At 47.5% G+C, this 71,712-nt stretch overlaps 1 long non-coding RNA gene across 2 annotated transcripts; it reads left to right on the top strand.

Annotated features, from left to right (window-relative positions):
- The first annotated feature begins 42,009 nt into the window (after positions 1 to 42,009).
- LOC118524647 (uncharacterized) lies at positions 42,010 to 56,568 on the top strand. 2 transcript variants are annotated; one of them, XR_013441671.1, is made up of 5 exons: positions 42,010 to 42,192; positions 42,464 to 42,572; positions 44,317 to 45,089; positions 46,109 to 46,269; positions 52,308 to 56,568. It is a non-coding gene; the product is annotated as an uncharacterized LOC118524647 (long non-coding RNA). The 2 variants fall into 2 exon arrangements; XR_004911757.2 differs by having other exon boundaries at positions 51,045 to 56,568.
- The last annotated feature ends 15,144 nt before the right edge of the window (positions 56,569 to 71,712 follow it).

The raw sequence follows: 71,712 nt of genomic DNA, 5'->3' as shown, positions 1-71,712 counted from the left end.
GAATCAAAAAAGTACACAAAAAAGAAACACTCTTTTCCTAAAAGTGTCATAGGGATGTATCAAGCAGTTAATTAATAAACATACGTTATTTTTCTGGGTTTTGTGACTGTGGTATTTATCAACATAAACATTTTTAAAATTTTTCTCGTGAATGACTTTCTTATTCTAACACGTAAGCATACATTTTTTGTGTCTAATTTTGTATTCATGAATTTGCCTTCTTTTTCTTCAAGAGTCCCTGCTTCTCAAGTTATACTAATCTTAGGCCGTGTCATGACACCTGGCTCACCCCTGGCTTCAAGCCCTTCACTTTGAGTGTCTTGCTTCATCCTCCAGCCTTTGTCTTTTTTGTATCCCCCATCTTGCCTTCTCCCCTGGCCCATAGACACGTTCAGGTTGCTCCCAACCAAGGATGTTTCTGTCTGCATTTCTACCTCTTTCCTCGTGCTGCCAAGGAGCTAGTCGTTGCCCCTGCTCTCGCGTCTCCATGCTACTGCCACCATCTTATAAAAACAGCTCCCTTTCTTTCCATTTTCCACCCTTGCCTCTACACTCTGCTTCCTTCTTCTTTTTCTTTTTAAAGTAAGCTCTATATCCACTGTGGGGCTTGAACTCGTGACTCTGAGATCAAGAGCCACACACTACCGACTGAGCCAGCCAGGCACCCCAGCTTCCTTCTTCTTGCCTTTGCCCTTGTGCCATTCTACCTGTTTCTTCTCTCATTCACAGAGCACTGGCTTTAAGAGGAATTTCAGATTCTAAGTCCAATGTTTCCTATACTAGGCTGATCATCAGAAATACCTGGTAGCTTTAAAAAACACTTATTTTAAAAAAATTATATTGGGGTATATCATATAAACAGTAAAGGGTACAAAGCTTAAGTGTACAGCTGGGTCAGTTTTCGTGCCCTTGTAACTATCATCCATATCAAAATATGGAGCATCTTGAATATTCAGAACACTCCCTCATGTCTGCTCCAAGTCAATATCAACCTCCACAAAGGTAATTGCTATTTTGATTTATCTCATAATAAATGAATTTTGCCTGTTCTTAAAATATACATAAATTAAAAAAATATATAGTATTTTTGGGGTCTGGCTCCTTTATTTCAACATTTTGTCCGTGAGATTCATGCATTCTGTTGTATGTATCTGTAGTTTATTCTTTTTAATTGTGATATAGTATACCATGGCATAAATCTAGCAGCATGTATTTATCCATGCTACTATTGATGGACATTTGGATTGTTTCCAGTTTTTGACTATTACACATAAAACTGCTATGAACATTCATATACATTTCTTTGGTGGACATATGCTGTATTATTCAGAGTTCCCTGGAGAAACAGAACCAGTAGTGTGTGTGTGTGTGTGTGTGTGTGTGTGTGTGTGTGTAAAGAAGGAGAGATTTATTATGAGGAAATGTCTCACATGATTATAGTTGACAAGTCCCAGGATCTGTGTTTTGCAAGCTGGAGACCCAGGCGAAGTGAACCAATGGTGAGCTCAGAGTCCAAAGGCCTGAGAACCAGGAGAGCTGGTGGTGTAAGCTCTAGTCTGAATGCCCGCAGGCTCAAGACCCAGAAAGAACTGATGTTTCAGTTTGAGTCCAGAGGCCCAGAAGAACCAATGCCCCGGTTCAAGGCAGTCAGGCAGGAAGAGTTTCCTCTTACTCAGCCTTTTTATTCTATTCAGGTCTTTGATTGACTGGATGAGGCTCACCCACATTAGGGAGGGCAATCTGCTTTACTCAGCCTATTGATTCAAAAGTTAATCTTATCCAGAAACACCCTCACAGTCACACCCAGGAAAATACTTGACCAAACGTCTGGGCACCCCATGGTCTGATCAAGCTGACACCTAAACTTAGCCACCACGTGCACCCTCAGTTCTGCGGGGTATGCATTTTGGGGGGGTATACATACTCACAGGGTCAGAATATGTTTAGCTTTAGGAGATATTGTCAGTTTTCTGGTGTGATCGTACCAATTTACACTCCCACTAGCCAGCTGCTAGAGTTGTACTTATTCTACATTCCTACAGCACTCACTTGGTGTGGTCAGTCTTTTTCATTTTAGCTTTCATGGCAGGTGCGCTGTGGTCTCGGTGAGGTGCTGGAGCCAGCCTGTGTGGCTCGTGAGCGTCAACTGTATCCATCGCTCCCTAATTATGCAATCAGCGATATCACGTGGGCAGCTTACAATCTGCCCTGGTCGGAATATTTACACCAAAGAAATGCTTTCATCCCTGGAAAGTTGGTTGGTAAATATTTACCAGTGTACTATTGGTGATGGTATCTCATTGTGGTTTTAATTTACCTTTCCCTGATGAGTTATGAGGAAATATCTTTTCATGTGTCTCCTGGTCATTCATTTATCTTCATTTGTGAAGTGTCTATGTCTCTTACCACCTAAAAAAAATTAGGCTGTTGATTTCTAATTTTTCTTGTTGATTTGTAGGGCTTCTTTATATATTCTGGTCTGCGTTCTTTGTAGAATACATATGTTGCAAATATCTTCTCCCAGTCTGTTGCTCAACCGTTTCATTCTCTTTTAATGAAGGGACATTTAAAGTAAATGTATCAGTCTTCTCTTTCATGGATAGTGTTTTTTTCTTTTTTCTTTTTTTAATGTTCTCTTTAAGAAATCATCATTTATCCCAATCACTTTTAAAAAATACAGTTTGGGGGTTCACTGAATCAGATTGTTGAGCGTGGGATACAGGACTGTGTATATTTTAAATCTCCCTTAAGTGCAGATGGCTTTTAAACACATTAAAAGTTTGTCAACCTTATTTGTATTGAGTGAAATGCAAGTTATAACCACGATGAAATGTTATTTCTCCCATCTATCACATTAATGTAAATCCAAAGTTGTATAACATACTGTGTTGACTTAAGATGTGAGGCACTCTCGTACCTTGTCAGTGTCTGTGTAAATAACTACAGCTTTTATAAAGAGCAATTTAGCAATATCTGTTGAAATAAAAGAATATGCATGCCCTTTGATCTGCCTGGCAGTTCTGCCTCTAGGAATATACCCTACTCATCCTCAGAAATGTGCACAAAGAGATATGTTACATGGATATTTGCTGCAGTGTTATTTGTAATAGGAAAAGATGGGAAATTACCTAAATATCCATCGAGAGCCATGCAATGGAATACTAACAATTCAGCAAAAAGGAGATAGTTCTATATGTACAAATGTGGAGTGACTTATAAGTTATATGGTTAAATGCGAAAGGGACGTTGTAGAGCGCTGTGTTTAATTTCTTACCAAATGTGTGAAAATGGATAGTTTATAAGCATATGTATATATATATATATATGTGTGTGTGTGTGTGTGTGTGTGTGTGCGTGTGCGTGCCTGTGTCTATACCTACATGTGCTAGTGTATTCAAATATATTTATTGAAGGAAACAAGAAATTCAGCTACAAAAATAAAAATTAAAACTCCCCTCCAAACATTAGAGAAAATATTCATGGGCGCCTGGGTGGCTCAGTCGTTAAGCGTCTGCCTTTGGCTCAGGTCATGATCCCAGGGTCCTGGGATCGAGCCCGGAGTCAGGCTCCCTGCTCAGTGGGGAGCCTGCTTCTCCCTCTTCCTCTGCCATTCCCCCTACTTGTGCTCTCTGGCTCACTCTATCTCTCTGTCATATAAATAAATAAAATCTTTAAAAAATATATTCAGCCACAATGGCAGCCACTAGGGGTGTTGAATCCAATATATACCTTTTCTGTGCTATCAGCCTTTATATATCTTGGGCATGCATTACTTTTCTTTGTTTAGAGCTCCCCAGGTGATTTGGATGGTCATCGTGTCTCTCACGTGAGGACACTGAGCCCAGAGCATTTGGGCCCAAGCAGGGATTGCTCAGAACTCCTTCCTGAGAGTCAGTCATGCCCTCCCTTTCCCCCTTTCCCACCCAGCTTGGCCTCTGGCTCACAGAACCAGTTTGTCCTGCACAATTTCTGCCTTCTGCCCAGGACCCTACAGCAAGCCACGAGCCAGACACCCCCTCTGAGGGCCTGGGTAGGAGGGAGAAGCAGCCCCACGTGCTGGCCACCAGTCCCTCTCGCTCTCCCCGAGGGTGATCTATGGCTTGTCAGAGGTGTGGGTTCTCGCCACTTGCTGAATAGAAAGCTTCTTTGTTCTTGGGAGTGAAAATAACCCTAAGATAAATGTTGGGGCTGGAAGAGCCCAGGGAATGTTGGGCTCCAGTTGCCCCAAGGCTCCTCCTGGGCAGCTCTGAGGTTAGGGGAGATATTCCTGAGGGAATATCATGGCCAGAGTCCTCTGGGGACCATGAGCAGTGAACCCTGAAAGGTGGCCATGGGTTCTTCTCAACTTCAACCCAGTTAGTTCCTGATACCTGCCTGAAAACTACTTTCACGGTGGGTAACCTTCTATCAACCCATGGAAACTTCTTATCCCTTGTCACTTGCTGGTTATGACATGACCAACCTCCTCACAACTCCTTTATTTCTCCTCACCCAAAGGCTGCCCCCTGTGCCAGTACAAAAGACACACACACTCCCTTTTATCTTCATACTCCCGTTTGTGTTCCCATCCCCCTCCCTTTTGATTTGCCCCTTGGCAGAACTGGGTGCTCTCTGGAGCCTGCATTTCATTTCTCTGGCTGTTTTCAAGAAAAGGAGGGACCCAGCTCTGCACCTGGCCATTACAAACCCCATAAAGTTCAAGGTATGACCCTTCCATGGACCATAACCTCCTCCCATCCCTAATCTGGCCTAGGCAGGACTGAGTTGGAAGATGCTGGAGCTGCCAGGAGAGGAGAAAGGGAAGGGGAGGTTTGTTTTGGGCTGTTAGTGGTCTCAAAATAAAACCACGAGACAAGGTTGGAGGCTGTTTATTTTTCAGTCTCATTCCTAAGGTTCTAGAGAATGTATTTTTAAAGATTTTATTTATTTATTTGACAGAGAGAGACACAGCGAGAGAGGGAACATAAGCAGGGAGAGTGGGAGAGGGAGAAGCAGGCTTCCCGCAGAGCAGGGAGCCCGATGTGGGGCTCGATCCCAGGAGCCTGGGATCATGACCTGAGCCGAAGGCAGACGCTTAACGACTGAGCCACCCAGGCACCCCAAGAGAAAGTATTTTTAACCCAGGAACTTTGAGAGGTGGCGTAAGATTGTCCAAGAGTCCCAGAGGGACAGAAGCCCATGAGGGACAAGGGTGTGAATGGCATCAGAGTCCTCCGGGGAAGTCAAGGGCTGTGGTCCCCCTATCCAACCCCAGTGCTGGCTCAGAAAAGTGGAATACGGGGCCCTCAGAAGGTGGAGCCACCGAAAGGACCTTAGAGAACAGCCTACAGCCTTGTTCCTCCCTTTGGCTAAGCATGGTTTGTCTGGCTGAGGCCTGAGGGGAAGGAGAGGGAGGGGCGACGAGGAGCTAGAGGAGGAAATGCAGGAGGCCAAGAGGACGCCATCAGTCTGACTCTATTTTCTGGGTGAAAAAATAGAGGCGCAGTGAAGCCCAGGATGATGTTGCCATGTCATGTCTCCATGACAGCGATGGAGTAGCCCCTCTCCTGGTTCCTGTGCTTCTGTTTGTTCTTGCTGGCCCCTTGCTGGAGTCTGATGGAGTGCAGGGTTTGAGGAACAGGCTTTGGAACTGTCTGCACCTCAAGCACAAACTGCACGAGATGACAAGAGGCTCTCCCCCCATAGTGGGGGCTGGCACCTCAGCTCTAGCTCCCAGTGTCCTGCAAAGCCTCCTCGACCAGGGACTCCTAAAGGCAGAAAGTGCCTATTCGAACCTCTGAATCTCTGTCCACCCCCTCCCCCATCCCGCCCAACACTTTATCAGCTTTGCCTCTCTTTGGCTCTACTTGTCTGAGCGAGACGAGGTTTAGGATGAATCATGGTTTTGGGTTTTTTTCTTTGGAAAAGAATGGAAGAGAAAAAGGGCTAGGGATGAGAGTGCCCACGTATCAAATCCTATAGGTCAGGCCCTGGGGTAGGAACCCATGCCATTTGATTTAAGACTCCCAACAGCTCTTTGGATACTATTGCTCCCCTTCCACCGAGTCTTCTAAGGTTGAGTGACTTGCCCGAGGTCGCACAGCGTGTAGCAGTGGATGAGGTCAGCTGTGTCTGGCTGTGGGTGGGGGACGCGCCGCCGTCATGGACAATGCTGTCCCAGTGTGTGCTGGATGCTTCCTGGCTCAGTGCATGAAGGCCGAAGGCTGGGACTCAATGCGAGCTTCAGGCCTGCGGGCACATCTGGGAAGGGTGGCAGGAGAGCACCCAGTTCTGGGGATGGAGCCTTAACAAGTCCTTCAAAGCACTTCCAGAGGCATCAGCCAAATTCCGCAGAGATTCTTGAGGGGTGGACTGCCCCAACCCTGACCTCTGCAGGCTCCTCCCACCTGCTGTGGACCCAGGCAGGGATTTCTCAGGACTGCTGCTGATTCATGATGCCCCCGGCCCTGGGCTGGGTGAAGAGCTGGCTTTATGCTCAGTTGTTTAATAATCTGTGAAGAAATCAATGCATTCCCACCTCTTCCCCTGGATTCAACCAGCATGGGTTATAATCACATCTGTGCTATTTGCCCATGCAGGGCAGAGGCGTGGAGGTAGGCTGGGAGCTTCAAGTTAAACTTTTCTAGACTAATAAACTGTTTCTCCCATTACAAATTGACTGCCCTTGCCTTTCCTGGCCAACCCCCCCACCCTAGGAGCCCCTCACCCCCAGCTTTCCTCTCTCTTTCACTGAGGCTGACATTACACTCACATTCTCCAAAAATTCCCCCAATTACCCACAGTCTTCTTAGTTCCTGCTGTCGTCACACATCCCAGACTGCCCCCTGTCATTCCTCCCACTGTCACCCCTGAGCATCAGGACTCCCCAGCTCTGTCCCTAGCTGGCCTAGGTCCCCCGGCTCAGCGTGGCCTGGCAGTGAAGCAATAGGGTGGGGTCTGACCCACTGAGATTTTCCCCTCCCCAGGTCCTGTGGGATAAACGGACTACAGGAAGAAGCTGTTCTGTGTGTGTGTGTGTCTGTGTGTTGGGTGTGTGTGTGTTGTGTGTGTGTGTTGTGTGTGTGTCTCTGTGTGTGTCTGTGTGTGTTGTGTGTTCTGTGTGTGTGTGTTGTGTGTGTCTGTATGTGTCTGTGTGTTGGGTGTGTGTGTGTTGTGTGTGTGTTGTGTGTGTGTCTGTCTGTGTGTCTGTGTGTGTTGTGTGTTCTGTGTGTGTCTGTATGTGTCTGTGTGTTGGGTGTGTGTCTGTGTCTGTGTGTGTGTGTGTTGTCTGTGTGTTGTGTGTGTGTGTGTTGGGTGTGTGTTGTGTGTCTGTGTGTTGGGTGTGTGTGTGTATGTGTGGTGTGTGTGTGTGTGTGTGTGTGTGTGTGTGTGTGTGAGGGGGCAGGCTGACTTTGAAAGGCCTTGTTACGTGGGAATGGGCTGGGCCTTTCTGAAGCCCCACCAGATGCAGTTGGAAGGCACACTGTTCAGTGGACAAAGCCCCAGGTTTGGAGTCAGAAGGCCTAGGTTCAAGTTCTGATTCTGCTGCTCAAGGGTTCTGTGCTCTTACACGGGCCACGTGGCCTTCTCACCTCAGTATCTCTGTAAACTGGTGCTCTGTGTATTTTCCAAAAAAGGCCATGGTAGTATTTCTAGTACCACATGGTCTTCCAAAACCTGACCACTTTCCATTAGGCAGAGTCTCTGTCCCTTACTCTGGAACCTAGGCAGGTCTCTGTGAATGGGATGTGTCCAAAATGACACTGTGTGATTTCCTGGGCTAGGTCACAAACGGCGTGTGGCTTCCACTGCCTGGTGCATGTGCTCTCTCTGTGTCTCTGTCTCTCCCACACTGGAACTCGGCCACCATGCTGTGAGGAAGCTCGGGCCACATGGAAGGGACACGCACATGTCATTCTGGCCGAGCGTCCCAGCTAAGGTCCCCACTGACAGCCAGCGTCAAAGGCCAGACTCACGGAGCCCTGCCCATCTTGCAAATTTGTGAACAGAAGTCATGTTATTGTTTGAAGTCACTCACTCAGTTTTGGGGTGGTTTGTTACGCAGCGCTAGATGTCTGCATATAGGATCATAATAGTAACGTTTGGCTTACAACCGTCGTGAGGCTTAGGCGAAGAGATGCATTTGGCAGTGCATCTCACGGAGCCCTATATAGATACAGCACATTGTTCGCCTCACTGCTGTGCAAGCGCTTCTGTGTGTGGACGAGACGTCCGTGTGTGTGTGTCTGTAATGCGGCAAGAGCCAGGCTAGAGGTCTCCACGTATCCCTTCCTATAATCCTGAAAACCTCCGCCCCCTCCAGTCTAGCTCAGGCAGCACTGCATTGATTGTTGTAAGGATTAAATTAGGTTGGCACTATTATTTTCACCAATTCGCAAATGCGCAAACAGAGACACAGCTAGTTCAAGTTCAGGAGGAACTGGAATTGGAATCTGGGTCTCGTTTACTGCCAAGCTGTTACTTCTCTTTCCCTAGGAGCTAGAGCTGGGCAGTCCCCTAAAGAAAATGGGGACACTAGGACATCTCAGCAGATCCTGACCTGGGAAAATCCTTCTGCTGGCTTTACTTAATTTTTAAAAATTAAAAAAAAATTATTTTTAAGTAATCTCTGCACCCAACATGGGGCGTGGACTCACCACTCCAAGATCAAGAGTCACGTGCTCTACCGACTGAGCCAGCCAGGTGCCCCACTGCTGGCTTGATTTAATTTTATTTGCATTTCAACAAGCATGGATTGAGCACCTATAATGGGACAGTGTGTTAGGTAGGACCCGGATGCATAAGACACAGTCCCCTTATTGAGGAGCTTGTAGTCTCTGGGGGGAAACAGATACTTCCCAGTTATGTCACCTTGGGCAGGCAACTGACCATCTCCAAGCCTCAGTTATGCCATCTGTGAAATGGGGATAATCAGAGAACCTGTCTCATAGGGTTATTGTGAAAATTATATGGTATATAATTCTACTTAAAGCATCATGCGTGTAAAAAATGCTCGACAAATGTGAATTTTTATTAGTATAGAAAGAAAAGTTTACAATATGATGAGATATATGCCAAAATACAGGGGGACATAAAGTCTTACGGGAGGAGAGAGGAGTACGGAATTACTTCATCCTGAGGTGGGGGTGGAGGCTGGTAGTGGAGAGGATGTGACTTTTGGTCTGGGACGTCAAAGGCAAGTCGGAGTAGCAGATGGGCTATGGAAGGATAGTATTTAGTGTATCAGGGAAACAGAGCAGCCCCAGGTGGCTGGAGCACAGAGTCCCAAGGGTGAAGGAGTGAAGGCAGGCTGGGAAGGGGCTCTGTGTATCCGATTATAGGGTAGTGTCTGCCAAGCAGGCCCACAGACCCAGGCAAGAGTCTCCCCACCCAGCTTAGGGATGAGGCTTTAATAGGCAAATGCCCAGGAGGAGGACCCCAGGCTCCAAGGTGCAGAAGCTTGGTATGAGTGTTGTAGTGTTGAAGGAGAAAAAGTTGAGGGAGCCCCCGAAAGCCCCGGGTACCTAACCCTGACAGAGAGGGCTCAGAAGAGGAGGGTGGTGTTTCAAAGAGATACTCTACCCCTCTCAAAAAATCTGCTCTGGGTGGGCCCCACTGAATCTCCGCTAAGCCAGATCAATAGAATCTGCTCTTGCCAACAAACCACCGAGCCCTCTCGCCCAGAAATGTCCCAGAAAAGTCATCGCAGATCAATGAACGGCTGCTCGGGGAAATTTGTCCCAGGTGGCCCAAGGCCTGCGGGTCAACAAAGGCCTTTTTAGCTGGTGCATCTGGCCCCAGGGAGAAGTCTCCATGGGAGCCCTGGGCAGGCTCTGGGCTCTGTATGCAGAGAACAGCTGCTTTGGTTTAAATATTAATAATGCAAAATGAAATGTGTGGGGTGCCCGGCGCACCAGAGCCCAGCCAGTGTGCATTGCATCTAATGTCCTCTGCACTTGGGTTTGGAAAAATGCGGTCAGTGAATTTAATATACTTTTTGGCAAAGGGAAGACGACAGTTAACTTCTCTCCGGAGCCTCACTAAAGTGGGTTTTCTCTCTGGAAAGCGGAGAAGGGAGAGTGGTTTCTCCCAGTAAGCCAGCAGGCCTGCTGCCCGAATTCTGTCTGAGCCCCTCTGCTCTGCTCACCTTGACACTCGCAGGGGGGCTCGGGGCCGGAGAGCATCCCACTGAGGGGAACAGAAACTCAGCCAGGCTTGGTGAAGCAGGGGCGCCTGGGTGGGGCCTAATGCCCAGCTTCTGCTGGTTAGGTCTCCTCCCTCCAGGATGTTGTCTCCCCATTTCATGCCCGCTTCTGGAATCACCTACCCTGATATTCGTCAGGGGAGCTCACCATGGGAATGTCGGTGCCAGGGGGCTCTTACCGGGCCCCTGAGGTTGACAACTGATCCAAGGTGTCCAAGTGCTGGAGGCTGGCCCCGAAGAGCCTCGCTTCTCTCCATTCCGCTGCAGGCAGGGTTCTGACCGAGCTGTTAGGAAGACGCTTTTCCCCCTCCACTGCCCTCCCTGCAGCAGCTCTTGCCAGCGTCTCCGTGGGCCTGTTCCCCCTTCACCAATATCCCAGGCCCTGGCTTCTTGCTTGCCCAGTGCCACAGCTCTCAACTGGCTTCCTGAGAAGTTAATAAGTGCTTGGTGACATCACAGCCCCAGAGCCAGGGAGCAAGAGAACGTCAGAGGCTAATGTTTCTGAGGAGAAGTCAGAGGCTCTGGGCTTTGGCCCAACAAAGGCGCCCTATGCAAGTGTGGTCACATAACGGCCACTGCCACCACAGAGCTGGAACAAAGCTGGCCAGGCTCCCCCCAAAGTCTGTCTCTGGTTTTATACAACCCAATAGTGTTCCCAGCTAGAGGCTTGAGCGTCTCATCTGGCAGAGAGAGCCGGGCAGTCCTTGCCCGTGGCCTGTTTGTGGCCGGCTCTGGGGGGCCTCCCAGGCTGAGGGGGAAACGGTCACCCCGGGGCCCCTCAGCCAGGGGCGGGGAGGAGGCTCCAGGCAGGAGCCAAGTAGCCTTGCCTGGGAGAGGGTGGGAGCTGCAAGTCACCCCGGCTCTGGGCCTCCAGCTGTGCCCCAGGCTCCAGCCGCCACCCCCCCCCCCCCCCAGTCCACCCTCCTTGGCCTCCGGCCCTTGGGGAAGCAGAGAGAAAGTCTCGCCTGTTCTGGATGCCGCAGGCAGGATCGGCCACAGTGATCTCCTTCATGTGTCACTGTTGGCTGTAAGCGCTGTGTTTGGTTTGGCAAAACGGCTATTTAAATAGCAGTGAAATGTGTCACTGGAAAAAAATTAGCTCATGTTTCCTTTGCCATTTCTTCATGATTTCCATTAAAAGTGTAACCACGGGTAATAAATTAACAAGATCTGTAAAAGCGACCATAGGAAACCATGGATCCAGAATTCCTATAAACTTCTAACCCATGATGCTAAAAAGCAAGGCTACTTGGGGGAAGTTATTGGATCACCCATGTACTCCAGCTTTCTTTGTGTCTGACTCTTACTCCCTGCTCCAAAATGAGAAAGGAAGCCCTTCACTTCTTATAGCAGTAGTTATCAGGGCTGAGAATCTTTGCTTGGAAGACCCAGAGCCTTGGGGCATTGCTTGGCTCTTCCTGTTTCCTAAAAAGAAAAAAAAAAAGGAAAAAAGAAAAAGCAAGAAAAACCAAACTAAAAAGTTACTTCTTGATCAAAGTACAATCTCCTCCCCCCAAACTGTGCCTCGCCTGGTCCTAACCACAGTCCAGTTGTTGAATGTTCAACTCCTGATGGGAACTGGACCCTTTCCCATGGGTCCTGAATAGCTTGAGGTACAGTTGTAGCTCAGTTTCACAGATAGGAACACTGAGGTCAAAAGAAAATATTTGCTTTGGGTGCAAAATGCAATAATCAGTGGATGCATGGGGGAAGCTGGGAGCAGCAACCTTCTGATGGCTGCCAACACACACACCCTCCCACATTCATACACGCTCACACGTTCACGTGCAACGATGCTTGTTTGTGCTGGGCTGGGGGCTGAAGGATCCCTGTAGGGTCCTGAAGGTGTCTCTGGAGATAGTGGGGTTAAAAAGCTGCTTCCAAGGCAGGTGGCCTTGGGGAATGTGTTTGGTTTGACACACCGGGGCTCTGGGAGTGTCAAGGAAGGGCACGGGCGATGCTCCACCAGAGGGCTGGGAGAGCAGGGGTCAGGACCAAGGCACTGTGTTTAGTGCTACACCCAGAGGCTGGAGAAGTGGGGGGCAGGATCAGGATCGGGGAGTGTGTTCAGTGTCACACACAGAGCTGGGGGACTTGGGGGAGAGGGCTGGAGGGGTGTGTTCAGTGTTACACACAGGGATTGAGGGAGTGGGGGAAAGGACAGGGAGGGTGGGTCCCTGGTACGTCCAGGACTAGAGGAGAGGGCAGAGGACTGGGGGAGTGGTTTTTGTGTCATACACATGGCTGGGGAGTGGAGAAAACTGGAGGAGTGTGTCGGTGTCACACGCAGGACCGGGGGAGTGTGTCAGGGTGTCGCCCGGGGCAAGGGGAATGGGTTCAGTGTCAAACACAAGGCTAGGGGAATGGAGGACAGGACTAGGGGGACCGTGTCAGTGGGACACGTCGTAGCAGGGTACAGAGGATGGAAGGAGTAAAGGGAAGGCAAGTAGCGACCAGTGAATCTCCTTTTTCCTCCCGTCCCCTGAACCCCTGTCCTTCCTCGATGCTCCTTTCACAAGTATCTCAACCCCCCTTTATTAGTCAAATGTGACTGGCCCTTGGTCTCCTGTTAGACAGAAGATGGGGTGATAAGGGGGAGTTCTGTGCCATTTCTAAACCTCTGTCCCTGAAGCCCACCCCCCCTGCACTTAGCCCCTGACCACTCCTTGTTTCTTCACGACAGTCCCTTTTCCTGGAAGGCAGTGGTGTGGAATGTGGAGGCTCAGAAAACCCTTTGTCGCAATGAAATTAAAGAGGGATTTGGCATGACTCTTTTCTCCACTGATTTGCATTAGGACCTCTCTCCCTCTAACCCTCCTCCTGCCAGCTCCCCCACCCCGCCACCCCCGGGTTCCCAAACCTTTCATCTTGTCCACACAGAGGCTATCATCCATTGCCAGCACCTTTTTTCCAGGGGTGGCTGGCTTTCTTTGTTCATTCCTCTCTGGGAGGCCCTTGATAAGGGCAGTGGTGCGCAGTCCTCCCAACGCCGCGCTGGGCCCCGGAACCCCAGAGAGCCCTTCCCTCATAGCTCAAGCCTGAGGGCTCTGCCAAGGCACCTGCTGTAATGAAGGAGAAACATCTGCTTGTTTTATTTACATTTCATCCAGATGTTTGGGTACCATGTAGACGCAGCCTGTGGGCCGTCTGAAACGCTGTGGCTAGAAACTGAGTTTCCCTCTTTTGGAGCCGGGAGGCCGGGAAGGGAGGGCCTTCGAGCTGGGGAGGGGTGGCGGCCTGGACAGCAGACCCTGCGCGGGACGATGAGAGGGAGGCAGGAAGGCGAGGCATGGAGCTGGAGGCGGATCACAGCCAGGGCAGCAACTGAACAAGCTTCCTCGTAAACATCGGATCTGTTTACAAAGCCACCAGTGATGGCAAGCACTCGCCAAATCGCGATTTTTAAAAAAAAACACTGCCCTTTATAGCGCTTCCCACCACTTCCCAGATGCCGGGTGAGACCTACTGTGTGCTCCGCCGGCCCCCGCAGCTCCGCGCGCGCGCCCTTGGCCGAGGCTGTGAAGCCAGGGGAAGCCGTGGTCCCACAGGCTCCAGCAGAGAAGGCCAATTAACAATGCCAGGCAGTGAGCATAAATCACCACGCTCCCCCTTTTCCTGGGCTCGGGCTGGAAGGGATCAGAACTGGGCAAATACTTGGGATGTTTCTCTTTATTAGTGATAAAATACTGGACGTCAGCGTGTGGCGGTTCCCGCACCGCCTCCGACAGTCGGAGCAGTAATTGTGATGAATAGGGGTCCAGGGGCAGGGCTGCAGGCGGTTAAGAAGGGCTCAGTGGATTGAAAATATTAGGATTGATTAAAGGTCAAATACTTTATAAATTTATCAGTGCTGGATACATTCTTCCGAGGTGGGGGCTACCCTTCCAGCCAGGTGGAAAAAGAACTCACATGCTCTCCGCCCCCCCCCACCTCCCCTAAGTCCCGCCACATTTAACCCACAAAACTGACGAAACAGCAGACATTTTCCTGTAATTCGTGCCCTTTTGCTTCTCCTGCCAGGAGATGAGTTCAGCACAGACATCTGCAGGCAGGCGTCTGCCCATTTCTCACTGGAGAGAGAAAAGAGAAACTTCGCTGGGGTGGAGGATTGAATCCTCTGGGGTGGAAACCGGTCTGGGCTTCCCGGAGGCAGAGCCTCCAGGGGCACGACAGGCTGTTACCCACCCAAGGAGCCCTCAGGGCAAAAGGAGGGTCTCTTCGCTGATTGGGTCCTTTCCCCCCAGTGTCAGAGCTTCTGTTAGTAGGTAAAGAGATCTTTTAACTCCTTGCCTGCCAGGAAGCTCCAGGTGAAGTTCTATGTTGAATCATGGCACTGGCCCTCCCCTGCCTCCTTATAAGGTTAATTTATTGAACAAATAGGTATTAAGGCAGGAGCCACTCTAGTCCTGGGGATAAAGCAGGGAACAAAATAGACAAAAATTCCTGCACCTAGGGATCTCATATTCTAAGAGGGAGTGAGAAAATTAAAAAAAAAAAAAAAAACCCACTATAAATTATATAACATATTACATGATAATAAGGGCTAAGAAAAAAATAAAGTAGGCGAGGAAAGGGAGTAGGAGGAGCAGGGAGAAGAGACTGATATTTTGGAAAGAGTTGGGGAGGGCCCCTGAGCCCTGGAAGAAGTGAGCGCAGTCATTGGAGAGAAGAGAGTTTATCTGTAAATGTATTTTAATTGTGCTGGTATGTGAGCATTTTAGTACTGGCTGTCATCTATCCTTTCCTTTTTGGAATTAGGTGAGGTATAAAGAAAAACATGTACAGAAAATGAATGAGGTAGAACAGATCTGAACAGAGAAGAGAATTCTAAGACCCCTGGATTAATGACTTGCATCTGAATTACCTGGAGGGCTTGGTGAAACAGATTGCTGGGCCTCACCCTCAGAGCGTCCAAGTCAGTTGGAGTTTGAGAATTTGCAATTCTAGCAAGTTCCCAGGTCCTCTTAATCCAGGGACCACACTTGGACAACCATTGCCCTAAACCCACAGAGCATGCTTTTTTTGATCAGATGGGGCTTCCTGAAGAGGTCAACTCAGAGACAGATTTGAAAAAGAACAAATAGCAATTTTTCAACCTTACTGTTTAGAAACAAGGGTGGTGAAAATTAAATCAGCCAGTGGGCACAGAGGGAGGGCCAAACTACAGATAGGTGAGGGAACGGTTCTGTTGGCTGAAGCTGAAACTGGCACTTACCTTCCTTCCCCCAGCATCTTGGGCTGGGACAGAGAAGGAGAGAACAAGCAGAGAGAGGGAGGGCATACATACAGGGCAGGTGTGTGGGCTAGACTTGACAGCTCAAAGGCAGGGAGAGGAAAGTTAGAGAAGTGCTCCTCCATGCCACCCCCAGACTACGCTAAACCTTATGAAGCACTCACTGGAGGGACTGAGGGGGGACATACACATCTCTAAAGACAGCTTTTCCCAAAATGTACTCCATGTAACACTCCTTTCCAGAGATGTTCATAGGTATCACCAAAAAGAAGATTCTTTTGTCAAATACGTTTAGAGCACACTGGGCTAAACAAACTTCTTCACTGCAGGACTTCTCAGGGCCTTTAATATGCAAATGCACATTGTTACTCTCCCCAGAGGAAGATTTAATATTCAGTGTTTTTAAAACTTTTTTGACTACAGAATCTCCTTTACTTTTTCACGGAGAATCTTACAAGACCAGTGTACAGTGGTATGCTTCAGAAAACACTGGCCCTTCGGACTGAATGGTCTCCTAACCCACACTGATGGGTGAAATGAGAAAACCCTCACACAGCTGGGAACCCAGAGGCTATCTCCAGCATCTTTTGTTCTCTTAAAGACTTGTAGATTGGTTTAGAAGGGTCTCCAGATGTGCCCACGGCTCAACGCCCATCCTGAGGTCCCCAGGGTTCTTTGAGGAGAGAGCCTGGACTCCTACACCTTGTGTGTTTAATTTGAGCGGGACTGGAAGTCACCATCCCTCTCACAGAGCATCTTGCTCAGACTCACTCCTGCCACACAAAATGTGTAGAAAAAGCATGTGTTGTGCTGGCTGGATGGACAGAATCGGTCACGGTGTGGGTTTTGCACTGAATCCCAGTGCATGGCTTCTGCCTATAGGAAGGGCCTGCAGAACTGAGAAGGGGAGGGGCCTACGGCCCCAGCTGGTCTGGAGAACAGCAGCCCTGATATTTACGACTCTGATGGTCCTTCTCTAGTGGACCTGCTTTGGAACATAAATAAACTTAATAGGCTTCAAATAATTGTGACAACTGAGTTTAAGCCCAGACTGTGGTCCAGGGTAATGGACGTCTCTCTCTCTCTCTCTCTTTCTCTCTCTCTCCCCCTCTCAACGGGGCCTGATTCTACAGATCCAATGCTCAGTCCTGAGCATAGCAACACTGTTGACTGGGTGGGTTTTGAGCATTGATGGGGAGGTCAATGACCTTGAGAGTGAACCATCCAGCCCCCAGCCTGATGGGGCAGATTCCTGATCCTGCTCCTTACATGGGGGCAGGGAGGGTAAGCCATCCCTTGCCGCCTTCTTGGCCTTTCTCACAAGCCGTGGCTGAGACATAGAAGTATGAATCTGGTTCAAAGAACTGGCGTACTTTGAACACTTTCTTTGTGCAAGACATCATACCATCTTGTGGAGAAAGACAGACACCTGCCTCTAACACACAGCAAATTGAGATAAAGGGCCACAGTAGAAAGTTATAAAGAAAACAAGGAGATAACAGATGAGGCGAATTCCTGCCGAGTGGGGACGGGACTTTCCAGGAGAGAGACCTAAACAAAGGCATGGAGGTGGGGGAGTACAGGAATGTTCAGAGAAGGTGCACAAGGGCGAGACAGCCAGCAAGAGAACATGCTGGAGCTGGAACCTGGAGAAGTTTTCTTTTCATACTGAGAGATTTCACTTTATCAAACAAGCACTAGAAAGTCAGGTTTTATTTTAATGTTTTAAAGTAATAGATGCATAGAGTAAAATCCTCAAACAATACAAGCATATATTCAGCGAAAAGTAAGTCTCCCTCCCATCCCTGATTGCCAGTCACTCAGTTCCCTTTCCTGAAGCAACCGCTAGTCTCAGTATCTTGTGCATTCTTTCAGAGATAGTCCATGTCTTTGCAAACACGTATGTGAATATATCTTCCGATGCTTTTTAAGTGCAGATATTCACATGTTGTATACACTTACTAGTACCTTGTTCATACTTAACCGAAGATCTTGGAGATTTTTCGGTGAAACACACTGTGTCCCATGGTCTATTTAGTATAAAGACTCTTCTGATGGACGTTTGGTGTTTGCACTTTTGCTACTTCCAACAACAATGCAGCGAATATGCTAGTATGTAAATCACTTTGTGCATTTATTGTAACTTCGTAGACGTGTAATTGCTTGCTCAGAGGGCATTTGCATTTTTCACATTGATAGACTTTACGTGGGGGAATTCAATGCAGGGGATGCTGGGACCAGATCTGTTTCAGGAAGATCCTCTTGGAGGCCCCAGGATGATGGGAATGAGGGAAAAGACAAGTGTGGAAGGTGTTATGATCACACCAGGTGAAATATGATGACGGCCAGAACAGAGTGCTGGCTGAGGAAAGGAAGGGAAGGGCGAGCGTGGAAGAGACACTAGTAACTGATTAGATGTGTCCATATGGGAGAGGAGAAATCAAATACAATCAGAGGCCCAGAGCCCCATGTGGGGAGGGATTAACCAAGAGATAGAAGGAGTAGCTTTGATCAGATTCTTGAAAACCAGGAGTGTGTCTGCATAGGTAGAAAAGCAGAAAGGGAAGAAATCACCACCTCAGGCTTGGTAGGGCTTGAGGAAGGATAAGACTCAAAGAAAGTTAGAGGGTCCTAATGTCCCCCCGGGGAGGGCTGATCAGACTCTGCAGTTTCAGACAAGAAAGGGGCGAAGAGCACCCACTTTGAGGTCTTTGAGTTTAGAACTGCTTATGAACTGTGTTAGCCAGTTTAGGCTTTCTGGTGGGACCAAAAACTGCCAAATTTCAGTGGTTTAACCCAATAGATTATTTCTAGCTCACATCAGCATCCACTGCAGGAACACTGATGAGGAAGGGGCTCTGCTCAAAGCAGTTACTGAGGATCCTAAGTTCTTCCATATTCAGATTCTACCCTCCTCAAGATGCTCAGCATCCTCCCCGTTCAGCCCCTGAGTAGGGAAAGAGACAACTGCGCAGAGGCAGGTTTTATGGGCCAGAACTGGAAAGGACTTAGGCCACTTTCACCTACTGCTATTGGTCAGAGTTGAGTCCTAGGGTTGCAGCTAACTGCAAGGGAGCCTGGAAATGGCACCCAGCTGTGTGTCTAGGAAGAAAAGGGAAGTGCTTGGTAAACAGCTAGCCAACCTCTGCCCCCAAAACTGTGTGTCCTGGACAAGTCATTTAACATCTCAGAGGCTCAGTTTTTATGTCTGTAAAATACGGGTAGTCACCTCCTAGGTAGGATCACTGTGAAGATTATGAGATCATGTATGTCATCCACTTAGCCTGACTTAGGGAGACTACCGTGAATATTTATACATGTTCATAGTGTGTGCTTTTTAGTTGTGACCTTATGAGAGCCGTTGTGGTGGTTTTTCCCGTTTTTTTCTCTGCCCATTCCAGGTCTACACAGACAGAGGAAACCTCAGTCTGTTTTCTGACTGACTGGATCCTGCTGGCCCTGAAGTCGATTTATTTTCTTGAAATAAATCGTTTGGTTTGGCTGACTCCATGGATAGAATTCATGAGATTATTTCCAAATCTCTCTGTGCCTGGTCCACGTAGACCTAGCCACAACCTCTTCCAGACAGCTGCGCTCTGAGCACACGCGGGCTGAAGAATGATTCTTGTCCATTCTTTCATGTTATTCCCACACTTCAGAAGTCTGGAGGGAAGCTGAATGTTTGCTGTTCTGGGATCATTTGAAGCCGGGCATGCAAAGAGTTCCGAGTCACTTTCAAGTCTGCCCGTAGGAAATCTTTCTTGGCAACCAGACAACTAGAATTAGTTATTAAAGGCATGTCAAATGAATAAAGACACCTCTGTGAGGAAAACCGCAAGACCAGTTACTTTTTCTAATATGAATAGGGGGCTAATATCAAATCACCTTTAATTTTCCACTCTTTCTTTGCTGTTTCGATGGTGGGTCAAATCTAATAATACAGATACAACAGAAAACCATTTCTGTTTTCATCTATCGCAATACATGTGCCCACTGCAGATGTGTGTCTTAAAAACCAGGGTCTGGAATTTGAATAGTGCCTGCATACTGACAAGGCTGTTTCCTCCAGGAACGTTCTCTGGGATGCCATGCCTGTGTTGCCCTCACAGGCTGTAAGAAGCCAACCCATGCAACAGAATGAAACATGGTCTTGTCTGTAAAGCGTGCATCCCACAGAGCTCGGGCCACAGCAGTCGCTGAAAGGCAAGGATGGTCATGAGGACCCAGCCCTCAGGATCTGGGGAGAACGTGGTGTGAAGGCATCTTGAAAACATGGGCCTGCTTTCCGGATGCCAGTCACCGAAGGCCTGGTGAACTCTCATTCCCATGTGGCCTAGATTTAGGGTCACTGGATAGATTTGCAGACCGGGGAGCTGATGACCAACGGGAAGTGCTGTATCGTGGTTATGAGGCTCCCAAGTCTGACACACTGTCTGGGTTCAAACCCCAGGGCTGCTATGTTTTGTTGTTGTAACAAGCAAATTGCCTGATTTCTCTGCACCTCAATTTCCTCATCCATAGAATGGGGATAATAATACCTGTCTCACATGGCTGTCATGTGTAATAAATGAGCTAATTCTTACAAAACACTTAGAACAAATGTTTGGTAATGAGTAAGTTCTCAATGACTATTGGCTATTATTGCTAGTGCTATCAATAATATTAACCATTATCCAATGGAGAAAGGGATCGATGGGTGATTTTATGTGTGGGTGGGTCATGTGAGCCAGAACAACATGGAGTCTATATGGAAGGGTTGGTTGGTTGAAAGGAATCAGTCCGACACTATAAGCTCTTTGGAAGCTCTTCTGCTGGGTAGACGTGATTTGAGCCCTCGTGGTCAAATGGTGAGGCTGTCCCCATACAGATGCTCTCCTGGGCAGACAGGTCCATCCTCTGGATACAAAAGGTTTTCATCCAGGATCAAAAATACAGAAACCATTTAAAACTGACCAAACTCACTCCAACTGCCTCAAAATTAATCCCCTCAGGTGGGTCCAGTGGGACAAGGCCCCTTTGAAAGCTTTCTTGTATCATGCATTTTGTGTGCCTAAGGGATTTGGGTGGCTTTTTCTTAAACGAACTCTTAAAGGCTAGGAGTCATTCTGCAGCATTTGCCCCTGGATCTAGGTGCAGGCCACCACTGTGACCTTCCTGCCCCTTGTCCTTACCTTTTCACTAACAAATGGTGGATCTTCAGCCAGTCTTGAATCTGTGCCTTGTAGCTGCTTTAAGGTGACAAAAGATTCTCTCCTTGAACAAATGCTACTCAAGCTCCCCTGAATTCTCAACCAGGACTTGACTTCTGGGCTTCTATGTTTGCCTCTCCAATTTTAGCAAGAATCCTGCTAAGTCAGTTTGGTCAGAATCCCCTACTCTTGATATCCGATCACTCTCGATATCTGACCTGGTCCCTCGGCCTCCCCCCACCCCCACCCCCAGGGAATGTCTGATCACCCAGGCCTGCCTTCAGCAAGAATCCTGTGAGATTGGTCTAGCCAGAATCCCCCCTGGCCCCTGATGCTTCCTCTTAGTCATTTTCCATTCACTGACCCCCCTACTGTGCTCCTTGGCTGTATTTCCTTGTTGAATTCAGAGTTGAGTGCAATCTCACTCTCCCACTACAAAACCCCATTGTAGTAGCAGCCCTCTCTGAATGAAGTCTGCTTTACTGTCTTTAACTAGTGTCATGAATAACTTGTCTTTAGTAGAGGCTTCAGGGTTTATTCTGGGAGAGCTGAGATTGGCTGTATATTGTGGTGCTCCAATCCATAGGTATGAATCATGGGATGGACAAGAAATCTAGCGCTAACTCCCTGGGGCAGTTTGTCAAGTGAGATCAGGGGAAGTGGCCGGGGAAGTGGCCAGGGAATTCAAGAGAACTCAGCCCTCTTTGTCCTTGTTATGTCCATGATTGATATTTTTTAGGTGAGATCACTAATTAACTGATCAATCAACAACACTGTGGCCTAAGTTATGGGCATAATTTCCTTAATCGGGACTTCAGAAATAAAAGAGAAATTAGAAGAAAGTGACTGTTGGTTTGCTTTATTTTTCCTTGCTTATACTCTCACTTTGTTTCAGAAAAGGGTCTAAGGTCATTACTTTTTCTGTGTAGAACCCAAAATGAAGATAAAAATGGAAAACTTGGGGCACCTGGGTGGCTCCGTCAGTTGAGACTCTGCCTTCAGCTCGGGTCACAATCCCAGGGTCCTCGGATCAAGCCCCACATCGGGCTCCCTGCTCAGCGGAGAGCCTGCTTCTCCCTCTCCCTCCGCCTGCCACTCTGCCTACTTGTGCTGTCTCTCTCTCTTTGTCAAATAAAAAAAATAAATACAATATTTTTCTAAAAATGGAAAACTTCAGGGGCGCCTGGGTGGCGCAGTTGGTGAAGCATCGGACTCTTGGTTTGGGCTCAGGGCATGATCTCAGGGTCGTGAGATCCCCGTGTGGGGCACTGCGCTCAGCATGGAGTCTGCTTGAGATTCTCTCTCCCTCTGCCTCTCCCCCCCGCTTGTGTTTTTTCTCTCTCTCTCTCTCAAATAAATAAATAAATCTTTTTTAAAAAATGGAAAACTTCACTCAGATGCTGGGATATGGCCATCTCTTTGAATGTTTGCCTTTGTGAATCCAGGCAAGCAGTCAATTGACTGGAGGTTTCTTTTTCAACTAATTGTGGTGCTCTAGAAACACAGCGTAAGGACTTCAGTGACAAAAGAGCCTGTATGTGCCCGGGTGCACGGCTGTGTATTTGTGCGTAGAGCGTGTGTGTGAGCACCTGCTGATGGAGCAGAAACTGCACCAGCAGCAATGGCCAAGCGCCTGCTCTTCCCCAGGTCCTTTACTGCATTTACTCCTTGTCACGGTCCACAGAGGAAGGTATTATTATTATGAGGACATGTGGGGACACTGAGGTTGGGAAGGCAAGAGAGTTCTCCCAGTACCAGGTAGGAGAAAGACGTGTGCAGCCTGAGGGGATGGGGAGGAAAGAGAGGCGGAGAGCCCAGAGAGGGTGGGAGTAGGTACAGAGAGAAAACACCCCAGGGAAAGGGTCTAAACCTCCTGGAAAACTACAGAAGGGGGTCTGAGCCGTGGTCTAACTCTGTCCCGGGCACCCCGAACTCTCAGGCACCTTAAAGCTGGGAAGCCTTCCTCTTCTTGCCTGCTAGAGGCTTGCCCATCTTGATGTTGGAATCCGGGTCTTTGGCTTCTGGAACGGGGCTCCCATGGTGTTGGTAGAGAGATCTTGAGCAAGCCTGTCATCAGTCCCTGTGCCAGGAGCACCTGTGGGGAGGGTGTTGGAGACACAGGGGTGAGCAGGGCAGAAGGGTCTGTTCTGCCTAGGGCTGACCGCGCCCGGCCGCCCTCTGCCACATTTCCTGGGCATCCTCCTGGGAGCTTCATCCTGCCCGCCACTTCCCTGGAATGGGGACCTCTGCAGAACCTTCCTGCCCCAGCACTCCTGAGCAAAGAGCCAAGCCAGGGTAAGCCTGTGCATATAGGGCCTCAATTTCAGATCAGATTCACAAATTTAATTTCCTATTCCTTAATTTAATTCTGCATTTTAGTTTTGTTTTTATTATTTACATGGGTTGCCTTTAATGATTCCAAATTGCTGCTGCCCCTCTAGCAGTATTTTGTCTTAGGTTAACTTCTTGAAAACCGATCAGCGTTGGAGTTTATTCCGCACTGGGTTTAGTTATTTTCTGAAACGAAGCACAATTAAATTAGAATAATGAACATGCTCTTTAGAGGATTAATTCATAATAAGCAGGCCATGTGCTACAGCTCACAGAAGAAAGGGCACGAGGACCGAAAGCTGTTTTTTCTGCCTAAATATGAAAAGTACATTCTGCAGAGCAGAACAAATCAGCTAATGACATCCAGAGCGCTGGCCAGCCCCAGAGCGGCACGGAGCTGGCATCTTGAGTTAGTGCGATCCCCACCAACACCACTGCCCACCTTCCCTCCCTGAGAAGCCTGGCAGCCCGTGATTTCACCTGGCTCCTGGCTCGGCAGGCACAGCCTACAGAGGCCACTGTGCGCCCCCCTCAGTTCTACCCCAGGAAGCCCCAGACTCCATGGCCTGTGGCTTCTCAAGCTTCACCCTCAGAGCTTCTGAGAGCCCATTCATTCCTTTATTCCTCCCCCCAAGGAAGGTTTCATTGAGCTCCTGCCTCATACCGGGCATCCATGGGTGCACCCTCGGGATACAGGTAGGAGTGTGGATGTTGAGTTGAGGTCAAGGCCAACGGGGCCTGAAAAGAGAGAGGGAGTGGGCAGTGAGTGGGACCAGATCGTCCAGGGCCTTGGCGTCTGCTCTGAGTGAGTGGGAAGTCATGGCAGGGATTTGAGCAGAAGTAGTACCTCTGGTCTGACTTACATAGAAGGATCTCTGACTGCCGGCTGACGGAGGACTTTCTGGCCTGAGGTGGCGGGGGGGTGGGGGGGTGGGGGTTGGATAGAAGCTGGGAGATCTGTCAGGAGGCTGACAGTTTAGGCCTTTGACACCCTCGCCCCAGTTCCTCCATACCATGTTCTTCAGAGCCCCCCAAAGTGCTGAGCCCAGGCTTCACAGCCAGGCCTGGAGGCTTAGAGTCTGCTGGAACCTCCTGCCTCCCAGGAGAGTGGTTTTCCAGCAGCTGTGAGGCATGTTCAGGGGCATCAAACTTTGCTGGGCCCAGGAGACCCCTCTGCAGGCCCTCCCCCTCCGCCCCCACCGACCCATGGATCCGAAGGTCAGAGCCTGCCATGAAAGGGGACTTCCAGGCAGGGGACAGCTCTGCACTGTCCCTTGGGTTGTTACAGGCTCCTCTGAGAGGGACCCACCCTCTCTGCCAGGTAACTGACAAAGGGACCTCGGCAGGCCTTTACTGTGCAGTTGCTGCAGGAACAGGGGACAGATCAAAGCAGGAGAGGACCAACATCTGCGGGAACCAGAGCAAGGAAGAAGTACAAACACACTGAATGAATAAATAAGCAGATGAATGATTGATGGGGAGGGGGATGAATGATGAATGAATAAATGAATGATTGATGAACGAACAAGTGTACGGCCAGCTCCACCTCTCGGCTCTTTTGGTGTCTTCTCTCCTGGGAACCACGGAGTAAAGATCCTCCCGTGGCCCTCAACTCTAGGATTGCCCACTGGAGTTGAGACCACACTGCTTCTGACCCCACAGGCAGAGGCGGCTTTGGCTGAGGAGTAGGGCCCTGTGGCTGCAAGGGTGGGTGGTCTGTCGGTTCTGAGGGAGGAGAGCTCTGAGGACCTCAGAGGACGGGAAGGTGTAGGGGGAAGAAGGTATTTTAAAGTGCAGGTTTTATTATTCAGGCGTGGTGCGGCCAATCGAGGAGACGCTTGCCATTAAAAAGATAGTGTGTTATACCAGAGATCCCAAGAGAAGGGGGCACGCCATGGTGGGGCAGGGTGGGGGCACACAGGGAAGCACCGGGGTTGGTCAGGAGGCAGAGGGAGTGAGGGGAGATGCGGTCCAGAGCCTTTATTGTGGTTTCCACAGGAAGGAACAGGCAGGCAGGGTAAGCAGGTTTAGGATTGGTTACTTTGAATAATTTCAACAGGTCTGGGGTACAGGGACCCTCCCTCATCCCTGGCCCTGGGAGATATGGGCAGGAGGATATTGGTTTGGCGTGTAAGAGCTCAATAAAGGAGACGGCTGGGGTTATGGACTCTGGATTGGTTGGTTTGTGTCTGAGGGGTGTACTGGGAGGTGAATTTATTATCTCTAGGAGCTGGTTAACCCCATGGGAGGAGGTCCCTCTGGTGTCAGCGAGGCCACATCAAGGCATCAAAAATACAGCAAATAAAAAGACATGCTTATTACAGAGGGGAAGGGAAGAGGTTTGTTTGTCCTTTCCTAGTCCCACACCAGACTACATTCTGCAGATGCTAGGCCTTGGGTCAGTCTCATTCTAGGACTTATTAGGGTAAAGAAGTCCATTTCGGCTGAGTATGTGATTGTGTCAGCCCAATAGGCAGAAAGATTTCACTGACTGAAATCTCCAGAAACTTCTCTCAATGAGGCAGGCCAATGATAACTTCAGTTCAGGCCCAGAAAACCCCACCACTGCACTGGCACCACCCAGACATTGGATGTGCCCCAACTTCCACAAGCCTGGGTCTCCCAGGGTGGCAGGATCCTGACGCCCTCCAGGGCAGAAGTGCCTTATTCAAGGAAGCTGTGTCTGGAGACCCTGGGTCTCATGGGCCCACTCCATTTTGGAGGAGGGTCTTGCCCAAGGATTTCCATGGAATCCGGACAATGAGTTTGGGGTCAAAAGGCCACTCAAAAGAGTACATGTGTATGCCCCACTTTATTTTCTGAACTTTAATAGATAGTCATAATAAAAATGACTCCTATTTATTGAAAGCTTACTAAGGGTTAGATGTCGGGCTAAAAACTTTGCATTCTTTATGTCATTTAATTCTCTCATCAACCTTGGGATGTAGGTATTTTTACCCTCATTTTAGAGATGACACTGAGGCCCAGAGAGAGGCTAAGTACCTTGCTGTTAAGTGGGAGAGCCAGAATTGCACTCGGATGGATCATGGCCACTGGGAATTGAAAACTGAAGACCCTTCCAATGGTGCCCACTGATCTTTCACTCCTCTGGCCCAGTCCTTAATCCTCTGAGGGCTGTGGAGCCCTCAAAGCATGTGAGGAGTAGAGAAACTCTTCCTAGAAAATGGACATTTTGCATGTTGCACAAGTATACTTCCCAGGCAGTTTCCGGGGTCCACAGGCCCTCCTGAAGCTCCGGAACCCTGCCTTTGGCATTTGCTTTCTGCAGTGACTGTTTTTCTCATAACCCTGGGGCACAGGGCAACCCTCAGGGACCCAAAATTACCCCAGTGGGGAATGGAAGCACTCAGGACAGGTTAATCAATGAACGCTCACTACCCGCCCCTTCCATAATTGCATTCCTGCCTTCTCACCCTAACAGCCAGCACTTAGGGTAATTGCATTCCGGTAGGGCTCCCGGGCCTCTGGGGCCTGCCCTGGAAACTGTTGACAAGCCATCTGCTTCCAGAGGGGTTCTGGAGACCAAGACAGCCTTTTAACATTCTTCTCTGTTGTCTTTGCTATAAGAGAGACAAAGGACTCTGTAACAGATCTTGTCCAAAATCCCACTTTCTTAACCCACCCACATCAGCCCTGGAGCCAAGGCGGCTTCCTCTGTCCTGGGCTGTCTTGCTGATGTCAAACAGCAGTACCTGTTCGTCCACGTGGATGACCTCTGGAAACACCTGGCTTCGAGGCAAGGTGGCCAACAGTAGGGGCCGGCTGGGCAGACCCCTGCTCAGGACTAAAGGATCGAAGGGCTGGGGTCCTCCCTCCGGGGCCAGCTGTTGTGCTGCCCCAAGTCCCCCACCCCCAGCTTTACTCTTTTATTCACGAGATTTATTGGCATCTCCCTAAAGGGCTCCTGGTCTTCGCGCAGAAAACCCATGATATAAGGAAGTAGGGAATCCCCCAAGACATAGGGATGTTTCATGAATCCAGAGAGTCCTATTTCCAGAAATATAACTTCCTCCAAAGAAGGACCACGCGTTCTCCAGGCACAATGCCGTCTATGCAATTAACGGAAAAAGTGCAGGGTTCAGGGCGATGTGAGTTTTACTGTTTCCCAGATAGAGAAGTCTCCTCTGCTCACCCCCACCAAAGGAATGAGGTATAAAATGGGAAGGTCTGGTGTTTGTTATATGACTTGCAGATGCCCCTTCCCCCACCACAGCCTCCAATGCTTCTTTCCTGCAAAGAAAACTCTCTGGGGTTCTTCTTCCTCTTGGGTTTGAGTCTCAAGAAGCCCCCTGACAGCGCAGCTCCCTTGTGTTACGTCCTCAGGGCTGCGAGCTGATTCCCTTGTCTCAGCGGCGGAGGATTGTTTCAGGAAGGAAACATTCTTGCTTCAGGAGGGAAGGGAGACTCGAGCATTCTTGGGTGGTTAATCCCCCCCTCCAACATGATAATCCCCGTGGCTGATCTGTGGTTTAGCAGAAGAGCATCAACTTTTCAGTATGGCAGGCCAGCATTTGAATCCTGGCTCGCTGGTCCCTTCACATGGGGCATCTGTCTTCTCCGGTGGTGGTGGTGGTGGTGGTGGAGAATAAGATTTACCTTTGTAGGTCGAAATTGAAGAGATAACATATGCCATGGATTTGATATGTGATTTCTTTTCCTTCTTTCCCCACACGAAGACACAAACCTGTAAAGCATTCTGCAGATGCTAGAAGGTACTATTGGGTTGTTCTCTATCAGTGCTTCAGTGCTCTTGGGCCAACCCTTTTCCCTACCCTTACCCTCCTCCTGCCTCCATTCCATTCTCCCTTTCTCCTGATCTCTCCCCCCACCTATAGACTAAACTCCAAACTATTGCATTAGGCTTTCCCCCAAAGGATTTGGTTCTCACTCACTGGCTTGGCGTCCCCCCTGTGGTTCACAGCGGAGGCCCTTGCAGCCTCACAAATGGAGACACCCGTGGTCAGGTCAGTTTGTTCGTTCCTGCCTCTTCTGGGCTTAACACCAGGGACCTTACATCCAAGTCTAATGGGCTGCTACACATGTGCTCTGGGTGGTGAGACTGCAGACTTTTCATTGCAGAGATTGGTTCCTAGATGGGCACCAGCCTCCTGGGGGTGAGCGGGGGCTGCTAGGGCTGCGTACCCTCCTATTCAAGGCCGTGCCCACTCCCATCACATCACTGTGACCGCCGTCCTGGCCAGTATCCCCACCATCATGCTCACCCTGGCATCGGCACCCAGCACCCCAGTTAGAACGGTCTGAGCCTCAGGGAACTAACACCTTAAGACACAGGGACCAGATCCTCAAAGGGGGCCCACACTCAGACCCACTATTTTGGGGTATGTTTTGCTTCCTTACAGGTTAAGTGTTTTAAATGGAATCTTGAAGTTCCCAAGTCATTGGGAGGGTGGGGGAGGCGGATAGGGAAGGGGTCAGAACAGGCCAGGGGAGATTAGGGATTTAATTAAACTGCCTGTTTGGGTAAGGACTTTTAGGTGCAAAACTGCTTTGCATGATAATGGCAGTTTATCTGAATTCCATTCTACTGAAGGAAGCGCTTTTACACTTAATTACTGTGGCCGGTAAACCTGGCTTCTCCTGAATGCCCCTCCCCAGGGTAAGCGGGACAGCTTCCTCTCTGCGTTAGCCCTGCTGGCCACTGCCAGGAACAGACCTCTAGTCATCTATCCCAGTATGAGGTCTGTCCATGCACCAGGCAATACCTAGGTGGGTGGAGGGCCTTTGGGGTGACCTAGCAAAGTCAGGTCTGTTTTGGGGTGACCCGCCAAAGTCCCATAGGGCTCCACAGCCAGCCTGGGCAGCAGAGAAGGGGTCTGGGACCAGGCTGCTGGGCCTGGGCTTTCTGCTCCCAGAACCCCCGAACACCAAACAGGACTGACGTTCATCTGGTAGGCTCCTGCTGCTGACAGGCGGCCCCGGACTGGCAGAGGCACGGTGGCCCAGTGTGGGTGGGGTCTGGACTAGAGGAGACTCCCTGGCTGACTCCTCGCGGTGGCCTGAAGGTGGAGGGGCTACGTCTTAGCGTTTGGTGGTGGTAGTCATTTTCCAGATAGAAGGATGGTGGCATTCAGTGACCCATCAGGACAAAGGGAGAAGAAGATGGAAAGGGTGGGGGTGGGAGGGGGGAGCTAGAGAGCCCTAATACAGAGTGCAGGAAGCCACAGGGAGATGGGCCTCAGCATTTAGAGACTCCAGACGCTAAGGCAGGCTAGGGAGGGGTTAAAGGCTTTGGGAACTCCTGTTTCCAATCACTTGTCAGCCAGCTTCGCTCTCATCCTTATCAGCAGGGATAGGGCCGCGCAGGGAGAGGCTCTGAGAGCTTTCCAAGCTCTTCCCAGACTCCAAGCTCTCAGCATGCTTATTACCTTCTAAGGGCTCCCTCGTTCAGTCCAGGGGGAGTGTGGTGGGTGGAGGCTGGGAACCCAAACACATTTAATGGAGTAGAGTGTGAGTTACTAAATACAGCCCTGGGGTGGTGGGGGCTGTAGAGTCTCAGCAGTAAACCTTCCAGTCAAACTGCCCCTCCCCCCACAACAGAAAGCCAGATTACTGCAGGCTGTCTTTGCTCCCATTTAACTCACCATTTGGCTAAAAACCTTCAGCAGTTTTCCCTTTTACAGTTACCACCAACTCAGAAATCTCCCTTGCGTATTTGTGCAGTGACTCTTGGGATTCAAGTAAAGGACCTTTCATTTTAGGTAAAAGTTATCCTTGTAGATTTGACCTAGGCTAGCCTTTGGAGAGGCGTACAGTTTTCACTTCTGCAATCCTACAGATTGACTAACTGCCCCCGTTTCAGCCATTAAAAAATTTCAGAAGCTTGCTTTCTAGAAAGATGTTGCCTGGGAGAGGGCTGAGGGCAGAGCCGTCGGTCACACCCATACAGGTTGTCCTCTAGAATATGACATCAACCCGTAGTCAGTAACCTTTGGGTGTGGTTATTAAACTAGCTACTAATTTCCCATATGGAGCTTCTCTAATTTATAATCCACCAGTGCATCCAGAAGCCTACCGTGAGAAAAGGTACATGCCTTTCTGAAATCCAACACACTTGGTCCTCTGAATCTCCCTGATTTGCCATTCTAGTAACCTTGCTAATGAAGGAAGTCAGGTTTATGTGATATTTTGCAGTAGACAAGAGATAAGTTATGAATGCAAATGTAAGCATCAGAAGTACGATTTTGTAAGGAGCAAGGAAGAACTTGCCAGGAAGAACTGGTATGTGTTTCAGACATGCTAGGGAGCTGGGTCTGTCCAAGAGAACTGACCCAGAGAAGAAATGGGGATCTAAAGGGAATTTGAGTTAATCAAAAGCAGTGACTGGGGCAGTAGTTTGTGGGGAAGGTAACAGTTCCAATGATTTGGGGGTCCTGGACTGCAAGAGGAGATCTTGGGCTAGAACCAAGATTTTCTCCTGGAAAACTAACCACAGAGACCTTGATTCTTCTGGGTCTTCAGACACCCCACGCTGTTGGAGCCTCCTGCCTCTACCAATGCTGTTCCCTCTGGAATTCCTCTGCTGTAACCACCTGGTGAACATCCGCTCATCCTTCATTTCCACTGCAAGTCTTACATCTTCTAACTAGTCTTGCCTGCCACCGCTTTACCTCTAATTCCAGACTTTCCAGGTAGAATTCATTACCTCTCCCACTGTGACCTCTGTATAGACATTTGCATTTGCACCAAAACCATTTCATTGTGCACGGTTAAGAACACAGACTTTGAAGTCCAATGGAGTTAGGTTTCAGCTCTGTCTTTGCTTCTTGTTTTAACCTCTCTAAGTCCCAGTTTCCTCATCTGTGAAGTTGGGGCAAGAATAATATTCAATGGGACTGGCATCCTCATGGCATCAATAGGTCATGAACACAAGGCACTGGATTGGCTATCTATTGCTTCCTAACAAATTATGCCAAATTTAGTGGCTTAAACCAACAATAGATGTTGTTTCACACAGTTTCTGTGGGTCAGGAATTGGAGAATGGCTTAGCTGAGTGGTTTTGGCTTGTGGTTTTTCATGAGGTTACGGTAATCCGAAGGTTTGTCTGAAACTGGACGCTCTGCTTCCAAGATGGCTGACTCACACAGTTGTTGGCAGGCTTCAGTTCCTCACTGGTTATTGGTGGGAGGCCTTGGTTCTTCTCCATGTGGACCTCTCCAGAGGGCTTCTTGAGCGTCTTCACTACATGGCGGCTGGATTTCCTGAAGGTGGCTGAGCCAAGAGAGAGCAAGGTGGAAGCTGCCATGTCATTTATGGCCTAGCCTCAGAAGTCACACACCATTTTCCCCACAAATTCTATTAGTTCCACATGTCAGCCTGAAGCAATATAGAAGGGGACTATATGAGCACAGGAACACTGGGAGGTGAGGATCATTGGGGACCATCTTGGAGGCTGACTATTAGCCTTATGTTTATCAAAAGCATATCATATCATGAGGTGGAAACAACCTAAGTGTCCACTGACAGATGAATGGATAAAGAAAATGTGGTATATACAATAGAATATCCTTCAGCCTTAAAAAAAAAAGGAAAATCCTGCCATCTGCAACAACATGGATCAACCTGGAGGACACTATGCTAAGTGAAATAAGTCAGACACAGAAAGATAAATATCGCATAATCTGACTTATACGTAGAATCTAAAAAAAGGGGGGGGTGGGGAGTCAGCTGCACAGTAAGAGAGAGTAGAATGGTGCTTACCAGAGGCTTGAGGCGGGGGGTGGGGGAAAAGAAGAGATATTGATCAAAGGGTACAAATTTTCAGTTACAAGATGAGTAAGTTCTGGAAACCTAATGTACAGCATGGTGACTGTAGTTAATAATAATGCATTATATACTTGAAATTTTCTAAGAGAGTAAATCTCAAGTGTTGTTACTACATACATAAAGTGGTAACTAGGCGTGCCTGGGTGGCTCAGTCGGTTAAGCTTCTGACTCTTGGTTTCAGCTCAGGGCATGATCTCAGGGTCATGAGATGGAGCCCCGAGTTTGACTCTGGGCTCAGTACGGAGTCCGCTTGTGTCTGACTCCACCCTTCTCTCTCTCTCACAAATAAATAAATAAAATCTTAAAAAAAAAGTGGTAACAAGGGAGGTGATGGGTATATTAACTAGTTTGTGATAATCACTTCACAATGTATACATATGTCAAAACATCACACTGTACACTTTAAGTATATTCAATTTTTGTTTGTCAAAAATAAATAATAATATTTTTTAAAGGGATGTCAGAAGGGTTCAATAAATAGTAGCTGTTACTATTATTAACTCACACTCTGTATTCTCTACTAGAAAGTTAACCCTTTGAGGATAGGGACCACGTCTTGGCTATTTGTATCCCAAGTGCCTAGTGTAGTCGAGCATATTGGTAGGCACATATTAAGTGTTGTTGGAGAATACCCGAATAAAGGCTTGGAGAAGGTTAGTTGAGTGGCAAATTCAGAGTGATTGGAGTGAGTTCACACTCGGATGTTAAGGAGAATTCTGTAACTCAGCCATGTATCTGGAATTACCAACCTGTATAGAATCAATAACTGATGATTCCATAGTTTGCTGCTTGAGTATCAAAGACAGTTTGGTACTTAAAAGGCAGGCAGGATAGGTGACATTCTTATGACTCCCTTTGGAAAAAAGGCCCTGAGCAGGAATGTGGTGTGGAGCAATGGTCCCAACCCAATGATTTAAAGAGTGAACCTACTGTTGTTTAATTCCCCAGCCTGAGGCAGACATGGGAACCTCTTGATATTTTTGTCATGCTCAAATTCCTATCTTGATGACTCCTCTGTCCTTCTACCAGGCAGAATAATCTCCCTTTCCGGGAGACTCTGATGCACATTTCTTAGAGTTAATTAAAAGGTGCACAGAGAGTTTCATGTCAGAGACCCGCCTGGCTACCCCTGCCCTCTGGAGCAGGAGAGGATCTGAGTCTGCAAGGTAATCGATACTCCGGGCAATATTGAGTTTCCAGACATCTAGCTCAAATTGTAAGCCTTACCCCCACTGCCTGGGCTTGAAAGTTCACTGATTGTCTTTTTCCCACAGACAGAGCCCTCTGTCCCTGCCAGTGCTATGCTTATTTGCCCCTTTTCCCAGCAAGAAGCCACTCCCACGGGGCTGACCTTCAGGAGCTTGAAGACAATGACCTCTGAATGAGCAGGTGTCCTCTCGGAGATTTCCCATGTAGATTACATTCCAACTTGCCAGAGGTCCCATTTCTCCCCAGTTCCTTGAACTCTCAAACAAGTGGCTTTACTTGGTCCTTTCTCCCTTTCTTATGGTCAGGGAGAGTGTGGCAAGAAGAGGGAAAATCCTTTTTTTGGGAATGGAAAGAGCTTGGTTGCCTTGATCAATATTTTGCCCCTGGGAAATATTAAGAAAGATCAAGACATGAAAATTGTAGATGGGATGCACCATGGGAGACAGATGATATATGAATTGCATCTAAGCCAAACCAGGTCACCACATAGGACTTTGAAAGGAAATTGAAAATACTTATTGATTGAAATAAAAAATACCATACTTGAGTCTGATATTATACATCAAGAACCATTGTAATCCAAGGCCACTGGACTCTGGAATGACCCCCATCTCGAGTGAGCTTCTTTCACAGTATTTATTTCATTTTCCATTAAGATTTAACCAGAAAGAACATTTTCGGTAAGACAGCATTGAGAAATACGGCCAGTTGGAGACTTGTGTGTCTGAGGAATTCTTTGAGTATAGGATCAAGGCAATGTGACTCTATTGGTTTTCAAATTCTCCCTCTGCATAGCTGTGGAAAGAATTGTGTCATTCTGGGTAGAAAACCCAGCCAAAGTATTCCCTTGGAGATAAAAACACAAAATAAGAGTTTTAAGAAACATTTTGGGGGGGGAGTCAAAAAGAATGTTAATGAGACAGTTGATGAAGTTATACAAAGAAGTTGAAAATAAAATAAATACTTATGACCAGTTGACATGTTTAAAATGAAAATAAAGAAAATATTGAGCTTTCAGAAGGGAAGCAGGGAACAGGGCAGGAAGAACTCAATAAGGGGACAATGTGGAAACCAAATCGAGGAAGCAGGACTTTTAACCAATGATTATTAGAAAAATAACAACGACAGTTATTGATTCTTTCGAAGAAAAAATTACGGTTCTAGGCAAAGGGACACAAAACAGTCAGTCTTGGGAAGACCGTACCATGTTGGACAGGCTGTGAGTTTTATGGGTAGTATCTCTTATTTCCTGTGTGGTTAAGAACACTCTTCTTTGGATCATTACATTTGGTTCACAACCATTTATTGAGCACACACTATATGCCTCATTGGTTGGCAAAGCAATAAATATATTCTTAAAATCTTTATGACACCTCTGTGATTGAGTATAATTATTACCCTCATTTTACAGAGGAGGAAACTGAGGTCCAAAGAAATCACGGACTTGCTGCGTGTCAAAGTTAGGAAGCAGTGGGACAAGGATTTAAGCCTAAAAGGTCCTGTAAACGACTACACAGAACTGCCCTTTGAGAAGTATCTGAATAACCAAACTGCAAGACAGCAAGTGAAAAGCACCCCATGGGTGATCTAAACAAGCTACAGGGGAGTTCTAACCTCTGGCAAGGGCAGGGAATGGTGAGAAGGGCTCCCTGGAGGGGTAGCATTTGAGTTGGGTCTCAAAATGTGGGCCAGATTTCCACAAGTGGGCATAGAGGAAAGCATCTTTAAGATAAAAGAGCATGAACCAGCACTCCGAATTAGGAAAGTGAAAGGTATGTTTGGAGAATTTTATAGTTCAGTTTGTTGGGGAAGCGGTTTTCCAAGGTGGCAGCAGATGAGCTGGAGTGGGCTGTAGTCGGGGAGCAAGGATTCTCATATTGTCACGGGCAAACGGGCAGCCTGTGGGTCTGGTTAAATGTGGCCTCTGTTTTAGCAGTCTGTGGTGCTGGCCCCCAGGGAGGCCAGGGCGGCTGGTCTTGGACCACACTGAGCCTCTGGGCTCTTGAGGGCCTTGCTTTCCTGGCTCAGGGGTGTGGACTTTATTTGGTAAAGCCATGACTGCACAGATGGATTCTTAGCAGGGAAAGAAGCCTTTAGAAAGATGTTTGGTGGTGCTGCAGAATACTCTGGGCTTTGCTTCCTTTAGCCCCTGACTTGTAACCCTCAAAACGCACAACAGCAATTCAGTCAGGGTTCAGGCAGGAAAACAGAAACCACCCTAGCTAGTTTAATGGGGAGAATTTCACCCTGGCTTCTGATTGTAGAAGAACTGATTTGCCGAGGCTGCCTGGACCCGGTTCCCTGCCCTCCTCGAGGACTGGCCCGAAGCAGAATCTGTCCTATTCTCTATGGGTTCAAAAAGGAGATGAGATGTTGGTTTGGTCTTGGGCCGTCCGGTGGGCCCATCCAGGTAGAGGCTGGGCCCCATCACCCAGCATACTCTGGATCACTTTTCCACAATCGGCAGATGTGCTCAGGGAATGAGAAATGCTGCTAATATCAGCCTGAAAAACACATTATCAGGAAATTAAATCTGTGGCTTTAAAAAAATCCCACACTGCTTTCTGGCGCTGCTCAGTCTCCCATCAGGGAGCTCTCCCTCTGCCTGGGGGCCTCCTTCCGGCCTCCTCCCCTCCCTAGCTGGTCCTCCCACCTCTGGCTCCCCTCCCCCAGCCTCCCCTCCTTCCTTTCCTTCTCTTTCTCATCCCACAGGACCTCTAGCCTCCTTCTTTCTTCTCACTGAGCTCCTCCTTTGTGGCTTCAGCCTGCCCTTCCTGTCTCCAGGCCTCCAGCTTTTCCTCAGCTCCACGGAAGCATCTGTCTGTCTCCTTTTCACTTCCCATCAGGGAATCCGAAATGCTGAATAGGCCCTTCAGACGGGGCCCTGAAGGGGACTTGGCTGGAGCACTGGGGAAGAGGGGAGGGGTGCCGGGAACCTGCCAGGGCCATACAGAAGCCCATTGATAGGCAGCTCCTCCACACAGACAATCCAGCCCAGCCTCCATGGCTCTGGGCGCAGAAAGGTGTCCCTTGAGGTGGTGGCCAACATCCCGGACATCATGAATGACCTCAGTGTCTCTGGCTGGTGGGGGAACTTCCCTCCGTATCCTTCAAATCCTTCAGGCCTATCAGCCCCACCATCGGTGTGAATATATTTGTCTTGAAAATAATTTGTCAGTACATCTCCATCAGCAGTGCTGATTTCATTAATTGGAAGAATTAGCTCTTTGTGGCCAATGGAAGAATATGGAGCCAAAACACACGAAACGCTTTTCCCCAGTGACCTAGAGACCCCTGGACGAACTCCTGGGTGCCATGAAAATGTATCATTTTGCAGAAAGAATATCATTGGATGTTTATTTAACATCACTCTCCAACCCCCCCAACCGCCCCCCCCAAAGACCTTCGAATCACTCTCACATCTGGCTGCTTTTTTCCCCTTCATTTTTTTGTGCAAAGCCAGGGCAGGGAGGAAACTTCATCAGTCTGAAAACATCCAGCAGCAAAGTGTAAATTAAATGTGCAGAGAGGCCAGGGGAGGGGGGTAGTCTTACATCCTGGGGGTGGAGGAGTAAAGAGACTGTGTCTTCGTTCCCACTCAGTATGGGCAGGACTGTTTCTGGACCCTATGTCTGCACTAGGATCTGTGTGACCTTGGGCAAGACATTTAACTCTTCTGAGCCTCCACTTCCTTACTGGTAAAATGGGGGAAATAAACACATACTCCTAGGGCTGTTAGAGGGTTAAAGGAGATAATGCACATGCAATATATGGCACATAGTAGATGCTTGATTAATAGTTGCTGCTATTATTGTTGCTGGAATAAAAATCAGGGTAGAATCCCAACGGTTCCCATATCTCAGAGACCCACCATTGCTGGCCCCATTCAGGGAGACAGATGGGCAAAAATACATCCAATGAGGGGAGACAGATGGACAAAAAGGGATGATCAAGGGTATCGGATGGAATGACAGGCCAATAGGGTGATGGACAGATGGACCATCTTATGGGGGAAGCAGATTTATGGCAATCCAAAGGAGACACTGAGAGTCGGTTGTCCCGGGGGAAGGACAGATGGATGAGGGTCCAATGGGGGAGACAGAGAGATGACAGGCCACAGTGGAAGACAGATGGATGGCAATTTCATAGTGGAGTGGGGGATGGGGTGGGCAACCCCCTGACTAGGGAGAACAGATGGACACATGCTGATGATGGGCCCCAGGCTTCCTGTTTAGTCTCTATTCCTCAGGCTTAGACATCCCTGAAATCACAAGAACCCCAGGGGCTCCGTGGGCATTCGAGAGGGGCGTGTCACATGACCTGAGAAGACCCGAAGCACCAGGGTCGGCCTGGTCTCTGCTTCTCCCCACTCCCACAGCCCCTTCCTGGGTGGCCCCACAGATAAAGGCTCAGGCATGATGAGAAGGAGGAGGAGGAGGAAGAAGAGGAGGGAGAAAACAACATTTTGGAAGAAAAGGGAAGTGAAAACTGGCTAAAACTTTTATTTATTTAAAATAAAGGTTGTTATGCTTGACTGTAAACATGCTGGCCCATCCCTCTCTCCCTCTCTCTTCTGATGGCAGAGGGCTCAGACCACACAGCAAGCTGGGGACAGGAGGCAGAGAAGGCCACGGGGAGGGGTGGGACTAGGGTGGCCCTGGTGTTGGGAGGGGAGAGGGACCTAGGAACTCAGTGCCTGCTGAACGCAGCCTGCCTGGCCTAGTCCTAGACCCCCTAGCCCTCCAGCTCCAAACCCTTCAGCATATAAACCCGCAATCGTCCGTACGTCCAGGCGTCCATACGGCGTCAACGTCACACGCACACGCATGCGCAGTCAACGTAGGGCCGGGGACGGCACAGACAGGCCCGCAGACCCTCACAGGTACTTTCCTGTATCTGTTTCTCTCTTTGTCGGAGACAGACAGCAGCCCTAGAGGAGGTGAGCAGAACTCCAGCTGTGAGTCACATTTTCTATTTGAACTAAAAATCCTTATCTGCCTTTGTCCTCTTTCTTTCTGGTTCCACCTGACTTCCATTTTTTGCAGTGCCTGAGCCGTTTTGAGTGGCCTGTAAGAACCTATGAGCTCCCCAGAGAAGGGAGACGGGTGTGGATGGGGAAGAATCTGGACCAGAAACAGGTCTGGGATCCCTGCGTTGCAGGTCTTTTGTGAATAGGTTGCTGTGGCCACCAGTGGTGGCCCGACCAGACAGGGAAGGACTGTGGTATGCAGGGTCAGGAGCGAAGAGGCAGGAAATGTTTGTGATAAGAGGCTTCCCCTCTTGCAAGCTCCCCTTAAATCCAGACCCAGTTGTGGGATAAGGGCAGGGAGCTGTCAGACCCAGCGGCTGCAAGAGCCAGCCTTTGGGACTGCTGGAGGAAGGGGCTGCATTTGCTCGGGGCCCTCAGGCCCCCCCAAAAGGCAGCACTTGGGGATAAAAATGATCCTGGGAACCCAGCCAGGGCTGCCTTCTTTTGGGATCAGAAAGTTCAATCATACTTGGTAAAGCCAAATCAATCCCTTAAGAAAAAGAAAAGAAAAAAAAGCCCCTGGGCTTTTTTAATGCAAGTAGCCCAGAGGGCAGAGCAGGTCTAACCACTGCTGGCCCCAGGACATTTCCTGCTCTGGGTTGGTCCCACCTGGAGCCATTCATTAATATTAACCAGTAAAAATGGAAAATGGAAGAGTGCATCCACAAGGACCGAGGGAATCCGTTCCAAGGTAGTCTTCTCTGGGGATGGAATCTCGGTAATGTGTGTCATACAGCCGTTCGTGAGGCATGGTGCTCCCCAGACCCCAACTGTCTCCTGTTTGTTCAGGGTCCCCATAACTTCGCCGTCTGTGGTTGACTTGGACTGCTCACAGAAGAGCTGGAAGGGCTGCAAAGGAACACCCCATGGGTGGGGGTGAGGCTTTCGGCCTCCTGCTATTGTACCAGTGCCCCTTCTTAAGGATTAGCAGCTTCTATCTGTCCCTGGGGGCTGCACTGTAAATGCCTGTGTTATGCTAATTTGTGGTTGGCAGGAGATTGATTGGGAAGAAGCTGAACAATGGCAGGAGGAGGCTGAGCTCCCTCCAACTTCTGGAGCCTTTGGCGGGTGTGGGTGTGTGTGTGTGTTTGTCTATCTTCTAGAAGGAATGTAGCAACAGGGAACAGAGGATGATTGAAGGAGAGGATGGGGATGAAGTCACTGACAGTCGGAGTAGAGTCTGTGAAGTACCCACTCAGGGAGATTTTTTTGAGATAAGTGACATCCCATCGCTTTTGCTGTATTCTGTTCGTTAGAAGCAAGTCACCAGGTCCAGGCCACACTGAAGGGGAAGGGATCACACAGGAGGCAAGAATCAGAGCCATTTCAGAAGCTGCCTGGGACACAGTGCCTCGTACATAGTAAGTGCTCAGGAAGAGATGTTGGTACTGGGTCTAGTGACACGCTCTGTGAGGTGTGCTACTTTCCCTTCCGAGGCCCGGCCTCTGCTGTCCCGTCTTCATCTCTCTTGGAATGGCTGGGTTTTCTCGGAGGATTGTTCCTCTGGCGCTGTGAGGTTTGTGACTCTCTCTCTCTCTCTCTCGGTGTGAGCTGGCAGACAGAGGATAGACGCTCACTCACGCTCACACTGTCTTTCTAACAGCCTCTTTGTGACCGTGTGTGGTCTTGCGCTGTGGTCAGCATACAGATATTTTAATTTCCTGCTCACCTGCTCCGTGGAGGATCCAATTTCTTCTTGCGTTTATTTTTTTTTTCTCTAGCAGCTTGTGGACAGGTATTTTGGTCTGACCATCTGGTAGCCATTCACCTTTACGATGGCTTGAGAAAGGAATTAATTTCACTTGTTTCTTTAGCCATATCTGCCTCCTTTGACAGTAAGTTACCTTTATCACCTCTTAAAATTCTTACTATGTTGGTCCTTCTGGTACCTGGGGGGCTCTTTAGATCCCCTAACTTTGTGTAACTGTGTCTCCTTCTTTGGTTTAGCTTCTCACGCCCTTCTTGTTGTACCAAGGTTTTAAACATCCTAGATACACTTCTAAGATGTACCTCTCTGCACCTACGGCCCCCTGAGAGTGATGGATTCAGCTTGACTAGATCAGGCCAAGATTCATCAGAGACAATCAACTGAAAGAGAGAATCTGACCCCTGCCCCAGTCCTGTCCCTTGACTGACTCCTGAGGCCTTTAGCCTAATTCTGGTGGGTAATTTGGGGAGGGCAGAATATGGGAAGGTCGAGGAAATTCCTGAGCTAGAATGAGGTGGGTGGAGCCTCTTCATTCCCTTCTGGCTTTGTATCCCTGAGTGCCTCAAGGGCCTACAGTCTCCCCGGAGACCTCTAGAAGGTGGCGAAATCAAGGATTGGTATTCTACTTGACAGATGGGACATCAAGGGCTTCTGTTCAGGAGCCTCATCTCAGCCTACCATGTTCTGCTGTATTTTGGTTGGAAGGCGTGTTGGCAAGGCAGTGGTGTACACTGGGCTCTCCGGCCATAGAGTATTATAAACACTTACGACAAGCGTCATAATATGCCTTGCCTGAAAGTGGTGCTGTGTGGAGGGGACGGCTAATATCCTGGTCAGAATGAAGCCAACAACTGTCTTCTGGGATCTTAAAAGTCCTTCCAGCACCATTCACACACTAGTCTCTAATTGGTTAATAGACATGGTTGCCATTTCTAGGACCTCTTGCTGTAGTGTAGTGGTCAAGAGTACGCCGTCTGGCCAGATGGGCCTTGGTTTGAATCTTAGTCCCTTCACTTACTAGCTCTGTAACCTTAGCTAGCTTCTCTAAGTCTCAGTTTTGACCTGTGTAGAATGGGCATGTGATGGTTTCATTCTCATAGGGTTGATGTGAAAATTATACAAAGTAATAAATGTAATAGTATATGTAGCATAGAGTGTCTGGTGCATAGTGAGCTCTTTTTTTTTTTTTTTAAAGATTTTACTTATTTATTTGAGAGAGAGAGAGAGAGAGCACGAGCAGGGGGGAGAGGCAAAGAGAGAGGGAGAAGCAGACTCCCTGCTGAGTAGGGAGCCTGAGGAAGGGTTCCATCCTAGGGTCCTGGGATTGTGACCTGAGCCAAGGCAGACACTTAACTGAATGAGCCACCCAGGTGCCCCACATAGTGAGCTCTTAAAGTCTTTTTTTAGTTTTATTCTCTTGGCCCCTAGGACCTTCCAATGGTTGAAGCCTCCATTTTGGGAGCTTATCATGCCTGTTAGTATGAGGGAGACTGTCTCTTTCTGCCCATCTCCCTTGTATGTTGGGCATCTTATGACCCTTACATCAATCTCCCTCCTGGATATTCTGTCTCTGGGACCTTGACCCCCTTTCCCTGCAACCCCCAATCCATGATCCTCCTAGCATGCGAATCAGTCTCCAAGTCCTGTCAGCTTGTCTGAGGGGCTGAGGGACAATCCAGCTGGGAGGTCTCCCTCCCTATCATTGATGACTTTGTTGTGAACCTTACTGCCGGCACTGAGGAGAAATGTAAAAAGTTCAGACAAGTTGTTATTTGTTATCCCTCTCACTACCCCCTCCCCCCTGCCACTAACGGAATTTAACTCACTCCCTGAAACACAGAATTGAGTCACCCTTTTTGTCTACAGACATAGAGTGGACTTTTCACTTGGCTGGGGAGCTGTGCTGAAGAAACTGCCCAGGAGGCCAGACGGCATGTCTGTGGTGGGTCGGATCTCTCAGCGTGAGAGGAGGTGAGATGGAAGGGACAGGCAAGTGTCAGTGTGGCCTGAGGCTCCACGGTGATCCCAGGCTGTGTCCACAGCCACTCCAGGCCAGAAACTTCCTCAATTTCTGCAGGACAGCCTGGCAAAGCAGTGCCCCAAGAACAGCTAGTCTTTCTCCTTTGGAAACTGGCACACTGGTTTCCATAGAAACAGGACTCCCCCACTCTGTCCTCTCTGAGCCCCATCTCAGAAACTTTTTGGCATGGATATCAAGGCTCAGGATGAGAGGATGAATCATCTGCATACTTTATCCAAAGGGAACTGGGCTTTCTAAGCCCAAAGCTCTCATGTGATGTAAATAGTGAAGCTGAAGGCTAGGATGTTATGGTGTTAGGGAGGTTGGCTATGCTTGCAAAGCAGGAATGCTGAGTCAGTTGATGGAGGCAGATTTTGATGAGTGTTGTGAATTACTGGTTTGGCATGGAACATGAAATGGCTTTGCACCAAATCATCGGCAAGGAGAAAAGAGCTGGCACGGGTGGAGACCCCCGCTGGCTTAGGTAGAGTGACGGTGTCTGTGAGCTTCTTCTCAGAGACCTGGAGAGCTTGTAGTCTTACAAAATCCTCCTGAGGAGGGAGAAACTCAGAAGCTGTCCCGTAAAGGGGGAAGAGGGTCATTTTTCTGTCTCAGTGACCCGTGGATAAAGACTATTTCTAAGTTGGACAATAGAAATGAGGGGTCTGAGAGTGGGGAGGTGATCTTCAGGTTGAGGGGGGATATGACATATCTTTAATTGGAGTGAAGAAAATTTTCTTTTCTGATTATTTCAGAAGAGGACAAAGCTGACTGGATGGTGGACGATAGTTGCCCTTGTATGGAGGCTGGCTGTAGAAGGAAGAGAACAGTGCTGGGGAGTTGTGCAAGCTGATTTGTTACTGGGTGAGCTGAAATTTACTTTGGGAAGCTGATCATTGATACGGGTCTTGTTTTTACCTGAGTTATTTCCCTGTCTTTAGGCATTTATAACAAATAAGGGGAGAAGGATAAACAGATCTCTGCAGTTTTTATACTGGAAAATCCTGTTAATCTCTTTGTGATTTGAGCGGGTGGATGAGAGATTCCTGATTTCCATAATTATCTGTGCCTGGATGTTTATACAGAGAAGGATCATTGGGGTAGACTTGAAACATGGTGCCCATGAGTGGAGATTGTACTCCAGGGGCCATGGAAAGAACTTCCTTCTGACAGCTGGAGACAGCCTTCTGTGTGGGTGGGTGGGGACATAATCCCTTTTATCCTGGCTTTGGTTTACTTAATTACCTCTTTAGCAGTGCTGTTCATGGCTGCAACAGGTGTCAGGCTTTGTAAGGCAGATGCTGAGAGCTGGCCAATATCTTCGGTCATTCCTGACCTGTAGGGCTGAACCTTCAATACCATGAGGTCTTATTCACCATTGTAGTCCCTTGTCCTGGGGATGAGAGAGAGGGTATTGTGTTCCTTTCTGGTTAAGGTCCAGGAACCAGTCAGGAAGGCCAGCCTCTCCTTCCATACCCCAAAAAGAAGCTACAGTGGAAGAGTTGGGGTGGCAGGACGGGCACAGGGGATGGAGACCAAGGGGATTTGTCACTGCCTTGGAAAATTGTCCTAGACATTTGCAAGTCACAGGAAGTTAGCAGAGGAAAAACAGCTGGATTCTTTTCATCACCTTGGCCTGCATATTATCTTGAGATAATGTGTGCTGCACTACACTTTGAGAGAGTGTAGAAATATGGGAAGTGTATGATAGTGGGAATCAGGACCCTGGCATTTTAGACTGCTCCTGACCAGTGGTGGGAGCCTGGGGAAGTTGCTTTGGCTTTTGGGGTCTCTCCAGTTTTCTCCCCTGTAGGTTGGGGTTGGGAAAGTGGGTGAACAGGGATGAGGTGGTCTCTATTCTATGACTCACTGGGCCCGCAGCATGACCATGTCTTACATACACAGCCAGCGATGTTGATTGCTCTCAGCAGGGCTACACTCTCCCCTCCCCTGCCTCCCCAGCGGGTTATCATGCTGACTCGACTAACACAACCCCCCATCTGGATGCAGTCCAAACGCCAGATGTGCCCCCGATTAGTGTCGGTCTGGGGAATGTTTCCATGACTGAAAGGTCAGTGTCAGCTGGAAGTGCCCAGTGTGGGTGTCTGCCCCCCACCCATGTCAGCCGGGAGGGCTGAAACTTACATTGTCTCACTGGCCAAGGAACTTAGCTGGGGCGGCATGGGGCCGGGAGCTGGCCAAGTTCAGGAGGGCCTTGTTTTACTTGCCTTCCTCCTTTGCTCTCTGCTGAAGGACAGAGTGTGATTTTCCACTTGGAAGAGACTCCAGGGGTGTGCAAAGAGGGAAGTCCTGCTGGTGTGTAACTGAAAACACTTTGTTCTCCTTTAGATCTGCAATGTGCTCATGTCTCTTCTGATTTTCTTATGGCGGCCGTCACCTCCACTATGGAAAGAAAAATGAACAATAATGTTGTGATGGGCTGGGCTGCCATGTTTTACCCTATTTACAGGTCATTTTAAGTATTGCTTCTCCACTTCAGACGGGCTTTCATGTTTAATTTCACTCGTGTAGGGCTGTGCGAGGCTTTCCTCTAGGTAGCAATGAAAATTAAACACAATTGAGCTTGATGTGTACTTATTGATTCCAGACCCATTTCAGTAGACTGTGACACTTCGGCGACCTGCAAATTCTACACATTAGAGTTCATATTTTACACAAATGCCGGATCCCCAAGCCGTGGACTCGCATTCCTCCCGGCAACATCCAACTCCCAGCAGAAGACACAGACCCTGTCTGAGGATGAAAGCTCCTAATGAAGATGCATTACAGATGATATTTATGGTTAGCCCCCTAGGAAAACAAAAATGATTCATGAATAATTTCATGGAAGTCACACCAAAAAGAGAGTAATAATTTTCTCAAGTCCACGTTGTCCTTTGGTTCTCTGTGGGCCACTTCTAGTCCCACAAGTCACCACGGCTTCACTTCAAAAGGATGAGGCAGGACAGGGGGAGAGGCTGTGTGTTAACCTGGCTTGGGAACTACCACGTAATGAAAACCGCTCAGCACCCATGATTGATTGCATCCAGTCAAAGCAGAGCTTCTCTTCTTCATGTGTTACTGGAAGGCTGAAGCCTACTCTTGGGCGGGCGGCCCGTGGTTCCTCCGGCAGAGGCATCGTTATAGAAGACACCCTCCCCCAGCAAAGGGAACCATTGGTGACAGAGCAAGGCAGGTGGGCGTGTTCTGACCATCGATTGGTTTCAAGGTCCCATGTCAGTCAATTCTCTTTTGCCACAGAGCTGGGAATTCGAGGCTTTTTTCGGGCCGAAGTGGGAGAAAGGGAATTTTTACTAGAGGGCATGGCCTTCTGAGGCAAGGGAAGAAAGGATCTTCTGCCGGCTAGGGCCAGGAACAGAGGTGAGTTCGAACAGCTTATGGAGAATGGTATTCCCCTCTGGGGGTCACAGGGCCACTTGTAAAATGACGTCTAGACGTTGGTCCCCATCCAAGGTTCTCAACCTTGGCTGCACATCAGAATCACCTGCGAGGCTTTTACAATCCCAGTGTCCGGGTCCCAGCTCATAGCAATTACATCAGAACCGCGGGGGCGGGACCCAGGCCGAGGTAGTTGTCAGGGTGCCCCGGGTGATTCCAAGGTACATCCAGGCTTTACGATCATCTATCTAGGACTTTGCTAATCAAAGTATGGCCTGGGGACCAGCAGTGGTGGTGTCACCTGGGACTTGTTAGACATGCAGAATCTCAGGTCCCACCCCAGACCTACTGAGTCAGCATCTGCATTTTAGCAAGGTCCCTGGGAGATCTGAAGTCTATATTATAAAGTATGAGGAGCTGTGGTTCTCAAACTTTGCTGCACATTAAAATCACCTAGGGAGCTTTTAAAAACCCCAGTGCCCAGGCCGCCCCTCGTACCAATTAAATCAGAATTTCTGAGGGTGGGATGCAAGCATCAGTAGTTTTTTATTGGTTCTCAGGTGATTTCTGATGTGCATGGGTTCTCAACCCTTGCTGCATATTAGAATCACCTGGGGAGCTTTTAAAGCTCCAGATACTTGAGCCCTATTTTCAGAAATTCTGATTTAATTGGTCTGGGAGAGGCTGCAAAAAACTTCCTAGGTGATTCTAGTAGGCAGCCAACGAGAGCCTCTGTTCCAGAATGTTCTGCCAGCTTCACTGAAGGGCCAGCCGGGTCGAAAACCTTGCTGCAAGTCAGTGGATCCAAGAACAGTTGAAGGGAAAGAGGGACCGGACCATGTCTAGACTTATCTGATCTCAGGGCTTTGATATTTGATCTTCTTACATGTGACAACTGCTATACTTTTTTTACGAGTTCAATTATTTGTGTGCTTTACTTTTATTTTTTTACCTTGGCTTTTCTAATAAAGTTTGTTTTGAAAAATTCAACTTCATTTCAGCCAAATGAAGGGGCAGAAGCATTGGTCTGCAGCTGGGCCCCAGGAGCTAGGAGCAGCTGAGGAAGCAGGTGGGACGGTGGCAAGAGAGGTCAAGATGGAGAACTCGGCCCGGCCGGGGCCCAGCTGAAGAGTGAAGAAATACCGTTGGGGACAAGAAAGAGGTGAGCTGATTGTGGGTTCTTGTCCCTTTTGCCCTATGGTACTCCCTCTCCACTTCCAACAGGACTGTGAAGTCAGGTGGTTCTAGAGTAGTGTTGCCAGAGTTAGAAAATAAAAACATGGCGCCCGGCTAAACTTGAATTTCAGATAAGCAATGAATTATTTTTGAGCATAAGTATGTTCCAGGCACTATTGAGAAATACTTACACTGGGCAATGATTTGTTGCTTACCTGAAAATCAGTTTTAATTGGGTATTGTGTATTTTATCTGACAGTTCTACTTGATCGACAACCCTAAATTCTCAGGGTTGGAAAATCTGCCCTCATGAATCGCAGGTTTTCCTCTAGGCCTGGAGTGTTCTTGCTGTCTGAGGTGAGGTCTGTGTGTGTGTTTGAGCCCTGTCCCTAGGAGGTCCACCCTCCTGGGATCTACAGGGTTTGCTCAACACTCCAAAGCTAGCACTGGCAGGGATGTGTGGGGATGACCTGGTTCTCTGGGCAGTATTCTTGGACTTCATTTCTCTGGACTGCTTCTCTGCAGTTTTTGGTGTTGAGGTGGTTCTTGGGAGGTCCTCAGAGGTACCCTCTTCTCCCAGTCACTTGCCCAAGTGAGGCTACCCACGCCCAAGAGGAAAGGCATTTTGGGCTGGAGGTGACAGTGTGGAGCCCAGGTGACTCAGACATATGCAGGGCGAATGCAGCATGTTTCCCAGTCCAGCCATAGCTTGTCCCTGAAGCTGCCGTTCCACATCTGAGCCCAGTGTGGCTGGCTTTCAGCAGAGGCTGCTCCACTGAAACACATTCAGAGTCAGAAGTACAGTTTTCTGTTCCATTCAGCTGAGAAACAGCTTGTCCCCTGCTGGCTTTGGAGCATGTGGGGGCTTGACTGGGGGAAAAGGGGGACAGAGAGTGGGAAAGAGCCAGCTGCCAGCAAGAGACACACACATGTGAGAGATGTGCAGGATGAGAGAGAGAGATGGGGGGCGGAGAGTGGAAGGGAGGTGGGGGGGTCGGAGGGGGAGGGGCTAGAGAGAGAGAGGAGAGGGAGGGAAGGATGGAAGGACAGAACTGGTTAGGTAGCTGGGGACGTTGAGCAAGATGCAGGATGATCAGGAACGGTGCCCTCTGCTCATTCCTCTGGACTGTCCCACTACAGACCTAAGCTGGTGCTGGTCTCTTCCCTGAAGCAGACACTCTCAATCAGCCAGCACCAGGATAAGCCCGGGAGGGCTCCTGTGGGCTGGAGAACAGGCTGGGCCAAGTTCTGAGGCCGTGGCTCACTTTCTATGGGTGCTCCAGAAGGTGGGTGCCCCTTTGTAGGGCTTACCCGCCGGTCAGACTCTGCAGACATTGTTGAGGCTGGAGAGCTGGCATGCCCCCTAGGAGGACTGCTCACATACAATAGCTACTGTTGGAAATCCTCTCCATCTCCCTCCTGACGCCACCTTCTTCCTAGAATAATAAATAACCACAGTATAAATGAAGGTCACAGACTTGGTTTTGTGTTTCTTCTGGGATTCAAGTCATGGGAAATCTGGGCTGTTCTTTGTCTCCTTCCTGATGGGCTCCAGTGTGGAGAGCTGGGCTTTCCAGCACATCTCCTCCCACAGGCACCCGAGACGTGGCACGGGGAAGGCTCTCCAGAGAAACCTCAGTAGCTAGTGGCAAATTAAGAGGGTGAATGGGTTTTGTTTTTTTTTTTCCCCTCCTTCCCTGGCCACTTAGTTGAGGACAGAACAGCCAGAGGCTCTGTGGGAGATTGGGAGAGAAGCCAAGGGAAGGGAGGGAAGGAGGAGGGAGCTGCTTCAGAATAGGACAGGTTTCCTCAGCTCACACTTGTGGGGACCCCTCCTCACATAGGATTGGTCCTAGTTCCGATTTTGCTGAGGGCTGGGCATCTGAGCAAGAAGTTCGTTTCCAGATAAACTGTACTGACTGGTAGGTAGAGCTGGGCCTGGGTTCTTGCTGACTATTTGGGGCTTGGCTTACCATATCTTGGCCGGAGCCTGGCTACTAGCTCCCAGCCTGTTTTCTAGGACCAGAGCGCGCTTTCCTTGGAGACTGAGAGGCCTGGCCACTGGAGGAAGAGTTGGCCTGCTCCCATGGGCCAGCAGCTCACTCTGAATCTAATTCACAAACAGCCTGTTGGCAAAGTCCTATGTGTTGTGGACTGTTGGACGGTGTGTCAGGTCCTGTGGGCCATGGAAGATGGGCTTGGATGACCCCTGGGGCCAGGCTCACATTCTCATCTCAGCTGTGGGGAGGAATGGTTGGTCCCATGGCATTCCTCTGAGGCTGGCATTCAGGGGATGGGCTGGTATGGGCCTCGCTGGTCAGATCCCAGCTGGCTCTCATTTGTCCATCTCTGACAGACCTGGGCTTGGCCTGAGGGCTCTGACTTTATGCCTGGTTGAGACATCAGTGTGCAAAGAGCCAGGGCCCAGGAGAGACTCACAGGTGAATGCAGATGGGATTGTGGTGTGCATTTCTTCCCATGGAGCCGGGGGTCTGAACACCTGGTTGGTGTGTGTTTCAGGGGTCAGGTAGGGAGAGCTCAGCAGTGGGGGCATGGCTGGGATGACTGATAAAGGAGAAGGGGCCCAACTCCTGGTTAGCCCCTGCTCTTCCTCATCTCCTGGCCCGTCTCCTCTGCCCCTGGCATTTCTCATGTTCTGGGACAAGGTCTAAATTGAGACATTCGGGGAGCTGCCAGCCTTCTGGGTCCAGGGTGATCACAGGACTCACTGGCTTTCCGTCTCCTCTCGGCTTGGCCCTCGTCCTAATCCCCACTAGTGCCTGATGCCAACATCTGGTTGCCCACTGAGGTCCTCTTGCCTCATGCCCGTTCTGGGCACTGTTTGGAGCTGCTGAGGTGGCTCTGCATGTGTGTACGTGTGTGTGTGTACGCGTACACGGCCTCCTTGGACATTTGACGAATCATTTATTGGCCCCGAGTGAGGCACAGATTCCACAATCCTTTCCAACCCTGGACTTAGTGGTTGGAGAAAGTGCCTGAGCACAATTTATTATAAACATCCTTCAGGCCCAGCCTGTGATGCCACTCCTTTGGAAGGCCTTCTCCCAGGACCTCGGCCCTGTGTCCCTCCCCTTCTTTGGGCTCCTAGGATCCAGAGAGTATGCCTGGCCCCACCCAACCATGAGTTCTTCTGCCCTGGTCCGGTTTTGAACAGTTAATCTGTTATCTCCTCCCAGAGCCCAGGCTTTGGAGTCAGCCAGACCCAAGTTCAAATTCTGACTCTCTTGCTCACGAGCTGAGAAGCTCGAGCGAGTTGATTTCTTTGCGACTCAGTCTCCTCATCTAAAAAGAGGGCTAAACGTGCCTCTCAGGCTCGCTGTGATGCTCTGAGAGCTCCTGCAAATGAAGCTGCTGGTACAGGCCCGAGTTTCTGTTCTTCACTCTTCTCTCCTCATGGTTGTTGGAACAGAGCTGGGCTTGTGGTCGGCACCCAGAAAAGTAGTAGTGACTGATTAATGATTATGGAGCCTGCAATTATTGGGATGAAGTCCCTAAACAGGGAAACAGCTCTAAGCAAACCCATTAATTAGGGGCCTGTTTGCAGTTCTTTTGTGCTGGCTTGTCATGTGTTAGCTCAAGGAGGACTGGGTACCCCCCCCACCCCAGAGGTCATTCTGGGAGAATAATGACCAAGGGGAGGCTCCAGCCTGAGGTGTGCAATTCCCACCTACTTGTGACCTTCACGCCCACCCTCCCCTCCCCACCCCACCCTAGAGCTGCTGCAATAAACAAGTTACCAGGTGACACACAGCCCTAATAAAGAGGGCCACTGGCTTTAGGGCGGCATTAAGCCTCAGCTAATGGACTTTGCCAGGGAGCGAGGACTGCCCGAGGCGCAGGAGGACTTCTGACCTGGAATGACCTCTCAGGCCAGGGGAGGCCAGGGCCAGCGGCTACTTTTTGAGAAAAAGGAAGTTTTGTTTTTTGTTTTTTTTTGATGAAGACGAAATGTCAAAATGGAAAATTACAAAAATCATATTATAACTTACATGTTTACATTTATCTGATGAGCACGTTTAAACCCCAAATGCAATGTAATGGTTATCTCACAATAATTTCAGTAACAAAAATATTAATTGTGTACTACAAGCAGGCAGGTGATAAGATAAACTAATGGGGTAGAAATTGAAAGTCGCTTGATGGACGTCTGTCTGTCTCCGGGGTCAGCCCCCACCAACTCCAAGGGGCTGGTCCTGTGGGGCAGCTCGGAGCCCAGGGCCCTGGCCGATGGTAAAATCTGTGGTCATCTCAGAGTTGGTGGGGCCCTGGTGACAGGGACTCAGAGATGACCTCATTCCCCTGGGAAACTAAGGCCCATTCATAAGCCACAGACCCGTAAACAAGAAGCTGGGCCAGTTTTCTTCAACGGCTGCGCAGCTGGTGGCCCATGTGCGTCCGTGCTGCATGCAGTGAGTGGGTGCAAGTAAATACTCTAAGATCGCCTGCCACAAGCACGGTCAGTGCGCTTCCATTCACTTCTTGGAGGACCACTGCTTTCCCCACTGGAGGGTAAGCATCAGGAAGACAGAAACTGCATCTGACTTTTCCCCTCCTGCGTCCTCAGTGTATAAGGGCTCCATAGAGTATATTGAAACACACTGAATCAAAATCTTCTCTAAGAAGTGCCCTGATTCCCACCCAGACTGAATCGGACCTCTTTTCCTGGGCTTCTGTCCTCCATTTCAGACATAGCATATTATGCTGTAATTATATTTGTTTCCTTGCCTTTGTTCTGCGCAGGCTATGAGCACTCACTCGGGATCCCAGGGACCCAGCAGGGCCACCGGTGCAAAGAAGGCGCTGACCACAATTCTTTGGCAGGACTGAATGAATGGTTGTGTGAATGAGTTCGCAGGGCAGACGGACCGAGACTGCCTCCCCACCAGCCACCCAGGCCCAGCGTGCTTGGAAGCTACGTTTCTTGATGAGTGTTTTCCTGTTTTATGAATCTTTGTCTGTCTCTAGAAGCCCATGTTCCCTTCTGGTATCAGGGCACATCTGGTTGTTGGTGCATGTTGCTTCGTTAGAAACTCTTAAAACAGCATGAAATTGTTAGCACGTTGCTCCTGCCTGCCAAGCTGTTCTCGAGACTCAAGCTTTGGTGGATTTGGTCTTCTGTTTGTTTTTTGTTTTCATGCAGTTTAGAAAATTGGTCTGTGACAACCTTGGGGGAAATAAGCCTGCCTTGAGCTCTGCCAAGGCAAGGGCCAGCCTGGGAAGAGTGCTGGGGGTGGCTGGGAACGAGTGTGGAGAGGCTCTGGGAATCCTTACTTGTGTGTTCTTTCCTTTTGTTTTGGATTGGACGCTCAGGCTGATTTGATGTGTGAAGAGAAGGGTGCCCAAAGGAGGTAGGGTGGGCCTGGGGCTAGTCTTGTCTCCTATGGGTCCTCACAAGGAGACTGGCGCAGATTAGGACAGCACCTTAGGGTTCCAGAGGACACAGATATGCTCTCTCCAAGTAAATGCCTGGGAATGGAAGCTATGAAGGAAGATGCCCCTTCCTGGTATGTTTGATTTCGCTGCTATTTTGGGGTGTGGGCAGTGCCAGAAATCAGCTTTCCCCCCATGGCCCCAGTATGCCATGCCCCCTCCCCATACTTGGTAGCTCTCATCTCTTGGCAGATTTCCTTTCTGGAAGTAACCTCATCTGGGGAAAAGTCTGGGCTGGTCTCTTTTCACCTCGGGCAGCAGTTGTTGTCATTGCTGGGTATGTAGACCCAGCCAGCACTGCTCCTGTTGGCTGGTCAAGGCGTGGGTGGGTGGGAAGGGGCAGCTAGCACCCCCAGGCGGGAGGTGGTTTGACTCCTGACAGTGGAGATAGGACTCAGAAGTTGTTTGGTACATGCCAGTCACAGCGTCCATGCCCGCCCCTCCACCCGCCTCAAACACTATGCCATGTCTTTGGTGTTCTGTGCTTCATCTTTCACTGTTATTTAAGAATTTTTCCTTTCATCCATTTCCACAAGAGTGTGGCCTCCATTTCAGCCTCTAATCTCTGCTCAGAGAATGGCTCTAGGCTGTGCTGCAGCGTTCTGAGTCTTCGTGAGCAAGTCAAGATTTCTACTCTGGCCCCAGCCTCCCAAACAAATCTCAGAGCTCATCCTGGACTGGGACTCTGAGGCCTTCCTGTTCGTGGTACTCTGCTATGGACTGAATGTTTGTGGCACCGCCCCCCAAGCATCCCCACTATGATGGTACTAGGAGGTGGGCCTTCAGGAGGTGATTAGGTCAAGAATTCAGCCATCTATGATCCAGGAAGGGAGCTTTCACCAGACACTGAATCTACTGAGGTCTTGATATTGGGATTCTAGCCTTCAGAATTGTGAGAAATCGGTGTTTGTTTTTAAACCACATAGCCTGCGGTATTTTTGTTATAGCAGCCCAGATGGACTAAGACATACCTCTAAAGTCTAAGTTCTCTCAAGGAACCCTTGCTTATTTGGGATCTACAGTGTGCCAGGCACTGACTGCGTGGCTTGGATATAATGCCCTGCCCAAGCTGTATAAGCCATAAGGGACACAGTAACAAAGAGACATTTAAATCCTTGTCTGTCTGATGTCAAAGCCCTTCCTCATTCCTCTGCACGAGGGGTTCATGAGCTCAGGAAGAGCAGAGAGTAGAATGCTTTGGTTGTGGGTGTATCGCCCTGCCCCCAGCCTCATCCTTCTGGTCTCACCTCATTCCCCAGCTCGAAGCCAGCGGGAATGCTCTTGCTATGAACTAAATCAAAGCAGAATTCTCTTTGTCCCCACCGCTGGGTTTTAGGGAACTATATTAAAATGGGCTTTTCATTTTAAAAGGGTAGGGGAAGGGAGAGAAGTACAAAAAGAAACTACTGGAAGAATTTATAAATTTTGAATTCTCAACGTTTGGTAAGGCTTAAAGGCACATGGTGCCATATTTCAACCCGGCCACATATTGAGAATCTTCCAATGTGCCTCCTTTCTAGCTACAGGAAATCCTTCCTCTCTCCCCCTTCTCTGCCCCCTCCTCTGCCCCCTCCTCACCTGGAAAGGGTTTGAGGCAGGTGTCCCTGTCATGCCCTTAACCTAGACTGAGGTTCCTGAACTGGAGTCCATGGATGAGCATCTGGAGCCGGTGAATTTCCAGAAATTGAATGAAAAATGTGATCGTGTTATTGTATGTGCTTTTTTGCTGGGGAGTGAGTTCACAGATGTAATCAGATTCACAGAGAAGTCAGTGACCTCAAATGGTCTAAGGAGCCCCGGAGGTGAACATGACACTTCCATTTGAAAAATTTATTTTAGAGCTAAGCGCTTGGACAAGTTTTGCTTGCTCTGAAGGAACTGGTGTATTCTCTCATCCTGTAATCATTTTTCTATATCTGCCACCATTAACGCGTTTCTAATGTATTCCATTTTCATCTTATTGAAATGATTCCTGCCTGGATCAAGTCAGCTCTGTGTGCATATTACAGGAAGAGGGAGTTCATTAATCAGTTTCTTTTTTCTCACTACGGAACAATCAGTTACTGTTCCTGCCGTAGGGGATTTTTTCTGGTGTCTATGATATAAAGAGCATGTAGAGTGACAGACAGGGAGAAGAGGGACAAAACCTGAAAGGCATCTTTACTGAGGGTGAGTTCAAATGTCCTTAGGGCACAAATGGAGTCAAGCAGTGGGGTCAAAATATCCTACTTCAGTGTCTCTGACAGATCCGGGAGCAGGAGGAAGCAAGCCCCTTAAAGAGTGAAAAGAAGTTGCCACCACGCCATGGGCAGGGATGCCTTTACCAGGAAGGACACAGTCAGTAGGAAAATGCAGACATCAGTGAATTTGAAAGACCCCTGTGAGCAGTCTCCCTCTTCCCGTCACCCTAGTGAGACCCTGGTAGGACATATCGTGGAATCATCCTTGTCCGTCACATCCTGCAGAGGTCCCCCCATCATCACGGGACTTAGGACACTTGCTGTCCCTGCAGTACCAGGGAGCTCCTGGCTCAGGTGGGAGAGCCTCTCGGAGCGATTCCCTAGCTTTAGAAACATCTGTGCCACTTAACCTTACGGGCCCTACTTATTTATTTGAATAACTACTGTAGGATAGTGTGGGGTTTTTTAAAAAAAGAAGTGGTGTGGTACAGTGGAAAGACCGTGGGATTTGGAATCAGTCAACCCTTGCTCAAATCCGAAAGTGATGCCACGTTGCCACCTTTAAACACTGTTCTTCCTCACTCTTCACCAACGGGCAGGACACAACCAGGATGTTTACTGGTGTATTTTCGTTCACTGTTTTATATGTGGCAGCTGTGGCAAGAGAAGCCTTGTAAGAAGGACACAGGGAGGCCACTGCTCTGTTTTGTCCTAATCTAGGCATTAAGCCTGTCTGTATGGGGCTTGTACTCGGTTGAGCCCAGCTCACCAAAATAAGTGTTGGGCTAGGGGCCCAGCTAGAATAAAGTTTTCCTAGGCCTAGTATGGTTGTGTTTTAGGAAACATCCTTAAAAGACAGGTGACATTTGACCTTTGCTTTTTTCTCCTCTCTCTTGCTAATACAGATGTGATGGCTGGAACACTAGCAGCTGCCTCAGAACATGAGGACATGAGGGACATACTATAGCATGGCAGAGTGATTAGCTAGGTCCAGAGGATAGGAAACGCCAAGTAGCCTTGGATCATTAGTTTCTAGCATTCTTTTAATTCAGAAAGAAAGAAACTGTCTTGTTTAAGTCACTGTTATGTTGGAATTTTCTGTTGCATATAGGACCTAACTCTAACTAATCCAGTGGTCACACATTTGGTTTTTAGAGTCAGATAACCCGGGTTGAAATCCCACCCCATAATTTTACAGGTTTCAATGTGGGCAAATATCTTAACCCTTATAAGCCTCCAGTTTTCTTGACTGTGAAATGGGGGTCATCATGGTACTTATCTGATAACTCTGTTATAGGTATTAACATGGCATAATATACATAAAGTACATAATACGTGGTCAATACTCAGTAAATGTTTCTGTTATGTTGCTGTTACTACCATCATCATCATCATCATCATCATCCTGGGACATCTGTAACCCTTGTAGGACTTCCCAAGGGTGGCCATGGAAGGTTATGGGTCATGTGTTCAGGATCCTGGAACCTATGTCTTTCCATTTCTTTCCACAGGAGAAACAACTCCTAAATTCTGGGAAGTCACTTACCCCTATGAACCTCCCTTTCAACATCTAAAATGGGGCTAATAATACTTTGTGGACCTGTCAGGAAGGTCAGATGAGGACATACGGAGCATGCGTGCCACAGATGTGAGGTCCCATCTTTGTCCTAGGGATACTTGCTTTCACACCGAAGAGATAAACATGGGGCCTCCTTGTCTCACCTCTCCTGCTCTACTCCTAGCGTGGGTAAATTGCAAGGTGACATGGGCAACTTGGTGGCTGTAGGCAAATGCAGCTGGTGAAGGGCCAGTGGCCCAGCCAGGGCAGAGTTATGTAGCCCAACTGTGAAGACTCAGGCCAGCAAGCCAGATGGGTGCGGGGGGTGGTGGGGGCAGGAAGCCTCGCAGAGTTAAAAGTAGAGGACAGGGCTATTGAGGAGGCAGAGGGAACACGAGCAAGTTTTAACAGCAGTGTTGGAAACCTTAGTGAGAGGACATGGCACTGCTTTGTTATTATTATTATTGTTATTGTTATTATTTGCATATCCAGCTCTGCAATTCATGGGGGAGAGAGGCCACAGGCAAAATAGTAATTCTGTGAAGATAATAATACTCATCTTAAAGAGCTGTTTATAAGGCTCTAACTAAATGAGATAATTGATACAAAGGGTATGTGGCGCACAGCATAGGCCTCTTTCTCTGACCCCACCTTCCATTGACACCGACAAACTCTTGCCCCCTAGTGAGTTTGCTGCATCTCATGAGGTCCCTGAACATCATCTGCAGGTGCCAGAGGTAAGCCCTATCGGACTGGATGGTTTCATGCAGGGCAAGCACAAGCTGTTGTGGAAAGTTATGTAAAACCAAGCAGACGCAAAGACCAAGGCATGGTGGGGACAGGGCCCAGGAACCCTACAACAGCCCTGCCTTTCAAGCCTCTCCCATCCCTGCAACACCTGGATGCTTCCTGGTGGGTATCATCCTTCTAGCACAGAGCTGGGCTCTCTAGTCCCTCCTTCATCATCCTTAAGCAAACACAAGGAACCCTTTTGGATTTGTATGTCCTTCCTTTAAACATTTTTTTAATTGAAAAAATACATTTAAATTCCAGAGAAGTATAGAGAATAAGACAATAGCATCTCACTGCTAAGTTTAAATGATATTTGCTTAGATTTTGTTTTTCAAGAAAAGAAAAAAGGGTACTGATAATGCTAAAATCTTTGAATTGCTTTCCAATCTCATCTGGAGTCTTTATCATGAAATCGATGTGCATTCCTTCAATCCACGATTTTGCACTCACTTTATGAGTATGTGTCCCTATCGAGACTGTGCCTTTCTTCCACTTCAGGAATTATACATTGGATTTCTATTATTTTTGTTGTTTCCCTAACGTTTTTAACACCCATACTTCATATTTTGTGAACAAATTTTAAGTTAATTGATACCTGTTTTCCTAAATAAGACCTAGAACTTAGGATTCTTTAATTTTGCTCCCATCTTCCTGGTCTAGTATTTCGTTTTACCATGTTTTTACTCACCATTTGTCATTACTGCTATTTTTAGAATCTGCACCTATTTAGATTTACCAATGTGTTTATAATTTCTTTTGTACACAATTGCTTCTTATGATGCCATCACACTTTTCATTTTTCTGAGTCTTCCTATAGTAGTTCTTCCGTGAAGATCTGTGTTTAGTTAACTCTTAATCTTTTTCTGAAAGTATCTTCCCTTTGTGCCTCGTCTCAGATGTGGGTCAGCTGAATGTAGAGCTGCAGATGGACTTTTCCACGCCCCTTAGCACTTTTAAGGTATTATTCCCTCATCTCTGGCAGCTATTGTTGACAATAGGAAGAATGATATCAATCTGATAGACATTTCTTTGAAGATAATCTTGCTCTACTCTCTAGTATCTTTAAAAGTCTTATCTTTTCCCTTGATGTTCTGTGGTTTCACAAGCATGTGTTGAAGTGTGTATTTGTTTTTACTTATTCTGTGTGCTTTTCCAGCCCAAGGCTAAGAACCTTTTTTTCAAATCTGGAAGGTCCTTCGCCAGCATATCTTCAAATCTTACCTCTCACTCTATTCTGTGTTGTCTCTTTTTTCTACAGCACCAATTGACAGAGATTTTTTTTTTTTTAATTTTATTTATATGAGGGAGAGAAGGAGAGAGTGAAAGGCGAGAGAGCACGAGCCAGGGGAGGGGCAGAGAAGCAGACTTCCCACTGAGCAGGGAACCCAACGCGGGACTTGATCCCAGGATCCCAGGATCATGACCCAAGCCGAAGGCAGATGCCTAACTGACTGAGCCACCCAGGTGCCCGAGAGACAGAATATTAAAACACATTCTCCATGTTTCTCAATTTCTTTTCCATATATTTTTTCTTTTTCATATGTTAAAAATGTCCTTATTATGTTTGGTTGTATTCTGGATGATTTTCTCAGATCTGTGTTTCAAGTCACTGGCTTTCTCCACAGCTGTGTCAATGGAAAATTTAACCAGCCCCTAGAAATTGTCATTTTCTAATTTGAATGATTATGTTTTTCATTTTTAGAACTTAATTTTAGTGCTTTTTCCAACCAGTTCTTCTTTTCTCACACTGTTCTGTGCTTGTTCTATAGATTACATTCTTCTCCTACCTTTAGAACATTTTAGGCAAACTTATTTTAAATTCCTTTTCACAATGCTCTATATTCAGGAATCACTTTGGATAGATTTTTCTCACTTTTAACATTTGCATCTCCCCGTGTGCTTTGTCACTTTTGACTCATCCTCAGCAGGAAGTATCTTCTGCAGATTCTGTGTATTCTCTAGGACTTGGAGAGATCCCTCTGGTGTAGTTTCTGCATGATAGAATTCTCTTTTCTAGACCAGTTTAACTTTATTTTGTTGACTTTGGTTATCCCTGGTAAGAAGTGTGAGAACTTAGGTTGTATCCTAGCATTGACAGACTAAGTACTCCAATTTCTTTCATTAACTCTTTTTTCTTTCCCCTTGTGCACACCCTGGGGTGGCCAGCCAGTTTCTCTGCTATAACCTTGAGTTATAGGAGTTTTTCCAGTGGAGGGGGGTGGTGGGAATCATCTTTTCCAAAATAATTTCTATGCAATTTCAGCTCCTTGTGATGAATAGGAACTGTGGCCTTGATTTTTGTCTCTATCTGACATGAAAGCCCCCCAAGGCAGTGTATCTCACGCTTCCGTGTGCGGATGAATCACCTGGAGAACTTCTCAAAAAGGAAGGTTCCAATTTAATAGGTCTGGGGTGGGCCTGAGAGTCTGCATTTCTGATAAATTCCTGGGAGATACTGATGGTGCTGATTCGGGAACTGTGCTTGAAGTAACAGAGGCCCCCAGCATGACTCTGGTCCATTACCTCTGTGGACCTGGTGGCTTTACTCTGTTCACATGTTCTCTTTGTTTTTGAAAACTGGAAAGTTCCTTCTTAAGAGTCCTTTCAACGTTTGGCTATGAATCCCAGGCTCTTTCCCATTCCAGTAAAACTCCACTTACCCAGTGTTTTAATTAGGACAAAGTATGGCTGTAAAGATTGGGAAAAACCCAGAATAACTGAGGCTTAAACTAGGTGAATATTTATTTGTCACTCACATAAAAAGGTCCAGAGTTAGGGGGTATAGGGCTGTATGGTGGGTCCACAATTATCAGGGCCCTAGGCTCCTTGCATTTTGCTGCTCTGTTTTCCTTGGTGTGTCACCTCAAGGTTTAAGATGGCTGCAAGAGCTCCAACCATCACATTCACATTCCAACCACCAGAAAGAAGAGATAGATTAGGAAAGGCAAGCCTTTAAAGATGTCCTAAAGGTTACAAATGTCAGTTCCACTTACATCTCACTGGCTAGAACTTAGTCACGTGTTCACTTCTAGTTGCAAAGGTGCCTGGGAAATGTATTATTTATTCCAGATGGCCAGATGCTAACTAAAAACTGAGGCTTCTTTCACTAAGGGAGAGGGGAATTGATAAGAACAGTCTGCCGTACAAGGGAAGCAAGGGCAAAAATGAACTATTGGGATCTCATCAAGATAAAAAGCTTTTGCACAGCAAAAGAAACAGTCAACAAAACCAAAAGACAACCGACAGAATGGGAGAAGGTATTTGCAAATGACATATCAGATAAAGGGCTAGTATCCAAAATCTATAAAGAACTTCTTAAACTCAACACCCAAAGAACAAATGATCCAATCAAGAAATGGGCAGAAGACATGAACAGACATTTTTCAAAGAAGACATCCAAATGGCCAAAAGACACATGAAAAAGTGCTCAACATCGCTCGGCATCAGGGAAATCCAAATCAAAACCTCAATGAGATATCACCTCACACCAGTCAGAATGGCTAAAATTAACAAGTCAGGAAATGACAGATGTTGGCGGGGATGCAGAGAAAGGGGACCCCTCCTACACTGTTGGTGGGAATGCAAGCTGGTGCAGCCACTCTGGAAAACAGTATGGAGGTTCTTCAAAAAGATGAAAATAGAGCTACCATACGATCCAGCAATTGCACTATTGGGTATTTACCCCAAAGATACAAATGTAGGGATCCAAAGGGGTACGTGCACCCCGATGTTTATAGCAGCAATGTCCACAGTAGCCAAACTGTGGAAAGAGCTAAGATGTCCATCGACAGATGAATGGATAAAGAAGATGTGGTGTGATGGGGCGCCTGGGTGGCTCAGTTGGTTAAGCGACTGCCTTCGGCTCAGGTCATGATCCTGGAGTCCCTGGATCGAGTCCCGCATCGGGCTCCCTGCTCGGCAGGGAGTCTGCTTCTCCCTCTGACCCTCCCCCCTCTCATGTGCTTGCTCTCTCTCATTCTCTCTCTCTCAAAAAAAAAAAAAAAAAAAAAGATGTGGTGTGTGTATACACACACACACACACACACACACACACACACACACACAATGGAATATTATGCAGCCATCAAAAGGAATGAACTCTTGCCATTTGCAACGACGTGGATGGAACTGGAGGGTATTATGCTGAGCGAAATAAGTCAATCAGAGAAAGACATGTATCATATGACCTCACTGTTATGAGGAATTCTTAATCTCAGGAAACAAACTGAGGGTTGCTGGAGTGGTGGGGGGTGGGAGGGATGGGGTGGCTGGGTGATAGACATTGGGGAGGGTGTGTGCTATGGTGAGCGCTGTGAATTGTGTAAGACTATTGAATCACAGATCTGTACCTCTGAAGCAAATAATACATTATATGTTATAAAAAAAAGAAGATAGCAGGAGGGGAAGAATGAAGGGGGGGAATCGGAGGGGGAGACGAATCATGAGAGACTATGGACTCTGAAAAACAAACTGAGGGTTCTAGAGGGGAGGGGGTGGGGGGATGGGTTAGCCTGGTGATGGGTATTAAAGAGGGCACGTATTGAATGGAGCACTGGGTGTTGTACGCAAACAATGCATCATGGAACACTACATCAAAAACTAATGATGTAATGTATGGGGATTAACATAACATAATCTGCCATAATCAGGATGTAGTTTTCTAGAATCTTGAGGCATTCCCTTAGCCTTGAATCCAGAACGGGGGTGGGCAGTGGATGGTGGCGATAGGAACAGACAACCTCTCTGCACGGTGGCAGCCTTGGAGCTTCAGCCACCATAACTGCAAATTTTTGAAAAAGTATTCCAAGAGGAAACTCTGCCCTCTTATGAGTCTGTTGCTTGCACAGAAGGAGAGCAGAATCTTAACTACCTAGTGACCTCTACAAAATGTCAGCATTTCCCCTCAAAGTCTTGCCAGATCTGCCAGAAATAACCAGGTGACACAGGAGAAAAGAAAGAAACAGAGAGACCCTGACAAGCCGCAGCAGGGGAGATTGGAGGCAGAAACAGACAGCCTGTGACATGGGTGCGAGCCAATCTGTGAGAATGCAGAGGAACAACCACCCCACGGGTCCGCAGGGGAGAGTCTGAAGACCCAGACATTTCTCTGGAGCGTGGGTGCCTGTGCTGGGGTGGAGTCAGGTGTGGGGAGGGGTGGAGGGAGAGAGAGCAAGAGAGAAGACCCAAGAGTCATCGTGTCACACTTCAGAACCGCTAGCCAGGCTGAAGGGTCGCGGGGCAGTGCGAGTCAGAAGTCTCAGGGTGGGCAAGGGAAGGTAATTTTGGCGTATAAACATCTATATTGGCTTCTATGGTCAGAGACCAACCCAAGATTGTGGCCTGTTATTATGATCATCTCTAGTCACCGAGTGAATGTTATGCTTTGTAACATTATATAATGCACATTAGCATATTAGGGACTCAGAGAAGTTCTGTGGTAAAGACAAAATGACTCGTTTTGGCCTAGAGATTTGTACTTTTGTTTTAAACTATGGAGCCCCCTTTTCCTGGAAATCAGTTAGCTGCCTCTTGCCCTAGTGTCCCTCACAGCACCCTCTAGAAAATCATGCCACATACCAGTTGCTTGGGAGAAACACTGTTCTGAGTACTAGATTCAGATGGAATTACCCCTGAGGATACTTAATAACAAAAACACCCATGTGATGTAATGAACAATGTCTTCAGCAGCCTTGTTACCCCAAATATAATGGTGCTTTTCATGGGACCAGTTCTTGTAATTACATTAAAAAGTGCTGATGGCATCACACCAAGAACAGGTCAGCAGAAGCAATTCTTTTTTTTTTTTTAAAGATTTTATTTATTTATTTGAGAGAGAGAGAATGAGAGACAGAGAGCATGAGAGGGAGGAGGGTCAGAGGGAGAAGCAGACTCCCTGCCGAGCAGGGAGCCCGATGCAGGACTCGATCCCGGGACTCCAGGACCATGACCTGAGCCGAAGGCAGTTGCTTAACCAACTGAGCCACCCAGGCGCCCCAACAGAAGCAATTCTGCTGGGGCCAATGTGATGGACTCCAGATATCTGTGTTGTGGTTGCTCTGGAAGGATCCTGGGATTGGTGTTAGAAAATCTGGAAGCGTGGATGAACTGCTTATCCTTCAAGCAATCCTCTCTGGATAGTGTTTTTTCTCAGCATGGCTTTTAAATAAATATTCCGTGGTGGGGCATTCACACTGTACTTCCCAGCTGGACCTAAAGGGCAGCTTTCTCTGCTGTCCTCTGAGTATCTAGCCACATGTCCTAACTGACAGTTGAGTATGGGGGGAGGTTGGCATCCCTTGGGAAAATGGCCAACCTATCACTGGCCACCAGCAAGACCATCAGGACTCTGTTCTGGAGTTGCCTCGAGCCCATTCCAGGGCATAAATGGATGGGCAAACTGGGCCCCCAGCCTACCTCATTGAACATGGCTGCAGTAGTGCCCATGGCTAAGAATGTTTAAGACTGGTATAGCCAGACTCTTGCCACAGCCAAATAAAATCTTGGCAAAACACCAGAGCATGCCTGGCTTTGGGCAGTGCTACTGTCAGGACCCTATCCAAGACAAATGCTATGTTAGTGCCAAGGTAACTAAATGAAGTAACTTGTACTGGGTTGTTATTTATGAATCAGTTAAAATGTAGAATGCTTCTCAGAGATAACATGTTTAGTTTTTAGGACAGTTGATCTGAGGGCTTTCTGGAAATCATTGCCTAGCATGGCAAATTTATTTTCAGGTTGCCCCTAATTTGAGACAATGAAACATCATCTAAGTTACAAGAATGTGTCTTATTGCTCAGCATGGTAGCAGGGGAGTTTGGGATTGGATATCCAGGAGATCCCTAGGAAACAAGCTAGAAAGAGATGATTCCGGAATACATCCCCCTAAGACATGTCTCACACTTTTTACAGCCAGAAATAGAATCCCACTGCCATGGATGGTTATTCCCATCATTCATAGGTGTCCTAGATCATATCAACAGTCCAAATCCTAAGTAGCAGCCTAGGCCAGGATCCACTCCAGGTCAACAACAGTGGCACATAATCTAATCTGCTCTAGGGACGGAGTGTGGCAGTGGTCTGGGAAGGACCCATCTGCATCTGAGGCTTGCATGCTCCCTAACGTGAAAGAATTTGGTATTTGCTGAAATACACATTTGGTGTGCTGACAGTGTGAACCTGGTCTGGGGAAGGAGCCTCTTCCTAATGGTCTCAAGCATTTGTATTCCGTTTTCCATCATGGAAGTGAAAAGAATCTTTGATGTATGTGTATACATGAGAAACAGCTCCTCCCCCAAAGCCCACTCCTGATGCTAGTGAAGGAACTGAAGAAGTTTAGGAAAGGAGATATTTGGGAAAAGTTAGAGTGGAATATCAGTCATACACGTGTACACACGTCCCTGGGTAGTAATTTATGTGAATGTGACATCGCCAATCATGGGGAGAATGGCCAGGTTATGAATGAGATTGGGAACATTGAAAATTTAGGAAAAAATTAGCTCCCCCTTTTCCCATCGTATGTAAAAATCCATTCTGGATGGAATAAAGGGCTAAATGAAATAAAATCCCAAACAACAACAACAAAAACCTTCAAAATATTTGAAGAAAAATTAAATGAATATTTTATTTATCTTGGAAATAGCAAAGAAAGCCAGAAAGGAGACATTTATTATATTTGACTACATAAAAATAAAAGATTTTGTCCAAAAAAAAAAAAAAAAGATATCATGAACAAAAATTAAAGGACAAATGACAGCCTAGGAAAGAGTGTTTGTAACATACATAACAGACAAAGGGTTAATAACCACAAAATAACAATTAAAAGGCAAAGAACCCCATAGAAAAATGGATACAGAATAGGAATAGGCAATTTGCAGTAAAAAGTCAACAACAAGATGTTTTTTCTAGTATCAGATTGATAAAAAGTTGGGAAGGTTTAACATATTCCATGTTGAGGGAGTGGGGGAAATTTTTGGTGGCACAGGGTGTCAACCCTGTCCCGGACACAGCAATGTGCAGAGGCAATCCAGACTTTCAGGGCGTAAATCCTCTACCCCACGTAAGCACTTGCACGTGGGCCCAGAGAGGCATGTCAGAGGATGTATTCTGCAACATTGTATGAAGAAAGATTTAGAAACACCTGAAATGACCTTTCATAGGTATGTCTCTACTATGGAACATGATGCACCGCTTAAAAGGATGAGGAATGTACTGGCATGGAGATGCCTGCTGGATACACAAGAAAGTGCAAGTTGCAGCACCACATGCATGGCATGGTACTACGTCATATGTTATACTGGTCTCCTGGCAGATAGACACAAAGACAGGTCTGTAAGAGACAGGTCACACTAATTGTGCGTCTGCTGTCTTAGTGGGGAAGTGCGATGGGCTGGGGAGGAGACTGGTGAAGGGCAATGTCTACTTTCTCCTCTACCTATTTGTATGTTGTTTAACATATGTACATGCACAAGAATGTGTTCCTGTATTATTTGCATATTTAAAAGACAAAAAATCACATACGGAATGGAATGTGACATGACACAGTGGCTTGGACATCTGGAGTGAGCGATTCTGTCATTCTTCTGGACTGCCACTCATTCATTTATAAATATTTTTGAGCGCCTACTATGTGCCTGACACAGAAACTAGAGGAAGCGGTCTGTAAAACGATTTCAGTGAGTCCTCTGATTAGTAATTGTATTAGCTTGAGCTGCCTTAACAAAATATCATAGACTAGGGGCTTCAACAACAGGAACCTATTTTCTCACCTGAGGCTGGAACCTGAGATCAGGGTTCCAACAGGGTTGGATTCTGATGAGAACTCTCTTCCAGGCTTGCAGACAGTTACCATCTTGCTGTGTCCTCTCATAGCTGAGTGGGGTTGTGGGGGAGGGAGGGAAAGAGTGAGAGGAGGAGGAGGAGAGAGAGCGAGAGCGAGAGCGAGAGCGAGAGATCTTCCTCTTCTTGTAAGGCCTCTAATCCCATAAAGAGAGGGCCTTCATGACCTCATTGAACCCTAATTACCTGTCAAAGGCTTCATCTCAAAATACCATTATGTTGGAGGTTAGGGCTTCAAACTATGAATTTTGGAGGGAAGACACAAACATTCAGTCCATAACAATAATATATCCCGTAGGGTGTTACAAATAAAAATTAGAGACATCAAGGAACAATAGATGTGCAATGACATAGTTAGCTCATCACCTGCAGAATGTACAAAGAGAAGGGAATTGTTGACACCATCTTGTCCATCTTAAGAATATAAAATGGCTGAGGCAGTAAAGAGGGAGAATAGATCAGAAAGGAGATTTCTCTGGAGAGAGCTGTTGCAGTGCTCTGACTCCTTCCCCGCTGTGTGTGTGTGTGTTGTGTGTTTGTGTGTGTGTGTGTGTGTGTCTGTCTGTAAGAGACACACACAAAGCAGATAGAGACACCATCCACTCCCTCCCTTCCCAAGACAACTTCCAGCCTAAAGCAAAGTGGAACAAGGGGGAGGGAGGAAGGCACGTTCTTAAGTTTAATTATTATATAGAAATGGGCATTGGAGTTATTGAATTAGGACTGTGTCTGTCATTTCAAGTGACTTTGTGTGTCAACCACCCAAGGCTAAACTAAAAAGTCATGGACCTACAGAAGTTTTTATTTGGCGGTAGATGAAGACTACCCACATGGAATCGGGTTTAAAGGGATAATGGGAAACGAAAATAAAATTGTGCTTTGATTACATCATAAGTCATGCGTGGTCAGTGTACTGGTTACATATAATTGCTCATCAAGCAAGAGGAAAACTGTAGAGTCAGTGCAAAAGGAGGGTGATATGCGGTGCCAGGCTACACGCAGGATACCTGTGGCTTTTCATATAAATGCAATTCTCAAGCAGCCAAGAGTCTGTCCAGGCTTAGCTATATTTGTGAATTTAGAGACTCATCAAGACCCCTTGAAGTACTCCTCGCAGATGCCAAGGGTTTACTATGGTACGTTTTGGAAGGATTTCCACTAAAAAAATATCCAGTTAAAATTATGCTTTGGCACCTAAAGGATTAGCCTCCATTTATCCAGAAAATAAAGCTGTCAGATTGGAATTTACTGCTAGAGTATTTTGAGATTCTGTGAAACCATTGTAGTCTCTGGAGAATCATGAAAGCCTCTCTAAAGGCTTGGAGGAGGCGTCTAGAAGACCTGCTGGCCCAGCTGGCTCAGGGGAGAATCTCTTCTGGCATTCCTGTCCCTTCTTCTTTCAAGATGCAGCTCAAATGTCATCTTTGTGGAGATTTCCCCATTTCTCTGACTACGTCAACTACTTCTCTGGGTTCCAGCTGAATGGGCTACATACCTGTTAATGCATTTGTATCACGTGGTACATATTTATTTGCTTATCTGCCTCCCCCACAAGATCTTCCGTTCATGAAGGTGAGAAATACTGCATTTCACCAGTTTTAAGATACACATTTCCCCTCCACTCAATTACATTTCTGAAATTAGAGTAGCTTTTGATGACATGTCATAGTTTAATTGGCAATATATTTTCTCTGTGGTACATACTTTCTTTTAATGGTACCTAAAATAATGATATGTCTCACAATCAATGGCAACTTAGAGTCAATGAAATATGGCATGTCTAATTCACCTTTGTAACCCTGAACAGCTACTATATGGCCTGGCACATAGTAGGTGCTCTTCAAATGCATGAAACTAACAGATGTTGTGGTGACAGATTTCACCAGCAGTAGTCACTGATCAGAGTAATTCTGGCACTAGAGAGTAAAGCAATAAGGCACAGACTTTGAGGACTGCAAGCAACTTCCAGAATGTTGAAGGGGATGTATTAATTAGGGGAACCCAAGCTGTTGTAGCAATAAGATCCCAAATGACTTAATGGCTCAAACTCACAAGAAATTTATTTCTTGCTGACATTAGCTGTCCAGAGCAGGTACTCCTTTTTGGTGGTGGCTGTTCTCAGTGTGATGTCAGGGATACACACTCCTTCTATGCTGTGGTGCCGTCATCCCCCAGGGCCTCTCATGTCTAGATGCAAGGCGGGAGCAGGAGCTGGGAAATGTGATCCTTAGCTGGGCTTTCAGTTCCCAGTAATGACCCTATATGATGGAGTGGGAGCATATGTTTTGGTGGGCAGCTAGCTCTCTCTACCATAGGGAACCACTGGACTCTTGCCTATAACAGGTAGGGTTGTCTGCTTCTTGTTGCGAGTTCAATTTTTGCTTCTGGTTCCAACTGTTTTGGCTAATAATTTCTGAGTTGCAGGAGACAGAAACCCAACTCTGACCAGTTTTAGTAAAAATGAAAACAATCCAGGAGCTGAAATAACATCAATCAACTTTCCCTCTCTTCTCTTTGCTTTTCGCTATGCTGGTCTTAATTCAGGAGCAGGAACTCTCTGCACAAGGGAAACTGAGAAAGATGCCTTGCTTCCTTTCAGTCCAACATCTTAGGAGGAAAGAGCTCTTTTTCGTGGATCTCTATGAGTCCCCATGAAAAGGACTCTGTTTGGCCCTCACTGGGTCACACGAGCATTCCCACCAAATGGCTGTGTCCCGGGGGGCGGGGGGGTGATGGCGTCTTCTGAGTGGAGAGCTCGGCAGCTCCCCCAGAATCACCCAGAATGAATGGGGGAAGAGGCAGCTCCTAACAGGAAGGGACAAGGCACAGACAAAAAGTGAACCTTCATGGTTGTCAGCCACCACTCCAGTTTCATCTCCAGGTGCTCTCTACGTTGCAGCCACCCCAAAAATGATGCCATTTCCCAAAGTATACCAGACCGCTCCACAATTCCATACTGTACCCCCTTTCTGAAATGACCTCTCTCATGTTTCCTCCCATTTGCCCGGCAAGACCAGCTCATAGTCATCTTTTCTTGACACTCCACTCTCACATCAAGCCAGCCTGGTGTTAGAGCCACTGAAAAGGATTTGCGTCCAAATTGAGATTTGAGGCTGCATCTGAGGTCCAGACAAAAGTGAGCTCTGTGGTTCTGCCATGCTGGCTGCACCCACATTTGGAAGCTGGCTGTCCTGGGAGCAGCTGGCAGTGTGTTGTGTCGGCTGAGGTGTAAAATGTCATCTTGTCCCAAACAAACAGCAGTGCCAGAGGAAACCCTCATCCCTGTCGCACAGGGACTGAGTGGGGGGGGGGGGGGGGGAGAGGGCTGCAAGTGGTTGGCTGCCCACAAAGCTCCAATTAGCTCCCATTATCTCCTGCATCACGTGTGCAAGGATTTCTAACCAAAATTTGCTGGAAAATGGATTCTCAATGCTTCTGTCTATTTACCTAATACTTAACCCAAGGATAACAACACACATACAAATTTAAAATAAAACACATGTTGTGTTTTTTTTTTAAATAAAAATTGGAAACAGATGGTCTCTTTTAAGACAAATATTTATTCTCCTGACATTTTTTTTCACTTACATGTTTATATTTTTAAATATAGGCTTTATGCAGAGACCTTAGAGATGTCACGATAATAAAATCCATGTTGTTCATAATTGTCTATTTCCTAGAAATGCAGGGCTGGAAGCAACCTCAAGAAGCCATCTCTGGCATCCCCCTCCTCCAGGCAGGCCAGCGTGCGACCAGCTGAGACCAACTGGTGTTTATTCTGTTTATTTTGGAGACTTTTGAGGAAGGAAGCTGTAAACTCTTTCTTACTGAGCCCGTGGACTCTCCACTGGGTTGCGGATCTCTTGGCTGGGTGAAGAGTTCTTGGATAGGGCAAAGTTCAGAGTAGAGAGCTGCTCAGGGAGATTTCTTCCCTGGTGTCTTCTGAGTTAATACTCTTGTCAGTCCCACCCAGCATTTGCAATGCAGCCACTCTGACTTTGTCAACACATGCTTAACTTGGGTTCCATTGTCGCCTGCTCACATCCCTTTGTACATACCTCTGACAGGGCCAGCTCTTACCTTGACCAGGGCCATTAATTTTTCTTCCCCTAGGATAGGTGAGGGTCCAAAGGGAGAATCAATAGATGTATGACGTGTTAGGCAGAAAAAATGGATACTTTTCAGAAGTTATTGATAAGAGGGAGACAGCCCTGAACCTGAAGTATGTGATTTGAGAATCTTTTCCTTGTGAGAGGTAAATAGATTTTTCTGTATTCTTGTATCAGTTAGCTTTTGCCCTGTAACAAACCACTCCCAAAGCATACTGACTTAAAAATAACAAAGTATTCTTTCTCACTATTCTGTGGGTAGGCTGGGCAGATTGGGTAGGAAGTGGTTTGAAAACCCGGATCAGATCAAGTCTCTCTTTTGCCTAAGGCTGTCCTTATGCAATGCTATGATTATAATAACATCAGAATTCCTTACTGCGACTTACAAACCCATCATGATCTGGTCCCTGCATTTCCTACATCATCCTGTTATTTTCTTCTCATCCCTCTTACCTACTAAGTTCAGCCAGAATGGCCTTCTCTCTGTTCTTAGAATGTATACATATGCCATGTTAAAGCTCTATCCCTTTCCCACTTAGAGCTTTTCTACTTAGAATGTCGTCCCCCTCTCTCCCATCCCCCAGTCTTTACAAGGCTTTTTATTTAGACTTTGGCTTAAATGTCATCCCTCAAATAGAGATCATGTCATCCTGATCATCTACACTAAGATAGCTACTGAACACTTTCTATCATCAAACCATTTGAATCCTCTGCGTGGTTCTTGACAGTATCTAATGATACCTCCATTTATTTATTTGTTTCTTTATCTATAGTTTGTCTCCCATCTCCTACTAGAATGTTAGTTCTAGGACATTACCTTGTCTGTCCAGTCACTATGCCATATCCATCATCCAGAACATTGCCTGGCACATAGTATGTGGTCAAGAAATATTGGGGGTGGTGGAGGACTCTGACCTGATCCTTTAGGTCTTAATTTCTTCTTTGTCCTTGATTTAATTGGCAAACAAAAAAGAAAACCCTCCATTAAATTACTTAGGGGTAATATAATCTGGTTCCTTCTCTGTAACAATTCCCTGAAACATAAAGTACTTACTACCTGATATGGACATGTATGAAATAACTGCTGGAGAATCTCCACTTGCATTGGTTGCTTAAAATAAATTCATGAACAAAAACAAAAACTTCAGGAGCAAAAAGTTAAGTTACATAGCAATGAATTATTTTGATGATTCCTTTTATGGCAATAACTTCACAATGTGACCTTTTCTTAAAATATTTTAAAAGTTAACAAAAACCAAACCAAATAGTATCAAAGGGCTTATGATAAAAAACAACAGATGCCTAGCCTTCCCACTTCACTCCCCTATCTCCTGTCCTGCTACTGAGAAAACTCTACTTTTATCTGTTTCTGTTTTTAGTTCTAAATAATATGCTTATACCATTCTTCCTTGATTTATCAACTTCAGACATTATCTTTTGACTTCTGGTTATTATGGATGAGGATCAGCCTCTCTATAATTTTCTTTCATGTTGCAGGCTTTCCTCAGTATCTGGGGATCCTTGGTTGTCACTTATATAGGAGAATGAGGGACTAAGCTGTATGCCTGGGGCCACTGGAAGGCTTTGGTCAGAGTGAGAATGGAGGCTGGGGGTGAGCGCTGGCCATGATGCTGTGGGTTTCTGAAATGCTAGGATGGTGGAGTTTTCTTTACTCTGAGGTATCACCAACAACCCTTGCTACTCCTGTTCTCCTGGACAGTGAAATTTCCCTAGAGAAGAGCTCTCCTCAACTGTTCTCTCCTCTGTTCTCTACCCGCAACCCTACACACACACACACACACACACACACACACACACCCTCCCTCTCTCCTCTCTCTGTCCTCTCTCTGACCTTGGTTGCAGGCCATTCTGTCAGCTGAGTGCCAATCACCATTCTGTATACAGATTTTAAGTTAATCTCTCATTTTTCACTTTTATCGCCCACCTTGTCTGATGTTTCTAAGTCTTGACCCTTCCCAGGATGTGGCCAGGAAGGCTCTAGGAGGTCAGGACTCCTACTCTGCCACCTACTTTGCTTCATCAGCTAATTGTTTTCTATTGGCATTAAGATTTCCAGAAATGGGCTGAAATTCTTCCTCCACTGAAGGACTCCTCCCATTTTTTTTTCTTTATTAAGCGTTTATATCTTTAAAAAATTAGTTTTCATGGGGTCTCACAGAGGAGAGAAAGTGAATGCATGTGCTCATCTGTGATCTTTTGCCAGAAAACGTGACTCTTCTTTTACTCAAAAACTTACTGTTAGGTGGCTCAATTTATATCTTTATTATTTCTTTTAAAGATAATTATGCTATAGACTGTTTCCCTGGTCAGCTCATGATGTCCTTTGTCCAGCTGCAAAAGGTACACTCTTCTTTGCTTGTCTCTACTCTGCAGTCTTGGAGCTCCAGCCCAAGGAGGTGACCTGAAGATCTTTTCCCCAGTTTTGCAAGTTTTTGCTTATTTTTGCTGTTCACTCAATGCACATTTTCTGGGAAACTTTTTTT

This window comes from Halichoerus grypus, chromosome 10 (assembly GCF_964656455.1).
Source record: "Halichoerus grypus chromosome 10, mHalGry1.hap1.1, whole genome shotgun sequence".
Taxonomy (NCBI): domain Eukaryota; kingdom Metazoa; phylum Chordata; class Mammalia; order Carnivora; family Phocidae; genus Halichoerus; species Halichoerus grypus.
Note: the sequence above shows the minus strand (reverse complement) of the source record. Positions and strands in the feature narration are given on the sequence as shown.